The following is a 72,089-nucleotide window of genomic DNA, read 5'->3' as shown; positions in this document are numbered from 1 at the left end:
CTGGCAAAATGCACTGGCAGTAATTAAAATTAGATTATAACCACTTAAAATGAAAACTTCTCCCTTTTTTTTTTTTAATTCTGGGGACTGTGTATGATTTGAGGTTTTAGGGGAAATATGATTTGACCTTTTTAAAGGGAATCTATCATCCAAATACTATAGGCCCCTTTAAATAATTTATGCCCTTACATAATGAGCTACAGGGCAATTCACGATTTACCAAAAAAGTCTTCTTCAGTGCTGATTAAGCAATGGAAAATAATTTGAGACATGCAGTTCTTTTAATAAAAAGTATTTAGTCTTTTATTTATTTATTTATTTTTAGATTTCATAGTGTTAGAGCAATTAATCCCCATACAGTTAACGTAGAGCTATCATCAGACTTCACAATAAAAATATGCATACATTATTAAGGAGACCTTTCAGACCTGATGAGGTCGGTCTACTTATTTAGAAAATCAATGTCAGATTGGCAGAAAAATCCATAATCCTCTCAATAGTTGCCTACAGAGCCTGATTGACTGCTTCTTAGTGTCCCTCATCCCGGCTGCTGAATCTCCATCCACCTAGCCTGATGGAAAAGATACTCAGTGCTCCTTCTTCCTGCTGCTGAATTTCCCTACCCATCTAGCCTGATTAAAAGTTCCTCAGTGTCCCTCCTCCCTGCTGTTGAATCTTGAATCTCCAGCTAGCCTGATTGACAGCTGCTCAGTGTCCCTCCTTCCTGTTGTTGAATCTCCACCTAGCCTGATTGACATTTCCTCAGTGTCCCTCCTCCCTGCTGTTGAACCTCCACCTAGCCTGATTGACATTTCCTCAGTGTCCCTCCTCCCTGCTGTTGAACCTCCACCTAGCCTGATTGTCAGTTCCTCAGTGTCCCTCCTCCCTGCTGTTGAACCTCCACCTAGCCTGATTGACAGTTCCTCAGTGTCCCTTCTCCCTGCTGTTGAATCTCCAGCTAGCCTGATTGACAGCTCCTCAGTGTCCCTCCTTCCTGCTGTTGAACCTCTACCTAGCCTGATTGACATTTCCTCAGTGTCCCTCCTCCCTGCTGTTGAATCTCCACCTAGCCTGATTGACAGCTCCTCAGTGTCCCTCCTCCCTGCTGTTGAATGTCCATCCAGCTAGGCTGATTGACAGCTCCTCAGTGTCCCTCCTCCCTGCTGTTGAATCTCCAGCCAGCCTGATTGACAGTTCCTCAGTGTCCAGCCTCCTGCTTTTGAATGGCCATCCAGCTAGCCTGATTGACAGCTCCTCAGTGTCCCTCCTCCCTGCTGTTGAATCTCCAGCCAGCCTGATTGACAGTTCCTCAGTGTCCCGCCTCGATGCTTTTGAATGGCCATCCAGCTAGCCTGATTGACATTTCCTCAGTGTCCCTCCTCCCTGCTGTTGAACCTCCACCTAGCCTGATTGACATTTCCTCAGTGTCCCTCCTCCCTGCTGTTGAATCTCCAGCTAGCCTGATTGACAATTCCTCAGTGTCCCACCTCCCTGCTGTTGAATGTCCATCCAGCTAGCCTGATTGACAGATCCTCAGTGTCCCTTCTCCCTTATTCTGCTACACTCACAAGTACAGCTAGCTCCACTATAACTAAAAGCAATACCCGTCCATTAACATCTTGATTGAAGTGACTCCATTATGGGGGCAAAATATCATATAAAAACAGAGTCATACTTGCCAAAAGTACTGATCTGGCTACGAAAATCACAGTAATTGGCCCATAAAAGGATCACAGTTTTGTAAAACTGCACCCAAAAATGGTTGTTTTGGGGGTGTTCTCCAAGCGTATCGCTGAAATGTCCGAAATGATAGATTTTGCATTACACATAGAGCACAGGACCTAATACACATTATTGTCAGGAGTGTGTCACGTCCTGCTGGGAGATCTGGAGTTTACAAATCACTACATATAGTGAATCGCAGATCTTCCATTTAGCCAGTGTGTTTGTGTTTCATTTTCATTGGATTTCATTTCCTTTGGTGCTGAAAAGGTTAATAAAACTTCCTATGCTGGTAAAAATTTTGCACCTCCATCTCACAGCTGTTCCTGACCTGGTCATTTCCTCTACCTACAAAATTTGGTCAGTCCTTCTCTGCCTCGCCAGTGAAAGCTTTGCTTCCTAGCTCCTTGGAGATGTGCTGAGTTGGAGATCGTTGTCCCTAATGGAGATAGTTGAGTACTGTTTTTGGGTGTATGCTTTTCTCATTGTCCTATTCCCATTTGGTTGGTACAGTTCTACCCTGCCCTACATACCTCTCTACCTTTGGTGAGTGTTTGTACTGTATGTTTGTTGCTTGCTGTTATCCCTGTCTGTCTTACGTGTTGATGCACTAGTAATTTTGTCCCAGGCCTCCTGTGGGAGGGGGAGGGGACAGCTTAGGGAATAATAGGAGAACAGTAAGGCTGGTGGCCCAAACCTCCTCACCTTTAGAGGTACTTCTGGAAGCAGGGATAGTTAGGGCCCCAGTACTAGGGACACTTCAGGACCCCTTTCCCTAGTCACAAACAGTCAGAGCGTGACAATTATATGCTTCCCGTAGCCAAAGAATGAGTTATGCAAGTCTGGCTTCCTGAATCAGCCACTAGGTGGAGCTCCCTGCATACAACTGTATACAGCTTGCGTAAAACTCATTAGAAGCAACAGAAATATATATACACAGTTCGGCACACATAGTAAATGTCTGCAGACCTGCCTGCTGAGAGTCAGGGAAGTCTTTCCTATTTTGGACAACTTGAGAAGGTAAACACCATTCCTGCCTATCGCAGTTTGAAATGGCTGATAGCAGTGAATGATAGATCGTATTGCAGTAAATAGGGTGGGTTTGGTGTTTCTTTAAGATGTGCTTTCACTGTGGTTAATGAATATTATTTGCCTTGAATGGCAAACAAGACTTTTAGGCGTCGTTTGCCATGACACGAGATCACATATTTGATCAGAGATCATTCGGCACAATAGAACAAGAGCTGATGAGATGAGCGGCCATGCCACATATAGGAACAGCCAGTCCAGTGAAATGAATTAGTTGACTAGTCTGTGCACCCAGTAATGGGCAAGGCTGACAAACACGTGAATTTTTAGAGTTTGCACGTGTTAGAAAGAAAGTACGTAATTGTCTGCTTTTCTATTAGAAAATATATCCTTCTACCGTCACTTTAGTGATTGCCACTCTCCATAAAAACAGAAAATTTCCCATACCACCAGTAACCTGCTTCTAAAAGAGAATAGTCCATCTTCTGCCTGCCATCAATTGTAAAAATCATTGTCTACAACTAGTAGCTTTGATAATGACAGGTCCCATGATGTCTTGATGAAGCATGTATCAGGTAATAGATACTGGACACAGATTCAGGTCAAAGCACAATAAAGGCCCAGGAGAGGCTGTGGACTGTGCCTCGTGCAGCAGCATGCATGGCACATGCACAGTGTAAACTCCAGCCCACTGCATGTGAAAAAACTAAATTAGGTTTACCTCCTGTCTGATTATAAGCTAAAGTTCTTGCTCTGTCCATGTCACAACTCTATTGTCAGGTGTCCCAGGACCAGGGGCTCCTTCCGTGTCCCTAACGATAGGGGCACCCTTGCTCGCCCTGTTCCCCAGATTACTACTGATGGTGAAGGTGTCGGGGCCACATATCTTGCCTTAGCTCCTGAATCTGCCCTCTGTCTGTACCCTTCCCCCACCCTGGGAAGAGGGGAGTAGTAGTGTGCCGTAATACACCAACCAGACTAACAAGGTAATACGAATAGGGATAAAGGAAAATACCAATCATGCAAATATACACACATAAACAACGGAGGTATACACCGGGGGGTGGAAGATGGGGCTAAACCAAAGTAGGAGAAGAAAGGGAATTATCTCACACTCAAAACCTAGCCACAGTCACGCATAAATCCATCAAACACATTCTCCAATAAAAACCACCAACCAACAACCTCCAGCCATGCAGCAGAAGCTAACTCTGACAATGAGAGCTAGCCAGGACCTACATTGTGTAGGAGATGGAGTGGCTAACAGTGCACAGCTGAGAGCCTTAATACAGGAAAGCTTCCAGGAGCTCTCAACTCAGCAGATTAACACCTGCACTGCTAAAATTAGCTTACATCATTTAATATGAAGGTGAGTTGCTTCTAATCAGTGAAGGAATAGGAGAAATCAGACATGTTGTGTCCTGAAGTGTCTTTTTGGTGAGATCATGGGCTGCTGGATTTTTATTTTAACTTCTATTGTATAAAAGTTAGAAAACAGAATTCCAAGTGTAAGCCGCCTGAAGAGTGGTCCGTTCACTTCTTTGAATCGCTTGACGTCTTTGGAATCCTGTAGCTCTTAAAAGATGCTCAAAAGACTGTAAACATAGGAGCACTTAGTCGATTTTACATTGCAGTGCATGTTTGTTCTTTTTAGCTTTAATTTAAATGCTTTTTTAGGAAAGCTGCAGAGAGTACCCTGTGCACATGGAGATTGTATTAGTTTTTTTTTATAGTGGGTTTGCAAAAAAAGGTCTTAAAAATTGCTCAAAAAACTATTGACTCTTCCTATTCATTTCTATTGAATAATTACTTTAATATTCACAAGTTTGGTGTTTTAAGCATTTTTTTTTCCACTTAAGGTTTTGAAAAATACCTGGTGAAACAAAAGTAAATGCAGGTCAGTTCTTTGAAATGGCTTTTGATGGAATCTGCTCCGAAGTAGGCACTGTCCAATCAAAAGGCTGCAAAACAAACACTTCAGGAAAAAAAATTGCTTCCAAAATGATTGAAAAACTCTTCAAAACTACTTGAGGAAATGAAAAACTCCTCCCAAACTCCCTAAACAAGCAAACAACAACAAAAAAGTTTCCTGAATGTTTCCAAGGGAAAACTCTTCGTTTTCGATCACCTGAAAGAAAAAAAAACAGTGTGGCAACAACCAGCGAACTATCGTTAACAGCAATGACTGGAGCTGGCTCTGATCGCTGCTGTTTAGCCATTTAAATGCTGCTGTCAATCTCTTGGAACGACAATTAAATAGCGCCATTACCTAGCACCTAGCACAATGGTTCCAACACCACGACGATGGGCTAACATAGAAGCAAGGGACCTACAGAGGGCCCCCATCACTGCCATCTTGAATACTTCTATGAAGTCAATACTGTGGCTGTACTTCATAGTAGACCAGTGATTCCATTATATACTGAAGCATGAAAAATTACCTGGTCAGGAAGGGGTTCAAAACAATGTTTTGGAGATGTTTTCTTAGTTCCTACATGGATGGGGACAAATCATGATTCACTTTCCATAAAAAAGTCTCCCTCTCCTCTGTATTCACTGTATGCATGTGAATATCTCACAACGGGCCAGTTTACATTTCCGTCAAGGTGGATAAAGAGTGGATCCTGCCTGAGCTCATCACAACTGAGTCATCGCCTTCTCCTAATTTATGCAGTTTTCATCAGACTCACGTGCCATCAATTCTATTTGTGTAGGGTACGGACATGCCCATTGTTTCCATAATTAGCCCTAAACTGGACGTCATCTCACATAAATAAGGGGTTAATATCAGAAACCATTCTACCTAAATGGAATCCATCCACAGAAGATGGCCTATTGTATCAATCAGGTTTTTGTGTTAACTGTATATATGTATTAGTTTTTTGCCATTTTTTTTTTACATAATACAATATGTATTAAAATACATATATATATATATATATTCCACAAAGCTTTTTAAGACTTTAACTTCCAGATGTTTCAGGAAAAACAACATGCCAAAAAAGTGGGATCCGGACAATATATTTTGTATTGAAATGTGTAAAGAGAAAGTTTGTAAAGGTCATTGTGAAGGGACGGGGAGCAGAGAGAGCTGTGATATCGCCTATTATGATGGGTGAATCCTGTGTTATCAATAATGTATGAATATGTTACCTGTCATTGTAATCCTGTCTGTGATGATAATGAGACTGCTGAAAACTCTCCAGGTATTATGAGTCAAAAAATCCCCAATTTTGCTTTCTTTTTAATACCAAGGGCCCCTGGAAGTGGCTAGTGGCGAAGCGTGCGTCAGGGTGCGGGGGACACCGCTTCCATCCTGCATCACCTATTTGCTCTTGGGACATCCTACTTATAGGTACGTGCCCCGAATCTGCTTTTTTTGTATTACCGTTATACATATGCTCTGTTCACATTAATTAGTTAATTATTACAGAATTCCCTGTGGGGTTTTTATTACCTATATTTGGATTATTTGAAGAACTGTGCAATGAACTATGCTATGTAATTAAGCCTTATCTTATTAGGACTGATTTTCTTCTTTGTGCTCCTTTCAGACCAATGATTGGTGTCAGTGTATACTGCCATTTTGGAAGTTTCATTCCTTTTGATTTTTTTGTTATTTTATTATCTGTCTAGTTTCACATTGTAGCTGACTCTTACACGATAAACTTAACATCTACCTGAATATATTTGCTAACAATTTTTGTTAGATCTCCCATGTGAAGGATAGTGCACTATGGGGGATGTGGCGGTGTCCATCTACCGGGCACTCTTACATTTTAACTATGTCTTTTTAATCTATTTTCTAATAAAGAATGTATGGGTTTTAATGTAATGGATCTCTTCTTTACTCTGCACCTTGAAGCTATGGACAGGGTATGTGTTGATTATATTGTTTGACGTGCCATTGGTATAATTTTGGATGCATTTTGATAATACAGTTTTGCAGTATATAGTGCAAATAACAATCTCTTATGAAGCCCAGTCTGTCTCTGAGCTTCACAGGAGTACCAAGATGGCAGTGGATAAGGGATAATAACGATCTCCTATGAAGCCCAGTCTGTCACTGAGCTTGACAGGAGTACCAAGATGGCAGTGGAAAGGGATAATAACGATCTCCTATGAAGCCCAGTCTTTCACTGAGCTTCACAGGAGTACCAAGATGGCTGTGGATAAGGGATAATAACAATCTCTTATGAAGCCCAGTCTGTCACTGAGCTTCACAGGAGTACCAAGATGGCAGTGGATAAGGGATAATAACGATCTCCTATGAAGCCCAGTCTGTCACTGAGCTTCACAGGAGTACCAAGATGGCAGTGGAAAGGGATAATAACGATCTCCTATGAAGCCCAGTCTTTCACTGAGCTTCACAGGAGTACCAAGATGGCTGTGGATAAGGGATAATAACAATCTCTTATGAAGCCCAGTCTGTCACTGAGCTTCACAGGAGTACCAAAATGACAGTGGATAAGGGATAATAACGATCTCTTATGAAGCCCAGTCTGTCTCTGAGCTTCACAGGAGTACCAAGATGGCAGTGGATAAGGGATAATAACGATCTCCTATGAAGCCCAGTCTATCACTGAGCTTCACAGGAGTACCAAGATGACAGTGGATAAGGGATAATAACGATCTCTTATGAAGCCCAGTCTGTCTCTGAGCTTCACAGGAGTACCAAGATGGCTGTGGATAAGAGATAATAACAATCTCCTATGAAGCCCAGTCTTTCACTGAGCTTGACAGGAGTACCAAGATGGCAGTGGATAAGGGATAATAACGATCTCCTATGAAGCCCAGTCTGTCACTGAGCTTCACAGGAGTACAAAGATGGCTGTGGATAAGGGATAATAACGATCTCCTATGAAGCCCAGTCTGTCTCTGAGCTTCACAGGAGTACCAAGATGGCAGTGGATAAGGGATGACGATCGCCTATGAAGCCCAGTCTGTCACTGAGCTTCACAGGAGTACCAAGATGGCAGTGGATAAGGGATAATAACAATCTCCTATGAAGCCCAGTCTGTCACTGAGCTTCACAGGAGTACCAAGATGGCAGTGGATAAGGGATAATAACGATCTCCTATGAAGCCCAGTCTGTCACTGAGCTTCACAGGAGTACCAAGATGGCTGTGGATAAGGGATAATAACAATCTCCTATGAAGCCCAGTCTGTCACTGAGCTTCACAGGAGTACCAAGATGGCAGTGGATAAGGGATAATAACGATCTCCTATGAAGCCCAGTCTATCACTGAGCTTCACAAGAGTACCAAGATGGCAGTGGATAAGGGATAATAACAATCTCCTATGAAGCCCAGTCTGTCACTGAGCTTCATTGGAGTACCAAGATGGCAGTGGATAAGGGATAATAATGATCTCCTATGAAGCCCAGTCTGTCACTGAGCTTCACAGGAGTACCAAGATGGCAGTGGATAAGGGATAATGACGATCTCCTATGAAGCCCAGTCTGTCACTGAGCTTCACAGGAGTACCAAGATGGCAGTGGATAAGGGATAATGACGATCTCCTATGAAGCCCAGTCTGTCACTGAGCTTCACTGGAGTACCAAGATGGCAGTGGATAACTTACAAACTTGGGATGACCCCTTCGATGTGTTTTTTTTCCTTAGATGCAACTATTTCAAAATCTCTGCCTGTTTAGTGAAGATGTAAAATTATTTATTTTCTTTAACACGGCTTAATATTTAATATACAATTACCCTTCAGGATTTCTAGTTTTTTCTTAAAATGAATATGTTAGAGCACTTTGCAGGTAGGCGAGAGGTACACTTACATATTTCTCTTTATAGAAGAAATGACAGTCTACTCAATACTGAATTACCGGCATATAAATGAATGTTCCACCAGCCGCTATGATTTGCTTTATGTCTTGAACAATAGATATGGAAATAAGAAGTAAAACTATAATTTACTAAGTGCTGCTGAGGCGGATGCCCGACTGCCGGAGGTTACAGCCCAAGGAGAGGCGACGTGTGACTTTACCTGATGATTCAGAAGAAATTGGAATGCCAGAACCGGTTCTGCTTTATCTCACTCATCACTTTCCAATTGTTTTTTTTTTTTTTTTTTTAAACTCTGAATATGAAGGATATAGGACATTATAGGATGTAAGAAACATCTTAGGTCAAAGTCAACCCCATATCCGTATGTCCTGTTAAGGTATTTAGTTGCCAAAGAGGATGTTGTCCAAACTTTGAGCCAAAGCAAACAGCAGCTCTGCCTCTGTAGTTTTTATTTTCTCCTGCAAAGAAAGATTTGGTGGCCCCTGATGATCACTGGTAGGATTCTCGTCAATCAGCTAATCATAGGGCCGGTCGTAATATTGATGGAGGTTGGCAAGGGAAGGCTCGAAACCCAAACGCATGTATAGACCAACGGACCAGTGCTTCTTAGGGAATAACACTAGTATGGCGCATGACATTGTAAGGAGCACACAAGTGTGGGATGGCATAAAAAAGGGCAACGCCTTCACGGAGAGATGACGCCCCATCATAGAAACACATGAAAGCTCTAGGTGGACCCACTTCAGAGCTTCCAATCACCAGGACAAAAGGTTCAATGTACAATTTAAGTCAAAGTGATTATCTAGTATGGAATAAAAAATGTAAGATTTTTTATCTGGGATCAATTTAGATGTTTTGAATTAAAATGATCTATAGAGTTGTTAAGAAAAGAGATCAGGCTAAACTGATTCCCAGTGCAAGACCTCTGGGGGCGCAGCATGACTCAAAGATCACAGAAAATCGGATCCATGGTTCGTGCTCTTGTGCTTGATTCCAGGATGCTCCATCATTAGTCCTAAAGTCCAGTCTCACACTGTACGGTGAAAGTATCGAGGCATGGTGGGGGTGTGTACTGAATTGGAGGGGCATGGCCTGGAAAAGGTATATGGTCACAAAAAAATATTAAGGAGCTTCACACGCCATAATCAGCTCCTTCCCAGGCATCAATTCCTGAAAGTTATAAAGTTTTTCTAGTCCATTCCTCTCAAAAAATTGCATTCTATCCAGTCTAATCGAGCACTTCACCATAGACATTTATAATATATCCTCCTAATGTGTCTGACAGGCGTGGGACCTACCTCTGGGACTTGTACAGTGTCGAACTGGGGTGGCCCCTCTAGTAGTATTGTCTCTTAAGAGCCCAATGTTCAACGACATGCAAATATTATATTACCATCACTCACGAATGTATATAATAATAAATGTTAAATAAATGATGAGATGCTGATTATTGTTATTATTTATTATTATAGCACCATTTATTCCATGGCACTTTACATGTGAGGAGGGGTATACATAATAAAAACAAGTACAATAAACAATACAGGTCACAACTGGTACAGGAGGAGAGAGGACCCTGCCCGCGAGGGCTCACAATCTACAAGGGATGGGTGAGGATACAGTAGGTGAGGGTAGAGCTGGTCGTGCAGCGGTTTGGTCGATCGGTGATTACTGCAGGTTGTAGGCTTGTCGGAAGAGGTGGGTCTTCAGGTTCTTTTTGAAGGTTTTGATGGTAGGTGATAGTCTGATGTGTTGTCGTAGAGAGTTCCAGAGTATGGGGTGATGGGCGAGAGAAATCTTGTATGCGATTGTGGGAAGAGGAGATAAGAGGGGAGTAGAGAAGGAGATCTTGTGAGGATCGGAGGTTGTGTGCTGGTAAGTACCGGAAACGAGGTCACAGATGTATGGAGGAGACAGGTTGTGGATGGCTTTGTATGTCTAGAGTTTTTGCAGATTCTTGGTTTAGGAATGTACGGATCCATGAAATATTTTTGAGTTGAAGGTGGCAGGATGTGGAAAGGGTTTGGATATGCGGTTTGAAGGAGAGATGAGTGTCAAGGATTACCCCGAGACAGCGAGCTTGTGGGACTGGGGAGAGTGGGCAGCCGTTTACTGTAATCAATAGGTTCATTGAAGGGGTCGTGTGAGATGGGGGAAAGACAATGAATTCTGTTTTGTCCATGTTAAGTTTTAGAAATCTATCGGAGAAGAAAGATGAAATAGCGGACAGACATTGAGGGATTCTGGTTAGTAGGGTGGTGATATCTGGTCCAGAGATGTAGATCTGCGTGTCGTCAGCGTAGAGATGATACTGAAAACTGTGAGATTCTCTCTGTACTTAGTTAATTGAGTGTATTCTGCAAAGTACTTATCATATAGGAGGGTGAGGGGACAACTTACGCACAAGGGCCCACCAAGGGATTCATCTGTTCTCCTGAGGGCTTGTCATAACTCTGTTGTTGGGTGTACCAGGACCTGGGGTTCCTTCCCTGTCCCTAACGCTATGGACACCCTAGCTCGTCCTGTTCCCCTAATTACTTCTGATGGTGAAGACGCCAGGGCCATGTATCTTGCCTTAGCTCCTGAATCCGCCCTCAGTCTGTACCCTTTCCTCACCCAGGGATAAGGGGAGTAGTAGTGTACCGTAATACACCAACCAGATTAACAAGGTAATACGAACAGGGATAAAGGAAAATACCTATCATACAAATATACTAACACAAACAACACAGTTAACACAGGTGAATGGAGGATGGGGTAAAACCAAACTAGGAGAAGGAGGGGGATTAGCACACATCCAAAACATAGCAACAGTCACAGATAATTCCACCAAATACCTTCTCAAATAACAACCAACAACCAACAACCTCCAACCATGCAGCATAAGCTTCCAGGAGCTCTCAACTGAGCCGTTTAACCCCTGCACTGCTAAAAGAAACCTGCTCCGTTTCATATGAAGGTGCAGGAGTAGGAGAAATCAGATGCTGCGGTCTTCTGGCTCTTCTCTGTCACGGTAAACCTGTGACAGAGTCAGTACGAACCTGCTTGTGCACCGATCTTTTGAAAGAGGACCCATGCATCCTGGCACATAACTGAGCAAGCATGACTGCGTCACCAGGTAAAACAGGAGATTCATATTCTCAAGGCAAGCCGAAAGTTAGATGACAATGTCCCAATGGGAGGAATACTCTGGTTTCAGGTTTGACACAGAACACAAAAGACCAAACACCGCCACCTTACACCTTATGCAGACTCCCATGTTTCATGGTCCGAGAACAGATCGTTATCGCTGGTATGGACGTGGGTCTCCTGACCCAAACTCAACAGCCTCAAAGGGTTATGAAAGGCTGGAGGGTTTGGGTCAGGAGACCCTTGACCAATCAGGAGACCCTTGTAGAGCATCAGAGTAAAGCCTTAGACTCCGCATTAGGCATAACACGGTGTATCGGTATCGAAGCATTGTCCCTTTAATGGAGAGAACACTGTCCACAATGTGCATGCGATAATAGCCATCATAACAAGAACACATTACCTGCTCTGCAAGTACTTTTCTAATTTGCTGCAGAGACTGGTAATTATTCGGATCCTAAATAAGAGGTTTTACATCTAATTTCCATCATCTGTTTCAGAGAGGAATCTATCGGTAATAAAAATAGTGCCAATTACATGGCGGGCACACCTCCCTGCATTGTGCCAGGTCTATACATAGTCTCTGTGATGGAATAAATTAAAGCCGAGTCCTGTCATCTGCTATTAAACTTTATTACCAGATATTATCATCTACCGCAGGACTCTCACTAGAAAGTCGGTGTTAGCGGGAGGAGCGAGCGGCTCAGGTGTGACTATGGAACATGAAAGTCCACTCACGATCCATCACAAATTGCGTAACCTCAGATATTGTCTTTATGGTAATGAGGGTAAATACTTTCTATGCTGCGTTCAATTAGCAGGTGACTCAGCATCCTGGATAGAAAATTGGAAAATCAACTCTCGCATTGTACAGGCATGTCTGATAGAGTTTGCAGTCCACGTTCATCTTAAAGGGAATCTGTCAGCAGATTTTTGCTATACAATCTGAGAGCAGCATGACGTAGGGGCTCAGACCCTGATTCCAGCGATGTGTCACTTACTAGGCTGTGAGTTGCTGTTTTAATGAAATCAGTGTTTTATCAGCAGATTATCACTACAGGACTAGATGTCTCATGCCTCATAGTACTGCTGTGTGTAACCCCGCCCCTACAACTGATCGTCAGCTTTCTCAATGTACAGTATATACAGATATCTGCCAATCAGTGGTGTGGGCGGGGTTATATACAGCTCAGCATTGCGAGATCTGATAGATCTACAGCAGAGAAAACTGTGATTGCATCAAAATGACAACATGTAGACCAACAACTGGCACATTGCTGGCATAAGGGTATCTGAACTCACGGTTTTCAGTATCATCTCTACGCTGATGACACACAGATCTACATCTCTGGACCAGATATCACCACCCTACTAACCAGAATCCCTCATATGTCTGTCCACTATTTCATCCTTCTTCTCCGCTAGATTTCTAAAACTTAACATGGACAAAACAGAATACATCGTCTTTCCCCCATCTCACGCGACCCCCCAACGAACCTATCTATTACAGTAAATGGCTGCCCACTCTCCCCAGTCCCACAAGCTCGCTGTCTCGGAGTAATCCTTGACACTGACCTCTGCTTCAAACCGCATATCCAAGCCCTTTCCACTTCCTGTCGCCTTCAACTCAAAAATATTTCACGGATCCGTACATTCCTCAACCAAGAATCTGCAAAAACCCTAGTCCATGCCCTCATCATCTCCTGCCTTGACTACTGCAACCTCCTGCTCTGTGGACTCCCCTCGAACACTCTTGCACCCCTCCAATCTATTCTAAACTCTGCTGCACGACTAATCCACCTGTCCCCCCGCTATTCCCCGTCCTCTACCCTCTGTCAATCCCTTCACTGGCTCCCCATTATCCAGAGACTCCAGTACAAAAGCCTAACCATGACGTACAAAGCCATCCACAACCTGTCTCCTCCATACATCTGTGACCTCATCTCCTGGTACTTACCGGCACGCAACCGGAGTGCCCCCAGACACAGGGCCATGAGTTCTCGGTACCGGGCCTCTCTGGTTCGGTTCTGAGGCTGTCACGGTGGCTAGACCCGGTCCGCTACACTGCTAAGGGGCGTCCAATAAAGGTGGTACAGTCTGTCAGGGATTCGTGACGCCACCTGTGGTGTTCGGTCAGGGTGACCGACGCTGCTGTGGGGTCCGCTGGGGTGATGGAATGGCAGCTGGATGGTGTACCTTCCCACAGGTGAAGTATGTCCCCAGGGCTTCCCAGTGAGGTAGATGGTGATGGTGTGAGGTGCAGTCAATAACGAGGACACAAGGTTGCAGTCTCTTTACCTCTTTACTGAAGACTTCAGGATCCTCAATCCAGAGCACGCTTAACAGGGCTATCTGAGACCGGCCGGTCCGATGGGCACATCCAGAGTTCCCTTTGCAGGTGGAAATCAGTGCCTACCACTAGCGCCTGTGTGTTGTAGTGCTACCCTGCTGAGCATTCGGAATAGTCTTCACAACTGCTGTTCTCGTTCGTTCGTTCTTTCTAATTCTCTCTCGCTTGTTCCAGATGTTACTAGTTTCTAGTCCCCCAGGTATGTTATTGCTAGGACGCACTTCCGGGACCCTAGAGATGCCCCTCTCCACGCGTTGCCCCCTATGTCTTCGTAGGAAATTTAAGGTAGACAGCCAACCTATAATTAACTGTCCTGCGGAGTTCGAAGTAAGGCCTAGAGTCAGTTACTCCCGCGGTGTTCCGGCCACCGGCTACGCGCCTCAGTAGGATGTTGCCTTGGTCTCACGGCACGACTCCTACTGGCTCTCCTTTGTGCTTGATCTCGTTTCTCACTGTTCCACAATATCCTTCCCTTCGTGTCACTTTTTTAGGATACCGCCGCGGGGTGTGCAGGCGTGGTTCCGTAACGTTCTGCTCTGTTCGCTAGGCACCTGCCAGGTTCCCACGCCTGACAGGGACCCCCCCCTGTGTCTTCTCCTTGCAACACCCCCTGCTACGGGATGTTGCCTGAATCCAACCCAGTCAGCTTCTGACTAACTTTCTATCCAACCCCTAGTTTTACCAGTGTGAGGAGTGGCCCAATAAATAAAGCCTTTTTCTCCCCCTAGTGGCCGGAGTGTGAAGTGTAATGTGTGCTGGTGATACCTGGTCAGTAGAATTCCTTCAGTGCCATCAGACGTACCATAACTCCCCTTAGCGGCAGAGTGTCATACTGCAACGACCAGATCTCTGGGGCGCTGCACAACCTCCGATCCTTACAAGATCTCCTTCTCTACTCCCCTCTTATCTCCTCTTCCCACAATCCCATACAAGATTTCTCTCGCGTATCACCCCTACTCTGGAACTCTCTACCCCAACATATCAGACTCACCTACCATCGAAACCTTCAAAAAGAACCTGAAGACCGACCTCTTCCGACAAGCCTACAACCTGCAGTAACCACCGATCGACCAAACCACTGCACGACCAGCTCTATCCTCACCTACTGTATTCTCACCCATCCCTTGTAAACTGTGAGCCTTTGTGGGCAGGGTCCTCATTCCTCCTGAACCAGTTATGACTTGTATTGTTTAAGATTATTGTACTTGTTTATTATGTATACCCCTCCTCACATGTAAAGCGCCATGGAATAAATGGCGCTATAATAATAAATAATAATAATAATAATCTGCCCCTACATCATGGTGCTCCCAGATTTCATAGCAAAAACTTGCTGGCAGATTCCCTTAAAGGCCTCATTCAGACGTTTCATCATGCTGGATCTAATTTTAATCCATTTTTGGTCCTTGTGTATGTTTTTACCATCAGTTTGGCATCTGTTTTTCCTCATATGCAAAGAAATACAAAAATAAAAAACAAGATTCTCATGTCCATTTTGCTGTTATTATTTTTTGCCGACCTATAAACTTGAATGTGAGCAAGTTTCAGCCACGACTGATCAAATATCATTCGTCTTTTTTTTTCAGATACTTGGTCTTCATAAAAATATGGCTATGTGGACGGAGCCATCAACTATAATGCAACACGACCTTAGATAACAAGCACCACTCCAGCAGTACAAAAAACAAAACCCTGAAAACATTGGTTAAAAAAAAAGCCCAAAAAGTGCTAAAACAAAGCGACAAAAAAGCGCTCAGTAAACAACCGCAAAAAAAAAACTTCCGGAAAAAAAAAAGCCAACATTTACTGAAGCGTTTTTCTCTTGAAACATCAGTCGTGTGCACTTATTGCCAGCGGGGGATACAAGTATCTGCTAAATAGACAAGTAGAAGTGTGGACCGGAACGCTTGCCAAAAATCCCAAGTAATGACACCTTCCCCCCTCTCCTTCTTCAACACCTTCATCTTAATTTTTCCTCCCCAGACATGACTAGAAATTGATGACATGGAATTGAAGCCACGACAGAAAATGTCATCTCTTCCCAGGCTCGGTAACAGTCATCGCTATGGCAACTACAAGCCCCAAGGCCGAGCCATGGAGGCAAATCATTACAGCTCATCTGTGCTGACGGAGGACGGAGAGAGGTGTCACAGGGGATACATATATTAAGGGGGTCGTTAACATCCGCGGTAACACAATGTTCTGTATACAGGGTACGGGACGTGATGTGTAATATTAGGATAACCAGCCTTCTGGTATTTCATTATTATTACACAGGCCATTAACGCTCCCTGTATTCAGCGTTCACCTAATCGACCCTTTCATTGAGGATCAGAGATATAAAATGATACTATGGGGCATCTAGACATATTAGCGCCTCTGGATTCTCCTTTAATAATTAAAAAAAAAAAGATGTAGTGGCTGGGGCAAGACCACTAATCCATAAATAATGCCCCTTTAAAACAAATAACGACTCCTTTACAAAGTTTGAATGCCCCCTTATTGCCCCATAAACAGTAATGATGCCTCCTTAGTGCCCCTGTAAAACAAAGAATGTCCTGAGTGCTCCCATTAAAAGTATGAATGCCCCCGCGAAACGAGTAATGCCCCCTGAATGCCGTCTTTTTCAGAGTCGGAGTCGGTAGCGCTCCATAAAAAGTGAAAACGTCCCTTTAAAGCAAATAATGCCCTATCTAGAAAGTATGAATGCACCCTTTAAAATAAGAAATGTCCTCTGAGGGCCCCCTGCATGACCTGTAAGTGCCCAATAAAAATTAATGGTGCCCCATTTGTGGTCCCGGAAAACAAATAATGCCCCCTTTATAAAATATCATTACCTCCTTAGTGCCCTTTAGAAAGTAATAATGCCCCGTTAAAACCATGCCCTATTTAGAAAGTATGAATTCCCACTTGAAAAAAAAACCTCTCCTGAGAGCCCCCTTTAGAAAGTATGACCCCTTAGTGTCTCATAAAAAGTAAATTATGCCCCCGCAAACAAATAATACCCCCTTGGAAAGTATTAATGACTTCTTGGTGCTCCTTAAAAGGTACTGATGGCGCCTTAGATTCTGCCTAAAACAAATACTGTCTTGCAGAGTGCCTCCATAAAAAAAAGTAATGATACCCCGTGGATGCCCCCTCCAAAGTAATAACGCTCATCTAAGCCTATCGGATGAGGAGTGGTGGAACCTATGGACGACCGCTTGCCCCGCCACAGGATCCAACTGGATTAGTATCATGTAGACACCGGTATAGCTCACAGTGAGAACTGGGGCAATGAGTTATGGTCCCAGATGTGGGACCCGCACCTATCAGACATTGTCCATGTAACTCCGGAAATAATCCAGACCTGTAAAAAGTGAAGATTTGACATTGATGTTTTCTGCTCTTCCTCTGGACGAATTTACATTAAAAGATTTGAGGACTTGAGTTATGTTGTAGATTATGTCCGCCATATACTAAGCCTACGGAAACCTCAAATATTTTAATATATGGGAGAACTAGAGAAGCCTATAGATAATTCTCCCCAATCACGTGAGTCTAGAGAAGACGTGACTGATGCATCTGCATATCCAGCTTTTCAGAACCACAACGTCTTCCACACCCTTCACTATTATTCAATGACTTCATCTCCAACTGCATTCCTGTCCTCGCATCATCGTAGTGAAACCGCTCCAAAGTACAGGGTGGATTGGAAGAGCCATGGAGGTGCTGGGCAGAGCCTTATAAATTAATCATTTCCTCCACAACCTTCATATCTACGTCCACACATACAATCTAACTTGATCCTCCATGTCTAAATGGGAACTCCGGCTTAAGGTCACTGATGTCCTAATAGAAGAACGTTCAATTTTTGGAGTCTAAGTTTGGACCACAAAGAATAAAGGAGCCAAAGTCATAGTTGCCAACATTTCTTGGGATTTAAAGTCCCTCCTCAACCCAGGACCCTCTACACAACCCAGGAGCATCTCCAGCCCACCCCGGATTTCCATACAGCCTGCCCCCTTTTGTCACGGGAGCCCTTGGAAAGTTGGCAACTGGATGAATCCCTCCAGCATTATTCTATAACTTTTCAGCCCCTTAATAGTTACAAAGAGGTTCACCAGTTCTATAAAAATGGTGCTGAGCCAAGTTCACAGGCACTGCTAAAATGATCAGCCGACGACAGGTCAGAAAATATGTGTAATCAGTGAGCTACCTGCGCAATAAGATTAACAGAATACTTTATAAGGCGCTTGTTGAAATGGTGCAAATCAGCAAAGTGCCATCTCCCACTTACTCATCCATTGTCATTGTAATTACCTGGTTGGCAAGAAACAAGCCTGTGCAGGCAGCTCTCTCTATGGCACTTGGTTAGGCTGAGTCCTAGTGCACCAAAGCTATGAACAGGGGCAGATTACACAGTATGCAAAATTGCAAAACATCCTTTATTATCTTGGGTTCCTTTGCATAAAATGTATATCATAGTGCCATTTGGGCACTGTTATTGTGAGCAGCGTGGCACTTGTAGGTTGTCATTATTTTTACTGCTGAGTCTGAATGGTAACTTTTATAGGAGGCTGCATCATTTGGGAAGTACTATGCCTGTTTTTTCATAACTTGCCTACCCAAAATTTGGTTGGAGCATCTCATTTTCATCCAACCTTGTCGTAGATATGACATAGTAGGACATTTTCGGACATAGGCTCTAGACTTTAGGTTGAATGTGTCCTGTGCGGCATCTTCTGTTGGCACCACCTTTATTTTGTACTATACCGTGCCCATGTGAGCTGCACACCTGCCATTCCTAAAGGGGTATTCAAGTAACAAGAATAGGATAGATTATAATAATAATAATAATTTTATTTATATAGCGCCAACATATTCCGCAGCGCTTTACAAATTATAGAGGGGACTTGTACAGACAATAGACATTACAGAATAACAGAAATACAGTTCAAAATAGATACCAAGAGGAGTGAGGGCCCTGCTGCTCGCAAGCTACAAACTATGAGGAAAAGGGGAGACACGAGAGGAGGATGGTAACTATTGCTTTAGTTATTCGGACCAGCCATAGTGTAAGGCTCGGGTGTTCATGTAAAGCTGCATGAACCAGTTAACTGCCTAAGTATGTAGCAGTACAGACACAGAGGGCTAATAACTGCATGAAGTGTATGAGAACATGATGCGAGGAACCCAATTATTATTTTTTTTTTGAATGGGCCATACAGGGATTGTTAGGTTAATGCGTTGAGGCGGTAGGCCAATTTGAACAAATGAGTTTTTAGGGCACGCGTAATACTGTGGGGATTGAGGATTAATCGTATTAACCCAGGTAGTGCATTCCAAAGAATCGGCGCAGCACGTGTAAAGTCTTGGAGACGGGAGTGGGAGGTTCTGATTATTGAGGATGCTAACCTGAGGTCATTAGCGGAGCGGAGGGCACGGGTAGGGTGGTAGACTGAGACCAGAGAGGAGATGTAGGGTGGTGCTGAGCCATGGAGTGCTTTGTGGATGAGGGTAGTAGTTTTGTACTGGATTCTGGAGTGGATGGGTAGCCAATGTAATGACTGGCACAAGATAGAGGCATCGGTGTAACGGTTGGTGAGGAATATGATCCTGGGTGCAGCATTCAGGACAGATTGGAGCGGGGAGAGTTTGGCAAGAGGGAGACCGATTAGTAGAGAGTTACAATAGTCCAGACGAGAATGAATGAGTGAAACAGTAAGAGTTTTTGCAGTCGAAAGTAAGAAAAGGGCGAATTCTACAAATGTTTTTGAGCTGCAGATAAGAAGAGCGAGCCAGTGATCGGATGTGGGGGGTGAATGAAAGGTCGGAATCAAGTATGACCCCAAGGCAGCAGGCATGTTGCTTTGGAGTAATGGTGGAATCGCACATGGAGATGGCAATGTCAGGCAAAGGTAGGTTAATAGAGGGAGAAAACACGAGGAGTTCAGTTTTTGACAGGTTCTCTTTAAAATAGAGGGAGGACATGATGTTAGAGACAGAGGTAAGACAATCACTGGTGTTTACTAAAAAGGTCGGCGTGATTACAGGAGAAGAAGTGTATAATTGGGTGTCGTCAGCATAGAGATGGTACTGGAAACCAAATCTACTGATTGTTTGTCCAATAGGGGCAGTGTACAAAGAGAAGAGAAGGGGGCCTAGGACTGATCCTTGAGGAACCCCAACAGTAAGGGGAAGGTTAGAGGAGGAGGAACCAGCAAAACATACAGTGAAGGATCGGTCAGAGAGATAGGAGGAGAACCAGGAGAGAACGGTGTCCTTGAGGCCGATGGAGCGGAGCATAGTGAGGAGGAGCTGATGATCCAAAGTGCCGAATGCTGCGGAGAGATCCAAGAGAATTAGCATGGAGTAGTAACCATTAGATTTAGCTGTTAGTAGGTCATTAGAGACTTTAGTGAGGGCAGTTTCAGTAGAGTGTAAAGAGCGGAAACCAGATTGAAGAGGGTCGAGAAAAGAGTTATCTGAGAGATAGCGGGTAAGACGGGAGTGGACCAGGCGTTCGAGGAGTTTAGAGATGAAGGGAAGATTAGAGACAGGTCTATAATTAGCGGCACAGTTTTGATCGAGGGATGGTTTTTTAAGTAATGGATGTATGATGGCATGCTTAAATGAGGATGGAAAAATACCGGAAGTGAGAGAAAGGTTGAATATTTTTGTTAGGTGAGAAGTGACAGCCGGGGAAAGGGACTGGAGGAGATGTGACGGAATGGGATCACTGGTGCAAGTGGTTGGGCGAGAAGATGCAAGGAGCCTGCTTACTTCTTCTTCTGTAACTGCTTCAAAGTCAGAGAGTGAACTAGATGCAGTGGGGGAGGGAGGACAGTGCATGGTATGAAGAGATTGGGATATGATTTCCTGTTGAATGTGGTACATTTTTTCTTTGAAGTAATTGGCCAGATCGTCAGCACGGAGATCCGTGGTTGGAGCCTGCTGTCTTGGGTGGAGTAGGGACTGGAACGTGTCAAAGAGACGTTTAGGGTTATTGGACAGCGAGGTGACAAGGGTGTTGAAATAGGTTTGTTTGGAGAGGTGAAGGGCAGAGTTGTATGTTTTTAGCATGAACTTATAATGTATGAAATCTTCGGGTAGATTAGATTTTCTCCACAGACGTTCGGCGCACCTGGAGCACCGCTGAAAGAAACGTGTTTGCAGCGTGTGCCACGGTTGTCGCCGTCTGTGTTGAGTTGTTTTATTTATAGGAGGTGCAGCTTCATCCAGGGCACTTTGCAGGGTTTCATTGTAATGCTTCAGAGCAGAATCAGGACATGAGATGGACGAGATTGGGGCCAATGAATCCGCAAGTTCTTCATAAGTTTCTGGGTGTTAATGGCCTGTATGTTTCTAGAAGTGTGGAAAGTGGGGGTGACCTGAGCGGGATGGCAGTTATTGATAGAGAATCAAAGAAGGTTGTGGTCAGAGAGCGGGAGAGGGGAGTTTGTGAAATCATCCACTGAGCAAAGCTGGGAGAAGACCAAGTCGAGGGAGTTTCCATCTTCATGCGTTGGAGAGTTAGTATGCTGCGAGAGGCCGAAAGAGGAGGATAGAGATAAAAGGTGAGAAGCAGATGGGGAGAGGGGAGAAGCAATGGGGATGTTGAAATCACCATAACTTTTAATATAACTCTTGGATTGGTGGTGGTCCGACCGTTAAGACCTTCACTGATCCACAGAACTGGGCACGTTTGTCCTTGAATGGAGCAGTATTGAGGACGCTTGGCCACTGCTATATTCATTCTCTATGGGGATGCTGTAGGTAAACTTGCAATGAGTGGGGGTCTCAGAGGTCGGATCTCAACTAAGAGCATACATAGAAATCCAGGGGCCAAATTAAGGACCACCCCATTCCAATAAACAAAGCATGAGACTCCTACAAATGCAGTGTGGGGACCCAATGTAGTTACTAGAGGTCCCCCTGATGTAACCACTTAGATGCTGTGTCCAATGTTCACAGCAGCATCTAAGCAGTTAACCTTCTGTGATCACAGCTCCAAAGAAGGTACTTACTAACATGGCTTTGCTAGATATATTGGGGACGTATGTTGCGAGAAGTAAGCATACACCAGGCCCCAAAGCAGTTGCGTGCCAGCCGCCATTGGCAGTAATCACTGACCCCAACTAATACGGAAGCTATCACCCATTACGTATTAGAAGTATAGATTATTTTTATTTGTAGACGCCGCAGCCTATGGGTACTCTTTTAGAAAAAGACAGCGTGTGGACATCCCCTGTAAGGGGGAAATTCTCGGAATAATGTGGTCTGCAGGTATATTATTGTAGTGATCATCTTTTTTTTATTCCTTTAATCATTAACCAAACTGAAATGTAATGTAACAAATAAATCTTCAGTCGATACCTGGAAACCCGATTCTATATGTTAGATTTGTTTGTATTGATGTTCTGTATAATTGTATTTAGGATGAAACTTACGATTGACTTTTGTGTCTGATGATTTCTGACTGTCGGCAAAATGGAATGATTTACTGTCTTTGCTGGGTGAGATGTTGGGGGGCTAAATATTTTAATAATTCTGAATATTCAGAAGTGCAGAAAATCTTTTTATTTGGAAACAGTAGGATAATAAGATATGGACGACTCTCCGAGGCCTGCGCCCTCCTCTGGGTTGTGGTCATTCACAGAGGTCAGTCTGGTCAGATACCTATTGGAATGATGGATGGGGCTAACAGAGCGAGGACTATTTCCAGACGTCACAGAAGGGTCTACTGAAGGTGTAACAAGTAATCATGGGGCCACATAACAAAACGTATTCTGTGGCCTCCACTTCCCCATGACCAGCCTCAGTAGTAAAATCAGCTTGTGATCATTTTAGTCTCCCTTATTGATAGGGGTAATGACCACAGTGATGTCATAGTACAAAGAAAATGGGCAAAATCATGTCACAGCACAAGAAGAGTAAAGGAATGCACAAAGTGATATCACAGGGCAAGGAAACTGCACACAGATATGTCACGGACACGGTGCAAGACGAAAGCACAAAGTGATATCATAAGGCAAGGAGAATGCACACAGATATGTCATGGTACAAGACAAATGCACAAAGTGATATCACAAGGCAAGGAGAATGCACATAGATATGTCACGGTAGAAGACGAATGTACAAAGTGATATTACAGGGCAAGGAGAATGCACATAGATATGTCACAGTGCAAGACTAATGTACAAAGTGATATCACAGGGCAAGGAGAATGCACACAGATATGTCCCGGTACAAGACGAATGCACAAAGTGATATCACAAGGCAAGGAGAATGCACACAGATATGTCACGGTACAAGACAAATGCACAAAGTGATATCACAAGGCAAGGAGAATGCACATAGATATGTCACAGTACAAGACTAATGTACAAAGTGATATCACAAGGCAAGGAGAATGCACACAGATATATCACGGTACAAGACGAATGTACAAAGTGACATCACAAGGCAAGGAGAATGCACACAAATATGTGTCGGTACAAGGTGAAAGCACAACGTAATATCACAGGGCAAGGAGAATGCACACAGATATGTCACAGTACAAGGCACAATGGACAAAGTGATATCAAAATAGAAAAAATGATGTCAAAGAACAAAGATAATGAATACTATGGTATCACAGAAGTGAGATAAAGAAGACTATAAAGTTAAAGAACAGGGGTAATGCTTAAAGTGATGTCACAGTACAGAAATAATGCTCACAAGGATGTCACAGGACATAGATAAAGCACAATGTCATGTCACAGTAAAGGGATATTGCTTTTGGTTATGTTGCAGGAGAGGGATTATAAAATAGTAATATTGTTGTAGTGTAATAATGTTCACAGTAAATTTACAGTTCTGGGATAATCCTCACAGTGATGTCAGAGTACAAGGATAATGTGCACAGAGATGCCCCGTTACACAGATAATGCTTATAATAATGTCACAGTACAGGGATAATACACAAGTTGATATCACCAACCATTCTCATTTTATTTAGGTGTATCCATATAAATGGCCCACCATGTAGTTTCAATTTCACAGTATGGGGATAATGTTCACAGTGATGTCACACTACAAGGATAGTGCTCACAGTAAAGCCACAATACTGATTATAAAGCTCACAGTGATGTTACAGCGCAGGGATAATAGTCATATTGATGCCACAGTACAGGGATAATGCTCACTGTGATGTCACAGTACAGGGGTAATGCTCATATAGATGTCACACAGTACAGGGATTATGCTCATATGGATGTCACACAGTACAGGGATTATGCTCATATGGATGTTACATTACAGGGATAATGCTCACAGTGATGTCACAGTACATTGAAAATGCACAAAGGCACAGTAAAGGGAAAATGGACTCATTATGCTACCGCAGAGGAATTATACAGTAATGGCACTGTACAGGAATATTCACTCTATGATATCATGGCAGATACACCATGTGCACTGTGACCTTGTCACTGAATAGAAACAATATAATGATGTCACAGGCAGGCATCACAATGTCCACGTACAGGGATAATGCTGTGAGGTCAGAACACAAAAATCATGCACACAGTAATGCTGCAGAGATGTTAGTCCACAAATTGACATGCCGTATGGCCTTAAACATTATGTCAGTTTATGTTGCGGTTATAGCAGGGGGTGAAAAAGGAGCAAATTTTTTTTACGGTATATTTAGATTTACAGTTGCACACAAAAAAATCCACCGAACAAACTACCAGGGGATTTCATTGATAATCTGCAGTAATATTGTTGCACTGGATGTCACACTGTTATATTAACATGGATAAAAAATAAAAAAAACACCAGAGTCCGGTTTCCTGTGCAGAAAATTTCTATGGAGCATGGAGAAGATCTTTTTCACATCTCATCCACATGGTTGGTGCAGTAATCCTCTGTGCACAGAGCTGCAGCATTTCCATTGTGGAGCCATTCTGAGCCCTGTAGTTCCCATTGCTGCACCCTGGGCTATGTAGTCCTCAGTAAGACAATACATTCAGCTCTGTCCCTGAAGAACTGTGCAATTATTGGATTCTTGGGACTGTTTGCATTCCCTTCCCCACACAATGTTGAGCTCTAAGCCACATCTGGTGGGGGAGGAATATGGTTCAGACCTTGCCCCTTTTTGCACATGTATTCATCTCCAGTTCAGCAAATAGAATTCTTCCATAATAGCTGTATGCTTCACTCACTTTCATTGATTTCTACTCATTTTGTTTTATGCACTCACCTACTGCAGTAAAGTTCAATGCCATTTTGCATCAGCTACAAGAAAGAAACCTTCCAAGAAGAAGAAAAAAAATGATGAAGTCCTGCATCTTGTAGTATCACTACTGTCCACTAGATGGCGCGCCGGACACTAGGCAGCAGTGGGAGGCTGCAGCATGGTGTTCATCCAGCAGGCTCCCTACAATGAAAAAAAGGGAGGATCTGTGACATAAGGAGAGTGCAGGAGGCTGGACACATAAAACCAGCCAGGAGTAGTGAAACAAAGCTCAGTCACCTCTCTATTGGATGTGTTATTACAGCTCTGCTCTGGGAGGATACAACAGCTGGAGGGGACTGCTGGGAACAAACTGTCCCTTTCTCTGCATAACTTCTATTGTACCTGCAAAGAGGAATAAGTTCACATCAATGAAGGAGAGAAGAAGCAGCCAGAAACTGACTAGCAAATCTATGATGGATCCCAACCAGAATGTAAAATGCAAAATCGTGGTGGTGGGAGACAGCCAGTGTGGGAAGACTGCTTTATTGCATGTCTTTGCAAAGGATTCCTTCCCAGAGGTAAGTCAGGAAAGCTGAGGCTTTATCCAGCTACTCAGGGGTTAACAAGCCCCCCACTGAGAGCTGATCCCTCGCCCCCCATCTGTTCTCAGGGGTATAAGATTACTGCAAAGCTGCTGCTGCACAGGGTGATCTGCTACAGGTCTGCTTCAGTGCAATGATTGGGGGCAGATTGCCAGCTCTGTGGCTGATGAGACCCTCATAGACGCATCCATTGCAGCGCTCACTTGTCTTTGCTTATGTCTTATTTTTTTTGTTCCATAATATGTATCATTTTCTTTATAAAGTATTCATGCATCCTTTCTATAGAAATATAACGTATCCATTTTTCTGTAAATATTTATACTAGGTATCATTTCTTTATAAAGATTATGTATCATTTTCTATATAAATATAATGTATCATTTTCTAGAATTTCTCAGGTTGTTGTTTTATAGCCACAGCTTTCTTTCTTTTTTTAATTTTATAATTCCCCCATACTTATAAGTTTTGGAGGGGGTGTAACGTTTAATATTACATCCGTCTAAGTCCGACCTTAGGGATAACAACCTGATTTTTTTTTTTTTTTTTTTGTCTTTCCGCTCAGAATTACGTTCCCACCGTATTTGAGAATTACACGGCCAGTTTTGAAATTGACACCCAGAGGATAGAGCTGAGTCTGTGGGATACGTCTGGTAAGAAAGCCTTCATTTATCTAACCGATGTGCATTGGGTGGGCTTGATATCATGTTAACTATGCAGTTTTAGGAGGGTGGGAATCCTTTTTTTGTTTTTTTGTGACCACCCTGTTGTATGGGAGAATATGTATCAGGAGATGATTGGGAAGGGCGGTTCGTTAACCCTCTATGGGGCTGTTTGTCACCTCGGGCCTAATTTGGGGTCCCCTTCTAGGTGTGATTGCCCGTCCTGCTTATCCTTGCTCTGCAGTATTCCTTGGCACTGGTGATGATGGACTAGCCTCCCCTGCTAGGGTCATATAATTAAAGTCCCAACTCCACTGGGGACCATTGCCTCTTAAGAGTCACTCCGCTCTGTCTTCATCCTGCTGTCAGTTTTCTCTGTTGCCAGGCGGGCATTTTTCCAAATCCACTGATGCAGTGCTTGCTTTATGTCTGTGCCATCTACCAGGGCTGAGATTTTGCTTGAGCATAGTCACCAGCGATTGCATAAGATCTGACGGTATCCGGAGGCCTGCAATGACCATGACATGTATGATGTTGCACGCACATGTGAACGACATGCTTCACTCTTGTCATCCCGCCAGGAGGGTGGCATGCGGTATTCACTGACGTCCAGCCTCAAATATTTCCCCGAGATCATATTCCGGGTTACTGTAAAGCACTTGTATGGTTAAAGTTTCCCCAGCCTGGAGTAAAGGTGACATTGAGTTATAACGAGCCTGTAATTTGATTATATAGGTGTCTGAGCAGGTTCCTCAGACCTTCTTAAAATGCCATCTTGGCAGCTGAGCCTCTGCTGCCGGACACATCAGACTAATGACCATTGTCATAGCCATTCATCATGGCTGCCGTGGGATCATAAAGTTATCAGCGCCGTCTTATGTTACGTTTCACTAAGCAGCGCTGCATTATTTCGGGGGGCTTTGTACATAGGATTTTTGGAGTGAGAACATTTTTCCAATTCAATGGATTCTTTTGGGGGGTGGTTTCGGCTTCCTCCATTGTTCCCTAATCGCTTCTATGATCTCTTGTTTGATATCTATCCGAATGATTTATTGTCGTCCTTTTTAAGTGGTATAAATATATTCCTCAGAGCTTTCTTCTAAGGAAGAAAAAAAAAAATTTGAGGCTTTCCTAGCATCACCACAGGAAGACTGTACAATGGGGACCGGAATAGATGGGAAAGTACTCATTACTATATATAGTGTATTGAGAAGTGCTAAGAAAACCCATACCGTATCTGTCAGGAGCCAAGCACAAGCCATGTGTGCGTGTGTATGTGTGCGTTTTCTCAGCTTCTTGAAGGTTGCGCACACAAGCTGCTATTTTCATGGTGGCACCAGCTGCTTGAGTTGATGGCATGTAATTGGTTAAAGAAGGTGTCCGATTCTGATCAACATCTGCTCAATCTGGCAGATGGTGAAGTCATTGGGATGACATGTGTGTGAAGATATTGTCCAACCCCAACCACGGATGGACAGATGTCTAATACTGATGGTCAATGAGACGTCCAACCCAACCGTCCATGGACGACATTGTGGAGCATGGGCTATGTCCACCAAATGTACAAAAGCATCTACCTCGGGCTCACTCAATGGAGACTTGTCAACCAGGTTGGGTTGTTGGAAGTTTTTTGTTTCCTACCAACTTAGACCAATTTTTATGGCGTTAAATCATGCATGTAGGAGAGATCATCTTCTGGCCCGTAGACCAACCATAACCATGGATCTCCACAATGCCCAAAAGGTCCACATCGTCAACCATTTTTCTCTTTAGGCCATCCAATATACATTAGAAAGTGGCCGGCACAATGTCGTTTGGCGCTCGGCCCTTTGTTCTTTATGAGCGAGCCATTGCTAGATTCGTCTGCGGTGAAAACTAAAGGATCGGTCATTCCAAATCCAACTTGCTGATCCTTCTCTTTCCCAATATCCTTTGTCAAGGAAGAGTTGAAAGGCCTCACATGTGCATTAGGCTGATCACCGATATCGGGAGCTCGGGCCACTTTAGGCTGCATGGTGGCAGTAAGACAGTCCTCTTGTATACAGAACTTGGCTTGTCGTTGACCAACCAGTCAATGGTCATTATAGCCTCCAAATATTAACCCCCATCTTCTTCTTCTTAGTTTCTGTTATAATCCGTGCCCCAATATTCTGCACTCCATCCCTACATTAGATCTCACTCCTTTATTTGCCCCATACCCACTGCAGTATGTAGCGGAGGCATGCAGTCACTCCTATGGAAATAGTTGAAATTCCAGAGATTTCAGGCTTCTGGTCTGCTGACTGTGAGGCCGGAGATCTGCTGGTAGAGTGTGACTTGATGTTTACCATTTGATTTTAGTGTTGAGTAGCTATCCCGCATCCGGTTGTATAAGACTCTTAACCCTTTGCTAACAAGTTTTATCTAGTTCCTCCCATGATAGGATTTGAACCTGTGGAGTTTTGGGGGGATTCGGATCAGTGTCCATCACCATTGATTTACACCTTTTTAATAAGATTACATTTATAATTTATGAAATGGGCAGCACGGTGGCTCAGTGGTTAGCACAGCCGCCTTGTTGGAGTCCTGGGTTCAAACCCCACCAAGGACAACATCTGCAAGGAGTTTGTATGTTCTCCCCGTGTTTGCGTGGGTTTCCTCCGGGTACTCCGGTTTCCTCCCACATTCCAAAGACATACTGATAGGGAATTTAGATTAAGAGCCCCAACGGGGACAGCGATGATAATGTGTGTAAACTGTAAAGCGCTGCTGAATATGTTAGCGCTATATAAAAATAAAGATTATTTTATTTAAATGGATTATCCAGTTTAAAAGGAGTGAAAATTAGGATTTTGCTGGATTCATCTTCCAAAAGATGTGTAACAAAAGATTGGGTGGCACGTGACTGCAACTATGCAAGAGACATATGACCGGTCACATGACAACTGGCGGGGGGGGGGGGGGGGAGGGGGAGAGAAATGGAACGGCGTGGAATTAGGATTCCCGATTGTTGGAATTTGACACATTTTTACGAAATTTCAATTTGCATTTCTTTGCCTGTCTGGTAATCCGGCATCTGTTCCATTTGATGTTTTAATTTTATATATTTGCAAGTAATTTTCCTCCAGAGAACTTTTTTTTTATTTTTTTTTTTATTTCCCCCTATGGAGCATTGCCTGTAAAGTAAGTCTCCATAACCCAGCTGGATGTCTTCACTTTATCCATCCATTTTCGGCAATGTTTGGGCATTCACTGGAGGATTTACTTCCGATAGCAGTAATGAAGACTGGTCCCAAGAAGAAAGATGATGACAAATGGGGCGGATGACCTTGGATGACCTGCAGGGCACATTGTAGGGGATAGGGAAGGGTCTGTGTCCTGCAGCCTCAAGGACATCCTGGTCTCATGTGCAGTCCTTGTAAGCTGATCTCAGGGGACAGAGGGTGGGGAAGATCCTGAAAGCTGATCCCAGGGAAAGCGGATGGGGGAGGAAGTGGGAATGGGAAAATCCCTCCTGTTGTGACTTGTGTCTCCTCTCACTTCCTTGTCCTGATATTGTCTGTATCCTGATATCTAATATGCCGCATGCATCAATGGTAACATTCCATCAAGGTTGCTGCAGAAACTGCGCCCCCCACCGTCCTCCAAAAAAAATAATTTTTTTTTTTTTTTCTGCATTGGAAAAACTGCAGTGGTGTTTCTTGCAATGTTACTGTGTGAATTGACACTTATTTGGTTAAAGGTGCTAGATTAAAACGGCTGACCATCTTTTGGGGACTTTATTAAAAATTTTCTTTACATGCATGAGTCTTTGAGATAAAAGTCAGTTTTGCAATTGCATTTCATTAAAAATGTTGCACCGTCTTGTCTTTTGCAAGCTCTTTTTGTGTCTTTTTTAATGTAATCTCTGGTCATAAATCAGCTGAGAGGAGCTCAAAATAGATTGATAAATGAGTTACAAACTCCTATATCAGTAGGAGCTCACTGACAGGTTTTTCAGTTAACTCATTCTGCAGCCAGCAATAGATTATATAAGGTGAACGGTCCATTTCTTAATTAAATCGAATTGCAAAAATAATTTTTAGCCCAAAATACACGTGTTTATTTAAGAAAACAAAATTTTTTTCCCAAAGGTAGACAAACTGTTAATTTAAGGGGATATGCGCACACCACAATTTCCATGTGGATTATGGTGTATTTTCCAAACTGAAATCCATGAAAAATCTGTCCACAATCTGTGGGGGAAAAAATTACTTGAGGGTGGCGGAGTGTTATTAAATAGTCACTGACAGAAATATTGACAATTATGTGCCCCACCGACCCATCCAGAAATGGCTACTTTTGGGAGGGGCTCTAAACCGCACCCCCTTCTGGCCCCAGAGTTCTGGAAAATCCGGGACAACTGGCCACACTTATTAATGGGGAAAAGCCCTGCGGACTGCCCCTTGCCCAATAAAATGGGCCTAATCCATGTGTGGATCTGCTGCACATCAAACTGCAAATTCATGCAAGGAAAAAAATCACTGAGTATATACCCCACAGCAAGTTAATAGTACTTAGTTAGCGCTATTTTGATATAAAGGTCATCCCACCACGACAAGGTGTACCCACCACGACAAGGTGTACCCACCACGACAAGGTGTACCCATCGGGATGGTCCTACTCCTAACCTGTCTCTAGTATTAAAACCTTCCACATTCATGGATGCTCAACTGATCGTCCATGTGTTTTCAACGAGGACAGAGGCTGAAAGCATCTTCCAAATCCCTGACCCTTCTCTCTGCCAACATCATCTGCCGGTAGAGTTAGGAGACCCCCATACATGGCAGATGGTCGTCCGATCCTGGCAATGTGTATGGGAGGCCTTAAATCTGTCTAGCTTGACCAAGTCCACCCCTCTCCATGGCAGCCTGCGTTCTAGAGCAAGGACTTCTCTTGTGGTTTCTGTATATTCATCCTTCCGCCAAGAATTGTGTTAACAATTAGACAAGTATGGCATTGATTAGGCCACATACTTGGAAGTTTAGATCTTCCGGATGCCTTTTTTTTTTTTTTTTTCCCCCTCAAAGTTTGAGCACACTGTGTAAAAGTTCCTAAACCACATTTTAAAGCTTCTTTTGGCATCGTTACCTTGTTAAAAAAATGTTTCCACCCAAAAAATGTGAGTTTAGTTAACTTTGTATATTACAGTAACGGAATATTCGGTGTGGCATGGTTTTTTTTTGTTTTTTTTCTTTCCTATGGCAGGGGCTTAACTTGTCAGGGTCAGGACTGTGATACCTCCTAGGCCCTAGGGGATAACTTGTAGCCAATGTTTTGTCCCGTTAGGAATGTTTTGTTTAAAAAGTAGAACCTCTCCAATGATAACTGCATGGATGAAGTACGTGATGGGACAGCTGTGAATTATGGAATTGCCCTTTAAATTATTATTATTATATATTTTTTTTCCATCTTTTGTTGGGTACACTTAAAAAAAGGAATGAATAGGGGTTGTCATGGATTAGAAGATTATGGCAGCCATTTAAAAAAACAAAAACAAACGTGCCACTCCTGTCTACAGGCTAGGTGTGGTATTGCAACTCTGCTACATTCGCTTGGTTTGGGGGAGATAAAAGACAGCCATGTTTTTGTAGTCCTGGACAACCCCTTGTCTCCTCATTCACGTCATATTGGGGTGAGGCCACAAAAAGTCTCTATTTAATTTCTCCATACATTGCATGCCCAGCCTGTATAGTTCAGTAGCTGCTGTGTAATACCTAATTTCTCCAGTGGTGGCGCTGTAGGAGAACTGAACTTTTTCTGGTGGGGTTTCCATAGATTACAGCTGATCTCAGGGTAACAGGCGGCAATATATGGAATCCTCTTTTTATTAAGGACTACAAGGGCCATCATGAGATGAGCACTAGACCTCCTCCTTCCCGCCTGAGCCACTTGCCTTTTGCTTTATAAATTCGTAGCATTTCTGTAGTTGGAACCTGCTGCGACTTCCCGAATACCAGTGCCAAGGTCTGCAATAAAGTTTACATGTCTGCATCAGGCACATCATTATCCGACATTGTGGAGCCGTGTAAGGAAAGCGTAGCACAATGACATCTTACCCATCTCTATATATGCCAGGGAGAAAGGATCGCATTATTCTCCTAGTGAAGTTGTACCAGTGCTTACGATAGTTATCAGCGCTGCAGCCATCAGGGCGTGCTAGTAATTGTAGTTTTTCAACAGCTGGGCCACAGGTCGAAGACCATGGCAAGAGCTGACCTGACTCCTAAATGTTTCTAGAGGTGTTTTTTTTTTTTTTTTAGTTTTTTTCCTCTTGTTGTGCTGTTCCTCTGTAATACCTCCTGGAAAGGTTTTGAATAAAGTTGACAACTGGGTGTTACTTTTCCCACAACAATATGGAGGATCCTTACACTGTCTCTATCCACTGACACCGTTAACTTAGTGCATAGTTTTATTGGTAAGAGGATTGGTAACTCCCAGTTGTCTATTTATACATTTCAGGAGGAATAACAGAGGAACTGTTTACTTTCTATGATAAGAGTTGAGCAAAAAAAGATTTGTTACCCTGGTGCAACGGCCATGTCAGTATTAAGTAGCAGAAGGCCAGAGAGCTATGAACTTTCTACTACCTGCCGACATTTTGGGCGCCTTTTCTGATTGGTAGGCCACTGCAATATTGGGATTATATCAGGATATGATGTCATGGGGCCTATTAATTACAAAATGAAAAGTTGCATGTAGGTGCCTGATCTGGCAGCTGCGGTCTACCGATATGACTGCTGAATCAGGGCCCTGCAGATCATTTTTGCCCAACTCTTTCTCTGACACTTAAAATCAATACCTATTAAAGAGGAAGTCCCACCATTAAAAAAAAAAAAAAATCCAATAAATCAGTGGCCGGACAGATTGACTGACTAGGTACAGATGGAAAGTGACCTTTTTTGAAGCGGGAGCTTTGCATACAGAAGGAACCGGTTACTTAAGCAGTTTGTTCCCTTTCTGCGCTCTGGAGATTTGTTTAATAGATCCAGCTTCACCCATTATATGCCCTAACCTCAGGCGGTGGTCTCTTCTAGTGGCGGGTGTCTTTTTTTTTTTTTTAAAGCTTTATTAACACTGATCTATCCTATTGATTAGTCCTGCCCTTTAGAGCCTGAGCTTATATCCCTTATATTCTTCAAAAACCTAGCAATGCAAAACCCAGGGAATATATCCACACCTCCCCTGCGGCCTATTAGTGCGCTGATACCTAACCTCAAGCACAGGGAATCCCATTTACCCACAAGTCTGATTGCAATCTAAGCAATTTCCCGGGTTCTTATCAAACATCAGTGCGGCTGTACGATCCACACGGCAATATGGAGCTATTTGCTCGGCGGTGTGCCTGTAATCTGTGCCATATAATGATTAATCTCTGGGACATTGGAGCCAGATACTGTGCTCCAGAGGTGGTAATGAGCACGGAAAAAAAAAATTGTCACTCGAGTTTCTTTACAAAATGTATCCTTCTCCAAATTTAGCAAGGGAATGCTCCTTCTGTCTGCTGACTGCACTATGATGGTGCCCTGAAGGCTTACGACCATGGTGTGGCACCAGTAATTGGTCCTCATCACAGTTGACGTGGAGCAGATTAGGTTCCTGGTGACTGAGGACTATCTGCGTTTGGCACCTGGTGCAGTGTCGATGCTACCAATTTCACCCCCGAGGGTTGTAGGGCCCGTCAGTCCACCCATGTCATCATCACATTCTAGGCTACTGATTGATTAATTCTGACTTGTCGGGTGAGGTTACAGTTACCAAATCTACAGTCCCCTCCAGCAACTGGTGTCAAGGGAATTTATGACCTGTCCCTTGGTGACTATTTTTCATATCTGATTAACGAAGGAGGTGAATTTACGTTCTAGACTTTGACGTTTTTTGTTGACTTTGTTCTTCCTCACTCTTGTATGTGGGGAAAGGAAATCGTCATCTTTTGTTGACACAAAATGGAATCTTGAGTGGTTGTCAGTTTTCGTTTGTGTCCTAGACCGGTCGTGTATTTCCAGGACTCTCTTTGGATGTCTTTCCCATGACTTTCCTGCTTGACTACTCTTGAACATACCAGTTACGTCTACTTTTAGATTCCCCCAACTTTGCGCAACAGCGATTTTTGTAACTGTTTTTGTTCAGATCCAACCAAACGCAATCTGTGTGAAGTTTCGGATTCCAGACATGTGTTCTCTCAAGACCTTTCCTCCATCAAAGGCTCGGTAAACATTTTGATTATTCTTCTTCCAGTTCCTGAGCACAGAGTTGGCTTTTTGGCTTTGTACTTTCCAATCTTGGTATAAAGAATCTGATGCAATTTATGTGAAAGGATATTATGTTTTTAATTAAAAATGTTTTGCTATCTCCCAGTTGTGCTCAAGCTCCTTTTGTGTTTTGGGATGGAAGTTTTGAGCAAAGCATGTAAATGACTAAAAAGATCTGCCAAAAAAAAAAAAAGTGAGGCCCCCAGTATATCTGGACGGCTTCCAAGTCTCGATTGTGCAACTTGCCCCTGCTAGGACATGTTATGGGCCTCGTTGGAGAGGAGGGTATGCTAATGTTCTGCAGCAGTGTATGATGGATATAGTATGGGATTGTTTATGTGACATTCCAGACAAATCGCTTCCTGACTCTTCAATAAGCCCTACACTTTGTGTGGCCGAGGCCAGATTCTTACAAGAAAGATGATCTCCTTGATCTGGTCTTTACTAAAACTCACTTTATTATGACCCTATGTATCTTTTTTTATTTTTTTTTGTGTGCTTCTAAAGGGTAATTTCTTTCTAAATTTGTGCACTGAAATCTTTTGCATTCTGCAGTTCTCCTTTCTGTAAAGAAAAATTTAAAAAATTCTGTTTCTGAGAAGGGACAGTCGGATCAAGATTACAGCTCGTTGCCAATCAAGGAAGTGAAAGGCCACTGAGCTGCAGTACCGAGAATGGCCACTATAGTATGTGTCCCTGCTGAGCGGCGGGCGACGTTGGACCTCCAACTGCTCTAGTTATTTTGAGTAACCTTTAGTGTGTGTTTTTTTTTTTTTTTTTGTTTTTTTTCCCTTTTCCCTTAAATGTATAGTACACGTGAAAAGTAAGAAACTTTTGATTTGTTATTCGATTAATCTGTTTCTTTCTCCTCCTGGACTGATCAATTCACAGGTAAAATGAGTCTTTCGTGAATACAGACTTTCCCATTACTGAGAGAGAAGATGACAGTTGGTGCTCGTAAAGTTCTATGGAGAAATCTGCTGTTTTAGGAGAACTTGCAGCAGAACGTCTGCCTGCCTCTAGCTCCTCCCACTCCATAGAATGTTAAAAGGACCAACTGTCATCTTTCTTCACTGAATACAGATTTTTACCCATAAATTGAGAGCGAATGATCAATCCAGGAGGAGAAAGAAGCCGATTTATCTGATGGGAAAATAGGCAACTTAGTAATTGATTTGATTTGTGAAATTTTAAAATTCAAACAACATTTGCTCTTTAAATCGGGTATGGTAGTGGTAATGGGGTGCATCTCCATACCAGGGTGAGGAGCAGGTGCTGATAATGTGGAGGATGATAACGCGGGGAGTGTAAATTACTGGGATCCAAAATTGTAATCCTTTCCTGCTCTAATAGAGCTGCGCATTAATACAAGTTTTGGTAGTGTGAATGAGTGAGTTTCCCACACGATGTTCCCCTTCTGCTCCACTACTTTCCCCTGGATACTTCCAGTGTGGAGACAATGGGAGAAGGGACAAGCGGCGCTTACTGTCGTACTGGAAATATTTGACTCGTCTCTCAAGAATCGAAGATTAGTAAAGATATTCAGCGAGTCTGGAGAGAAGACAGATGTCGGATCCTGCGAGTGGAAATGCATTGATGGTCACTCTAGATGTGGAAACTCGAGATGCTCAGTGTCACGATCTACAGCCCCTTCACTCACCAGTCAGGGGGAAAATCTGCCCTTTACATCAAAGCTCTGTGCTCCTGCCTGTTACTGATATTACCCAAACAGGGGGGACATTACCCCCCAAATTCCACTAAGGATTCTCTTACACAATGGCCACAATCCAAGAGGCCGTTCCCATGTAAGCCAGTAATAATGTGCTCTAAGGAACATATGCGCTGAATTCATACCGGCAGGAATGCGGGGTATAGAATGTTAGGCTTTTTCTAAAGACTGCCGTGTTTGCCAAGGTTCACAGTTTCCTTTACAATAGGACCTACTGTGGGAATTTGGGGGCCTGCAGAACAGATATCAGTTTGGAGGGTCTGGTACCTTCTTAAAACTGTGTTACTTTACTAAGGAATCTTTAGTAATGAACCGCGCTCCATTTTTGTGCTTTTTATCGTTGTTGGGATTTTTTGTTTCTTTAAAGTTCCAAATTCCCATAGAAATAGATTTAAAATACAATGTTTCGGCTGTCTCCAAATGTCTATATTGGTAGAATAGAAAACTGGCGCGTGCGCTTATGTGGGTAAAGTATTTCCGTTCTATGCATGTGGACAAATAATGGGGAGTCTGATGACCTGGGACTGAGTTCAGGACTGGCGCATACAGAGAAAGCAACTGATCTCTCCGATTACGCGGCGCATGCGCCGGAGTTCAGCTTTACTGTTCAAGCGCCGATTGGCTTTTCCAGGATCATTTTAGAAGGTATACCGCACTGTAGTTGATTTCTCCTACATCCAAAAAGCAGCGGCTGCCAAGGCAAGCAGGATCATGGGGTGCATTTAAAAGAGGTCTGGATACACATGATGAGAGCATTATACTGCCTCTGTACGAATCCCTGGTTAGACCGCACATGGAGTACTGTGTACAGTTTGGGCACCGGTGCTCAGGAAGGATATAATGGAACTTGAGCGAGTACAAAGGAGGGCAACAAAATTAATAAAGGGGATGGGGGAACTAAAATACCCAGAGAGATTAGCAAAATTAGGATTATTTAGCCTAGAAAAGACAAGAGGGGCGATCTAATAACCATGCATAAGTATATAAGGGGACAATACAAATATCTCTCCGAGGATCTGTTTTATACCAAGGAAGGTGACGGTCACAAGGGGGCATTCTTTGCGTCTGGAGGAGAGAAGGTTTCTCCACCAACATAGAAGAGGATTCTTTACTGTTAGGGCAATGAGAATCTGGAATTGCTTGCCTGAGGAGGTGGTGATGGCGAACTCAGTCCAGGGGTTCAAGAGAGGCCTGGATATCTTCCTGGAGTGTAACACTATTTTATCTTACAGTTATTAGGTTCTTTAGAAGGACGTAGATCTGGGGATTTATTCTGACGGAATTTAGGCTGAACTGGATGGACAAATGTCTTGCTAAGGCCGGAGTCACACTACAGCGAGATACGGCCGAGTCTCGCAGGTTTAAAACAAGCTCTGGCACCGGCACTCCGGGGCTGTGCGTGCAGCTCCATGTATTGCTATGCGGCCGCACGCTCCGCTCCGGAGTGCCGGTGCCAGAGCTTGGTTTTTACCTGCGAGACTCGGCCGTATCTCGCTGTGTGTGTGTGTGTGTATGTGATCCCGGCCTAACTGTTACTATTGAGGTCAGACAAGCTGATCATAAATTCGCTTTACAGGTTCCTTTTTAAGGGTATGTGCACAACTTAAGTATATTTGGTGCATCTTCTTTTTTTTTTCCATTTTTTTTTTTTCCTGGTGCAGATTCCCTCCCCCCACTCGTTAGTATGTGTGAAATCTGCTGAAAGTATTGACATGCCACAGATTTAAATCTGCAAGTCAAAAATAAGCAACATATGCACGAGACTTTAGGATTCTCATTCACTTCATTGGAATCAGGAAACCCTTCCGGTTTTGTGACACTCCTGCGCAAGAGAAAAAGTGCCAAATATGACAAATCTGCAACGTGTGCACACGCCCTAACGTTCCTTGTTTAAGCAAGGCTACGTTCACACTAGCGTTGCGCCGCCCTGCGTCGGCGACGCAACGCGCGACGCACGCAAAAACGCGCGCAAACGCACGCAAAAACGCGCGCGTTTTGCGACGCGTGCGTCGTTTTTTGACCAAAATCGGACGCACAGAAAATGCAACTTGTTGCATTTTCTTGCGTCCGACGCTAGCGTCGAAAACGACGCAAGTGTCAAAAAACGCCACCCAAAAAACGCACGCGTCCCCTATGTTAAACATAGGGGCGCGTCGCCGGCGCAACAGCGACGCACATTGGCGGAACGCCAATGTGAACGTAGCCTAATTTGGAGATTTGTATCAGGAAAAACAAAGCTTCCTCACAATTTTGTACAACATTTTGGACAGTTAACTCTTCTGTGCCTAAAAAAATTAAGTTTCTATATAACCCATGTATGTACCATTTTACTTGTTGAGCAGAACTTTGAGCTCCAGAGCTGCTCTTGTTACTTTGATCATGTATGTGAATTTGCAATTATTTCTTTTAAGAACCTATTCTGGAAGAAGGCAACTATATGTTATGAAAACTGAAAAAATAAATTTTTTTTTTTTTTTTTTTTTTTTTTTTGTAAATTCTGCCTGCTTGTAGTTTACATCAGGTAGTGATTTGATCCCCCTTGCTGAGATCTCGGACCCCCTCGTTCAGAATCCTGCTGTGTTCTTTTCAACGTGCACATCCACACAGCTGTTTGTGTTGTTGCACTGTGTAGATGGAAATCTGTTACTAGTGAAATGGTATTGTGAAAGCGAGGTAGGGGGTGTGTGTCTTTTTTTGTTTGTTTTTTTTTGGGGGGGGGGCTTTTATGAGGAAAAAAATGGCTATCCCATGTTAATCTCACGCTTTTTTACTTTTAAAGTTTAAAACAAAAGATACAAAGGGCAGATTTCTCTCATTCCCTGTTTGCTAGCATCAAAACGAAGCAGAATAAAATATACACTGCTCAAAAAAAATAAAGGGAACACTTAAACAGAATATAACTCCAAGTAAATCAAACTTCTGTGAAATCAAACTGTCCACTTAGGAAGCAACACTGTTTGACAATCAATTCCACATGCTGTTGTGCAAATGGAATAGACAACAGATGGAAATTATTGGCAATTATCAAGACACACTCAATAAAGCAGTGGTCCTGCAGGTGGGCACCACAGACCACATCTCACTACCAATGCTTTCTGGCTGATGTTTTGGTCACTTTTGAATGTTGGTTGTGCTTTCACACTCGTGATAGCAGGAGACAGACTCTACAGCCCACACAAGTGGCTCAGGTAGTGCAGCTCATCCAGGATGGCACACCAATGTGAGCTGTGGCAAGAAGGCTTGCTGTGTCTGTCAGCGTAGTGTCCAGAGGCTGGAGGCACTGCCAGGAGATAGGCCAGTACACCAGGAGATGTGGAGGGGGCCGTACGAGGGCAACAACCCAGCAGCAGGACCACTACCTCAGCCTTTGTGCAAGGAGGAACAGGAGGAGCACTGCCAGAGCCCTGCAAAATTACCTCCAGCAGGCCACAAATGTGCATGTGTCTGCACAAACGGTTAGAAACCAACTCCATGAGGATGGTCTGAGTGCCCGATGTCCACAGATGGGGGTTGTGCTCACAGCCCAACACCATGCAGGACCATGCCATGTGGGCATTTGCCACAGAACACCAGGATTGGCAAATTCACAACTGGCGCCCTGTGCTCTTCACAGATGAAAGCAGGTTCACACTGAGCACATGTGACAGAGTCTGGAGACACCGTGGAGAGCGATCTGTTGCCTGCAACATCCTTCAGCATGACCGGCTTGGCAGTGGGTCAGTAATGGTGTGGGGTGGCATTTCTCTGGAGGGCCGCACAGCCGTCCATGTGCTCGCCAGAGGTAGCCTGATGGCCATTAGGTCCGTCCATGCATTTCAGCTTGTCGTATGAACTCCTAGTTATTATTCCTCTTACTAGATGTTTACTCCCGATATTTGTAATCTGTGGTTATAACAACATAGTTTTTTTTATTGTCCCTGGAAATCTGCCAACAGAACCGAATCTGCTCGTGAGCAAAGTCTGCTTCCTATTTTTGCTAACAGGAAATCTGGAGATTTTTTTTTTTTTTTAATATGCTGAGTAACTAGTGGCATCCAGTTCTTGGAAGTTTCTTTCATGGTCAGTGGAAAATGTTAGCTTTCCTAAAACTGTTGGGAATAAGGAGGTGAAAAAACTTATATGAAATATGTTTCAAAATCTGATCCTGAATTCTGTGAGCTGTATCGGCTGCGTGTGTCGTGTTTTTATATATTTTTGCATTTACCCTATAATGGCATCTACAATAAAAAAAAAGGGTGTGTTTGTTTTTTTTTTTTGTTTGTTTTTTTGTCTTGAAAATTAGATGATCACAGGGTATCTCACTGCCAAGATTTCTAGAAATCTGTTCTAATCTGAGCGTTTTCCTACAGTGCCTCCACAGGAGAACTGAAGTATTACATGGTGCTGAGTCCTCCAGAGACAGAAGCGCTCTTTCCAATTCCCCTGCCCTCTGTTCCTCCAAAGCTGACCAATAGATCATGCTTTCAGGATTTTCTTAGCATTGAACACGGGTCTAGCGGATTGAGGACCTGAATGAGGGACCTTCCATGTTGCTACGCAAGTAATCTTAATTTGGCTGCTGTTTATGATCCAGACAGGGGCAAGGTCCACCTCTGTAATACGTTGCCTATAACTTTACAGTTCCTTTCCTCTAAATCTTAGAAAAAATAGAAGGTTTAGTAGCTTTTATTACCAACTTGAGTTATAATGCATGCACATATGCCAATATATTTTCATTTTATTGCATAATTTGTATCCTCTTCATTAAATGTGCCCTCCTCGTCCCCCTTTTTTTTTTTTTTTCTTCTTCTTGCCAGTGGCTTTTACAGCCCTATTTCCTAATAAAATTCAAGCCTTACAAGATAATCGCTCAGGCAGGATGATTGATGGGCTGCAAATCTTTCCTTGCCTGTGGCTGCCCTACCTACAGGGTGCAAGCGGGGATCCTACAGGGTCCTAGCACCGCTCACATTTGCCGTACGTTCTGATGCAGATTGTGAAGTGAGAAAATGTGAAAAAATAAGATTCGGGTCTTTAGAGGTTTCAGCTATGGACGTAAGAGGAGCCAGGATACCGTCCTAGATTTACACTGTATAGATGTATATTATGAATGATTATGTGCACCAATGCTATGTCCGCCCCTGATTACAGCCACACAATAGTGCTGGTACTGCTGTATGGCTGTGTAACTATACATTGCAAGTTATGATTTATTAATCTTGGTTTACACCAGTTCTTAGAGAAACTGATTATTCCGATGTGAATTTTACTGGGTTTTCTGAAAGTTCAGTTGGGTATTTTTATTTTATTTTATTTATTTTACACTTATTTTCCATAAACAGGATATTTAGTTTTAGATGATGATTATTATTATCATTAATAATAATAATAATAATAATAATAATAATAATATTACCTATTTAGATATCACGTAAAGGGGTTGTTTTCCACTTTCAACAAAGTGGACCCTGAACAATTGCAATCAAGAAAAATAACAACCGGCATGCGGCTCTCTGTCTCTGTTTTGGCTGCCGCTATGACATCACCATTGCAGCCAATCGCTGAGCGGCTCCGCCAGCAAGAGCACAATTTCCAGATTATAACCATTGATCAGGGACCACCTGATCTGTATAGTCCTGGGACTTACGGCCATTACTTTGGAAAGTCACATTGTTGAGGGTTGGTAATTAAGACGCAGCCTATACCAAGACTATCAGTATATGATCGTGGCCATCACAAACTCAGGATCTCCACTAATCACAAGGACTGATCGCCGCAGTTCCTCAGTAAAATTACCCAAGTCATGCAACTTCGTTCTCAACCCAAAGGAGAAAAGATGGCTTTCTAGTGTAACCATTTTAGAGGAGCCCCACTTTACCTATACAACTTAGGACATTTGGCCAAATTGGGTCTTCTCTACCCACGTCCTTACATTGTGAGGTGGTGGCTGCATGAGAGACCTTTGATGGAGGTCCAGAGGGAAGTGGTTTCTCCTTGTGGAGACTGCCAGCTGGCTTGGGGAGATTTGTAGGCCTGGAGATGCTTCCTGGGTTGCGGTGAGGTGTGTGTGTGTGTGTTTGTGTTTTTATTTTTTACGAAAAGGGTGGTGGGGAAAAATGCGAAAAGTTGTGACATGTGCTTTATTGTGTATTAGTACTAGCCATTAGGTGACGAATCCTAATAAAAATAAACCTGCAACGACTCTTACTACTAGTAACTCATACGACTCATAGACTGTTGCTATTAGTGACTCGTAATCCCACTTTTCTCCTGTAATGATGCTCTGGGAAACACTACAAGTCTATGTAGGTGTCGTATATCCTTCCTATAAAGCTGTTGAGTGTGTATATAACCTGAAAACCTTCACGCATTGTCATAAAAAAGAATTTAAGAGCTCAGTGAATGCTTAGAGATCACCCTGACAAATAGACTGGTTTATGCCACCACCATCTTGGGTGCAGTTTATGGACATATATGGTGGTTTGGATGAAGCCGCGGTGATTTCAGAGGGCAGGTATGTCAACTAGGAGTTTCTGTCTATGGGCGAGGTATGAGAAAATCACACATGGCATTCATTTTCTTTCACAGTTGAATCACATCATCATATTTCGAGGATGAGCTTGTTGCGTAATGCCTACGAGGTGAGCAGCCGTTTTGCATTGCTTCCTTTTGAAGTGTAAGCCGGGATTAACTTGATTACCGGTAAATAGAGTTGGAGATTTCACGGCCTTTTTCATTGCTAGTTCACATGTCTGTATCTGGGAGCCATGATTATGCTTCCACAGGTATATTCAGATGACAGACATTATAAAGAAGACCTGTGCTTCTTCTCTTAAAATGAGCCCCAGCAAGCTCCATCACTGGGGGTGTGATTCTTTAGAAATCGGTTAACACTAGGTGCGTAAATCTGACCCCATCAAGAAATGAGGATGCAGAGATTGATTTTTGTATCTTTAAAGCAGTTATTTATTTATATAGCACCATTAATTCCATGGTGCTGTACATGAGAAGGGGTTACATCAAAATACAAATATCACAGTAAACAAAACTAACAATTACAGACTGATACAGAGGGAAGAGGACCCTGCCCTTGCGGGCTTACATTCTACAGGATTGTGGGGAAGGAGACAGTAGGTCAGGGGTGACAGTAGCTCTGATGGTGTTGAGGTGGCCGTGTGGTCATCACAGGTTGTAAGCTTCTTTGAAGAGGTGGGTTTTCAGGTTTCGTTTGAAGGATACAAATGTGGTGGATAACCGGACGTGTTGGGGCACAGAATTCCAGAGGATAAACCTCGTTGATACAAAAATTAAATTTCTTGAATTGTTTTGATCTCTAAAGTCAATGGACAGAGCTGCAAACATTTGTCTACCTCCACTCACAGCAGCACAATACGAATCCTGTTCTTGAAGGGAGATCTGCACCGATCAGATATTTTATGACCTTAATGACTAAAATCGAAAAGGCCCTATTTGATGTAAATCCAGGCATCAAATATCCCAGTCGATCAATACTGTGGCGAAGGCTGGATAAATCAGTTACTGAATGGTCCCCCTGAATCCTACAAAGCACAAGGTGATCTTTGAATTTCCTCTCTGGGAGGTTTGTATGTTTTATGAGGATATGAGTAAATTATGATTTCCAGACTAATCTATATTCATGACTGTGTAGTAGATCATTGTAGATTGTAAGCTCTCACGAGCAGGGTCGTCTTATTTTGCTTTAATTATTGTATTGTTAACGTTGTTACTTATGACTTTTGTGTTTGAAACTGTTAAACTGTAAAGCGCTGCGGAATATGTTGGCGCTATATAAATAAAGATTATTATTAATATTATTATTATTATTATTAGATTCTTTAAAAATCTCTGGAGATGCTGTACTATTTTTGCCCTGCCCAGTGACATCCACCCCAATGGAAACTCCATAAAATCCAGTTGATTCAATCTGATCCTTTCGGGGCTTGTAGGTGTCCATCAAGTGCAGGTTCTGATACTGGCATCATTTTAGCTTTTCTCTCCCTATAAGGGAACCAAAATATCTAAACACTAGCATTGATAAAGCTTTAAAGGGGTGCAGCATAAAATACTGTTCTTTGGCTGCAACCTTCAGATATTTTTCGAAGTGGATCAGCTGTCGCTGACTGGCTGCAGCGTCCAAGTGATATTTTGTCAGTTGACTGACTGAGGATACAGCGCGGAGATTGAAGGAATGGCGTTGGACTGGGAGATTTTTTTTTTTTTATGTGCGAGGGGGAGTTTACTTTGTTCAAGTGGCTGTTCAGTATTGGACAATCCCTATACATTTTATTTTTTTCACAAAAGCGGGAAGAACCTACAAATTCCATCCCGATACTGGTTGGCTTCAATGTTATGACTTAGGTGCTGGAAGTTAAACATGTGAACCAGTAACCCACTTGGCTATGTTCCTTTTGGATTTTATACTACCATTTTTTTTTGTCATAAAATTTAGTTCAAAACTCCATTTCTATCCAATGGATCTGTTTTGCTGCAGGACCTCTGCCTGACGTTCAACGATCTCTTGGCTGTAGAACTGAAAAAAAAAAAAAAAAAAAAAAGTAACCACTTGCACAACTCTTATTTATAGTTTGTGGCAATGGTCCTCAACCTGTGTTTCCCGAAAATCCAAATCCAAGTTTGGTCACTGGTTGGAGACCACTGTTCTACAGCTCGGACTACATAATGTTTCAAAGCTTGTTTCTACGCTTATCAACTCCCTTCCGCCTAAGTGATATCATGCCCAAAGTATGTCATTCAACAGCTCGGCTCTTAAAAGAAGTTGTAGCGAAACAAATGAACCATGCAAAAGTTTAGCCCTCCAAGAACATTACATTCCTGGTGGAGCGTGCTAAGATGGGTATTTCACACCAGCTGGGGAGCTGCAATGTCAGAGCCTGCTACATGTAAAATTCCACAATAATCACCAACACTGTGTGATATTATGAGGGGGATTTATACACTGAAACTACTGGAACAGCATGTACGATAGTGTTTTTTTTTTTTTTTTTTTTTTTTTTTTTGGAAACCATAATAATCTTCTGTCATTTGTTTAATTTGAAGTCGAACAGAGCAAACACTTGGGGAATGTTCCCGGGTGAGATCACCAGGATCTTCTCGCTAAAGTTTTCTTAATGAAGGCTTCATGCTTTTTTGCTTTTGTCTATACAAAGTCATAATTCAAGACCGGACGGCTTCCAAGTGCTTGTATCCTCCCACTGCTCCATTACAAGTGTCTAGGAAAACTCAAGCCCACCTACATTGTCAGTCCGGTTAAAGGAGTTTCCCACTTACTGAAAAATTTCAGCCAAAGAGGGGGCAGTATATTGTAGCGATGAGCAAATCTTCCAAAAATTTGAATTTGCGTATCAGCTGGAAATTCAGTTTTGCAAGTCTAATCAAATGTGCCCCGATTACCATTACAAAAAGTTTACTGTGGTCTGAGGTCTCCTGACCCCAAAGCATAATGCATGGGTGGGTCAGATGCGGGTTAATGTATTATGTAATATTTTTATCATGCTCACCTCCACCTTTACCTTTTTCCTGTCGCTGCCTCTCACCACCTGTCCTCCAATGGTTTCCCAAGGTACCCATTCTGCTCTGACGCCGGTCTCCTATGCACTCTTTGGCGTTTCTTGGCACCAGCTAGGCCTTGACCCAAATTATTGTGTTGTGATACGTGCTGTCCCACGTGGCCACAAGGAGTGATGCACATTACAACATGACCTCTGAAGGCGTGTGGAGGCCTAGTCAATGACAAAGAGCAGGTGCCTTAGGAAGTCAGAGGATGGCATTAAGGTCAGGGTCACTTGCGAAACTCATGCGAGTCTCTCACATCAAAACCCGGCACTGCCGCCGGCACTTGGGACTGGACCGTGCAGCTACATATATTTCTATGCAGCTGAACGCTCCGGTCCCGAGTGCCGGCTATTGATGAGAGAGACTCACAAATTTCTTGCATTGCACTCGCAATTGTGACCCCAGCCTAAGGGTGCTTCAGGGGACAGGTGAGAGGCTAGGGTATAAATGTGATAATGTTTATTTTAAATACCCATGGCTGCCATTTTGCTGGACTCGCACGTATGGAATTCCTAAAAATTCATTTTAGCAAGCACTCATGACTTTTGAGAAATTCTAAACAAATTAAATTACCGTAGTTTACAAGCTATTCTCTAATCCTTAGTATAGAGCATAACCTACCGAAAGGCACATTACTGATGACTTGGTTCCTGTGCCACAGCTCGGGGGCTCCTGCTGGTTTGTCCTGCAGCAATCTCTGGCATCAGCGTGAGAAATTTAGACATTGTTGTAGCATCGGTCTCGGTTTACTGTCCAGAAGTGGTGGCATCCACGACTACCCAGAAGACGGCTGCAGAGGGAGAACACCGAGGACACTGACTGTCTGCAGTGGTCACCTGGGTAGTGAAAGACACAATCACTGCAGGACACAACAACGGAGCAGATCGGTGGCACTGCAGAATCAGATGTCATATGTTTGTCATTATTTTATGCACTTCAGTCCTTTTAAATGTATTAGCTGGCTAGGTAAATCATTTATAATATTATTATTTATTTTCTTTAAATAACTCGTTAATCATTCAAACATATTGGAGAGGAATTGTTCAGCGAAAAGTCCCAGCAGGGGCATTTAATGTGCACTATTGCCACTAATTGTACTTCAAAACTATTCATTCCTGTTATTTTCCTATCGTATAGTTTTTTGCACTTTTTATTTTTTTTTTCTTTAAGCTTCGGCAACTTGAAAAATTAATTACGGATCTTTTCATTGCCCGTTACAGTAATATAAATGTTCTTTCCTCTTCTCAGGTTCTCCGTATTATGACAACGTCCGTCCACTCTCCTATCCAGATTCCGATGCCGTCTTAATATGTTTTGACATCAGTCGACCCGAGACACTTGATAGCGTTCTTAAGAAGGTAAGCGTAGCTATTATCAGCTATTATCATTTTTTTTTTTTTTTGCTAAACATGTGATGATGTCAGAATCAAAGAATCCTCATTTGCAATTCATAATCTTTCAATATGTTAAATATCCATTTCATTTTCATGTAGATTGTGCCAAATCATCAGAGTGTGTGTGTGTGTGTGTATATGTGTATATATATATATATATATATATATATATATATATATATATATATATATATATATACTGTATATATATGTATGTGTGTATATATATGTGTATATATATGTATGTATATATATATATATATATATATATATATATATATATATATATATATATATATATATATATATATATATACAGTGGGGCAAAAAAGTATTTAGTCAGTTAGCAATAGTGCAAGTTCCACCACTTAAAAAGATGAGAGGCGTCTGTAATTTACATCATAGGTAGACCTCAACTATGGGAGACAAACTGAGAAAAAAAATCCAGAAAATCACATTGTCTGTTTTTTTAACATTTTATTTACATATTATGGTGGAAAATAAGTATTTGGTCAGAAACAAAATTTAATCTCAATACTTTGTAATATATCCTTTGTTGGCAATGACAGAGGTCAAACGTTTTCTGTAAGTCTTCACAAGGTTGCCACACACTGTTGTTGGTATGTTGGCCCATTCTTCCATGCAGATCTCCTCTAGAGCAGTGATGTTTTTGGCTTTTCGCTTGGCAACACGGACTTTCAACTCCCTCCAAAGGTTTTCTATAGGGTTGAGATCTGGAGACTGGCTAGGCCACTCCAAAACCTTGAAATGCTTCTTACGAAGCCACTCCTTCGTTGCCCTGGCGGTGTGCTTTGGATCATTGTCATGTTGAAAGAGCCAGCCACATTTCATCTTCAATGCCCTTGCTGATGGAAGGAGATTTGCACTCAAAATCTCACGATACATGGCCCCATTCATTCTTTCATGCACCCGGATCAGTCGTCCTGGCCCCTTTGCAGAGAAACAGCCCCAAAGCATGATGTTTCCACCACCATGCTTTACAGTAGGTATGGTGTTTGATGGATGCAACTCAGTATTCTTTTTCCTCCAAACACGACAAGTTGTGTTTCTACCAAACAGTTCCAGTTTGGTTTCATCAGACCATAGGACATTCTCCCAAAACTCCTCTGGATCATCCAAATGCTCTCTAGCAAACTTCAGACGGGCCCGGACATGTACTGGCTTAAGCAGTGGGACACATCTGGCACTGCAGGATCTGAGTCCATGGTGGCGTAGTGTGTTACTTATGGTAGGCCTTGTTACATTGGTCCCAGCTCTCTGCAGTTCATTCACTAGGTCCCCCCGCGTGGTTCTGGGATTTTTGCTCACCGTTCTTGTGATCATTCTGACCCCATGGGGTGGGATTTTGCGTGGAGCCCCAGATTGAGGGAGATTATCAGTGGTCTTGTATGTCTTCTATTTCCTAATTATTGCTCCCACTGTTGATTTCTTCACTCCAAGCTGGTTGGCTATTGCAGATTCAGTCTTCCCAGCCTGGTGCAGGGCTACAATTTTGTTTCTGGTGTCCTTTGACAGCTCTTTGGTCTTCACCATAGTGGAGTTTGGAGTCAGACTGTTTGAGGGTGTGCACAGGTGTCTTTTTATACTGATAACAAGTTCAAACAGGTGCCATTACTACAGGTAATGAGTGGAGGAAAGAGGAGACTCTTAAAGAAGAAGTTACAGGTCTGTGAGAGCCAGAAATCTTGATTGTTTGTTTCTGACCAAATACTTATTTTCCACCATAATATGCAAAAAAAATGATAAAAAAACAGACAATGTGATTTTCTGGATTTTTTTTCCTCATTTTGTCTCCCATAGTTGAGGTCTACCTATGATGTAAATTACAGACGCCTCTCATCTTTTTAAGTGGTGGAACTTGCACTATTGCTAACTGACTAAATACTTTTTTGCCCCACTATATATATATATATATATATATATATATTATTGAAGAATTCCTCTACAACGTCAACATAGCAGTGCGCACACGCTGTCCATGGGGATAATGGCGACGGCCGGTACTGCTGTGTTGATGTTGGAGTACAATTCGTAAACCAACGCTTTCTTCTGTGTACAGCCCCTGTCATGTCCTTTTGTTCTGAGGTAAATAAGCCGCTGCCAGATGAGTTTGGCAGCAGCTTACTCTGTTCTCCCGGTAGGAATCGCATGAACACTCGGCTGAGGGAGTTAGTAGAGAGAGCGCGGTCTGCTGAACAAGTGTTTGACCAAAACTTATGTAAGGTGTATGCGCATGCACCTTATGTGATTCTTTCTCTTCACGTGTTCGTCAGCTTGTCACTGCCCTGGCGGGCATGTTTGAGATGACTGTCATTCTTGTATGTTTTTATGTAACTGCACTTTACTAGAATTTGCTTTTACTCATTCCTTGCACTTCTATAGAAAATTGTTTAATTTTCACAGTTGCTGTATTTGTTTGTTTTTTCTTGTATTGAAAGAAATTCTGATAATCTAGAATGTCATCATTCGACTGAAAAGCATATTTTACTATTCTGGTGACTTTCATATATATAAGGGGAAAAAAACCAAACATTTTATTTAAAAGGCAACAAATACCGTAATCTAGGATTCATTATTATTTATTAATAATCATTTTAATGTTTTTAGGAAATTAAACTAAACTATTTTTTTTTTCAAAATATCCTCTTTTAGTGGAAAGGTGAAATTCAGGAATTTTGTCCCAACACCAAAATGTTGCTAGTTGGATGCAAATCTGATCTGCGCACAGACCTCACGACGCTGGTGGAACTGTCCAATCACAGGCAGACGCCGGTATCTTACGATCAGGTACGTTTTTATATATGGCCCATAGTGTTTTATGTATGTTTTAGAGATTTGTTGTGGATCTGATTTTTATGTGTGTGTGGCTCTCTTCCCCCCCCTTCATGCTCCCCAACTAAGCCGGGTTTCCCTGTTCCCACGAGATGGCTAATTTTAGATAGTACTTCTCGAATAATTACATGCTCTCTGCCTCCTGTATGTAGTAGTTAAGATTTATCACAATATGTTATCTAAATCCATTAGGACTTCACATAAGTCAGGCCTGATGAAGGTCTTATACTGTGCAATTATCATCTGGCTGGATTCACGGGTTAAGCTTTGTACAATTGAAGAAGGAATTCTGGAATGTGACTCAGGATCGAGGCCGCGGCACATGTGAATGTTATGTAACGAGAAAATTCTATAAGTACAATCTATGAGTAAGGGCGACTGCGTGTTCCTGCATTGTCATTTTCTCAGAAAACATTTATTAGCATTCTTGTGAACACTAATGTATACTAGGAATCTGTCCTCTCACTTACAATGATACACGCAACATATTTGCCAACTTTGATGTCATAATATTAAGTCATCCTAATGAATTGCTGGTAATAGTCATTTTCTTTCTACAACTTTGGCCATGGGCGGTATCGGCCTCTGGCCATGGACGAGATTGGCCTCTGGCCATGGGCGGGTTCGGCCTCTGGCCATGGGCGGGATCGGCCTCTGGCCATGGGTGGGATCGGCCTCTGGCCATGGGTGGGATCGGCCTCTGGCCATGGGTGGGATCGGCCTCTGGCCATGGGCGGGATCGGCCTCTGGCCATGGGTGGGATCGGCCTCTGGCCATGGGTGGGATTGGCCTCTGAGTCAACTTGTCATTTTTCACAATTTGGGCAGCACAGTGGGTCAGTGGTTAACACTTTGGCGTTATGGGTCTATGACCCTGAATTTAAAATCAACCAGGCCCTATATCTACATGGAAGTTATGTTATTTTTGTGCTTAACATGTGGTCTCCTCTCAAGTTGACCCACATTAATTTCACACATTTTGACTATCCGATAAACATTTGGCCATCTTGGGGGGGAAAAAAAAAACAAAAAAAAACCATATTGGCAGGACATGAAAAACCCAATCACGGAGTTTTTACAAAAATTGTTCAAAACTGGCAAATTTAACCAATTTTAAAATAAATATATTTTTACATGCATCTGTGAGTATTTATAATGTATGATGTGACTGGTATCCAAGCTGCCACACAACTTTTTTTTTTTCGTGGGTATAAAAAAACCTCTTTGTTCCGCCGATCCCAGTGTCCGCCACCGATCAGTAAGTTAAAACTGGTCAACCCCTCTAAGTGTTTAGAAGTGGCTAGGATGACTAATCTCAAAATGTTTCCAGGAGATTTAACAAATCCATGCAAATTGGATGAACCCACCAATTTTAGGCAAAGCCAGATGACCACCTGATATACATGGAGCTTCTTGACTCTTCCCCCCAACAGATAACTTTGGAGGAACAAAGTTTTTTTCTTCTGGAGAGATGTCCAGCTTCCATGGTGTCTAGTAGTAACTTCTCTCCCCTTTGAAAACATGAATTCTTGGGCAGCACTGTCGTGTGTATGAACCAGCTTTAGACCTCTTCATGATTCCGTTAGTACCTTAATAAATATTTGGTCGTCCGGTTTCCTCACTTTTTTGTTTTTCTTTTCACAGGGTGCAAACATGGCCAAGCAAATCGGAGCAGCCACCTATATAGAATGTTCGGCCCTTCAGTCTGAGAACAGTGTAAGGGACATTTTTCACGTCGCAACTCTGGCATGTGTAAATAAATCTAATAAAAACCTGAAAAGGAATAAAACGCAGAGAACCACAAAAAGAATTTCACACATGCCAAGCAGACCAGAACTGACCTCAGTGTCCACAGACTTGAGAAAGGACAAAGCCAAGAGTTGCAGTGTAATGTGATGGGGTTCTTAGTGGATGGAGTTAAATGAAGATTTTGGTTGAATATTCAATGAAGGTCACTGCCAAAGTGTTAGATACTATACTGTTGGTAAACCAGAGCCGTTAAGGATTTTCTTCAAATTCGATTTGGTACGCAACGACGAAGCATGTTGACCGAACAGAGGAAGAAAGTGGGACACTTTGGAAAGAAGTTACACCAAAAAAATATGAAGCAATTGGAAATGTGTTGATGGATTAAAGGAAATTTTTCTTCATCTTTCAAAAAAAAAAAGCTGAATCGCTCAAATTTCAGTTCCATGTATCTATTCCCATTTATTAGCCAAAAAGTTCTCTTTGAGCACTCTTGTTGACTTTCGTTCAGGGGTTTGCACTCTTCTACACAAAGAGTTTTATACAATGTGACCTGTAGATGAAGGATTGATTGCATTGCTCTACAGGAGGAAAAAAATTGTTTTGGAAGCCCCCCCTCCCCACTTCCAACTTTTCAAAGTTCTGTAATCTTCTTGCACAGCTATGTAGACCTAGGTAGTTCATGGTACTTTTTATGATCTAGCTTTTTAAAGTCATATCTTTTTTGTTTTTCAATTTACACAAAATAAATAAGAGGATGTGAATAGCTGTTATTTCAACTGGGAAAGAATCGTGAAGAGAAACGTGTGAATTCCATTTTGTACAAATGATTTTTGAAAGTTCTTAGATGTTATCAGTTAGAGGGTCGGCAACTTGAAGAATCACAGGTTTTGAAAGTTAGCATATTAGTATTTGACTTAACTATGATCTGATTTATACCTTTTTCTTTCTTTTTTTTTCTTTCACTTTCAAGCTTTTTTTTATATAAAAGATTCTTGCCAGCCATGATATTTGAGCATTCTTCAAAGGAGCTTAATAAACCTAACTCCCTTTTAGTTGTTAAGGATGCAGATGAAAATAGAGACGGCCGTGTCGGAATTCTTAGTCTTCTAAGCCTTTCTTGGGAGGTCCTCTCATGTAGACGAAAAAATTTCAGCTATTGCATATCTTGCAGACTGTTGCTTGTTTGAATGCAAGCATTTTCTCCATTAATGGCTTCATTATTTGAAGCACGGATCTGTGTTATGACCATTAAACACTCTTGTTTCATGTGTAGACAAGCACTGTCACATCTGTACAACAGCACGAAGAAACCCAACATTCCAGACATTTTCCCGGAGGTTAGTCCTCTACTGGAATGTTCAATGATGGATCCTATTCCTGTCCTTCTCCGCTAGGTTCCACTTATTAAACACCGCAGTACACTTTCCATACGACGTGCTTTGGGCAGTATTACAACAAAATAGCTAGCAAGTGCTTACTCTGTATTCTAAATATTGTAACAACCAAGATTGGTTATATCAATCTTATAACTGGACAACGTTACTTTTTTCTTTCTTTGTTCAATGTCCGTCACTCTGTGTATGTTTTGATTTGTAAATGTTTCTGCTGTATTTATTACATTATTTTTTTTTCCCTTTATGTAATAAAGGCTTCATTAAGGTCATTGTTTCTGGTTGTCCATCTATATTGGAAAGGTCCTACTGAAACAAGCTGAGATCACGAGTTGAGACCTCAACGATTGTCGCTAATGTATAATAGAACCTGACTAGGAGGGTTCGGTTTCCAGCAGCGCCACCAAAGGGGAAATCAAGAATTACACGGTACCCTCTACAATTGATAGTCTGTATATGGAATGCAGAGATCAGCTTGGTCCTCATCACTGTGACTTCTTCACTTCGTAATGTTACAGGGTCTCCACTTCTTCGTTGTTACTGCGGTTCCTTCCGCGTCTCAATAATATGGCTCACAGGTGGGGGCTCCAATTACGGGACTGCGCTGGTATCAGTCAGCTCTTAAGAGCAAACCGTTTGAGCGCAATGGGACTGAATGAAAAAACCCGAATTCAATGGTTAAAGGTGATTTGTATGGGACATTAACATTGATGATCTATCCTAAGAAAAGGCCATCAATGTTTGATCAGTGGGGGTTGCAAAACCCTGCACCTCTGCCGAGCATTTGTGCCCCGGTGTCTGCCAGAACTACTCGGTTACAGAGCTGTGTAGACTGAAGAGTGGCTGCGGTCGGGTACTGCACATCCGCCACCTTTTCAATATGGGGTGGATGAACAGTACCTAATAATGGCCACTATTCCGTCCAATTGTGCTGTGCAGCTCCATAAGGGAGTAGGTCCGGACAACGCCGAAACAGCAGATGGGCGGGGGTGTCAGGTGTTGCACCCCCTCACCGATCAGACATTGTCCCAATACTTTAGTTATGTTTGGGTGAGGATAGATTAATGTATCACAACTCATTGTGTTGGTGTCAAGAGATCATTTGTCATCTCTGGGTAGACCAGCACTGTGGCATAATTTATACAACACTTCCATTAAGAAATCATGGCGGGAAAACACATCTATCATTTCTAGACTAGCATCTCTCCTAAGATATTAGATGACTGTAAAAGACGGCACAGAACAATAAGCAAGCTGCATAATACGACCATAATGGTGCGCTTATGAGCCTGCAATGTATCATAAGACGGGTGGAACTCATTAGACGGGCCCTAATTGAGTTACGGAAATCGCACAAGTGAACATTGCTCATGAGGCGGATTGGCACATTCAGCAAGATTAACAATGCCCGGGGTCAGCACCGAGAAACCAGACTGAATATTCATGCTTCATTTTTTCCAATGAATAAGAATCATTTTTCCGGTAATAGTGTAACATTTCTTTATGGTTTTGACTGGCGTATTTCAGACCTTTTTGTCACGTACAAGGTATCGTACAGATGGGAAATACTTCAATATCTTCTCTATATCCAGTATCTTACATCATCCATTTTCTTAAAGAGGAGTTCCAGTCACAATTCCTTTTTTTGTCAGTGATGCAATGCTACATTCTACGTTTGTTTGTTTTTTGAAGTTCTTTCATACATATTGCACTTTCAAAAGACTGCATTTATTCTGCCATATAGTGTACTGGAAAATGGGAAGAAAATTCCAAGTGCAGTAAAAAGTGTCATTTTACAAAGGCTTTTGAGTATTGTTTGTTTTTCCATTTGCCCTGTTCAATATATGGTAAAACTGGCCTGGTAGAATGGCTCCTCAGGTCAGTACTACTATGCAGATACCAAATATGTAAAAAAAAAACACAAAAATTGAGCTTAACTTTAATACCAAATATGTATAGGTTTTTTGTTGGTTTGTTTTGTTAATTTATCATTTTCTGAGCCACGTAACATTCTCATTTTTCAGGATCTGGGGTTGTGAGAGGAGATATATTTTATGATTTTTTTTTTTTTCTTGCTTTTGAAAACACCATAATTCTGGTGTATTTGTGTGTTTTGTGTTTTTTTTTGTTTCTTTTTTTTTTTTGTTACGCTGTTTGCCAATCAGATTAATTTATTTTATATCATCATTTCTGTACTTCGTGATACCACATATTTGATGCCAAGTGTATTTTTTAAAAAAATAGTTTTATTTTTAATGGGGGAAAAGGGGGGGGGGGATTTGAACTTTTTTTGTTTTTGTCTAAAACTTTTTTTTTTTTTTATTCGGTATTTTTACCAGTCCCCTTAGGAGACGTGAAGCCTGTGTTATACATAGCTGTGCTTCAGCCATGCTATACATAGCAAAATCCCAATCTCCTGTGAGCGCCAGCCACGGTCTGGCGTTCACAGGAGGATCATGATGACAGGCACTGAAATCTTCAACAGACCTTCGGCTGTCATGACAACCCATCAGCGCCTCGCGATCATGTGACCGGTGCTCCGATGGGCAAGATCAATGGCACGTTTCCTTTCGGCATGTATTAAATACTGCGGTGAAAGCGGTATTTAACTGGTTAAGAGATAAAGGCGCTTGATGGCTGATCAAATTGGCCATCAAGTACTGGGACAGGTGTGGGCTCAGCGTTTAAGGCCTTATCACATGGCAGTTGACTTAAACATACATCGTTGGTCATGAAAGTGTTAAATGGAGTATTCCTGTTTCGGAAACCCCCTGTCCCAAAGATGATTTTTTTTTTTTTTTTAATTAGAAAATTGAGGTTTACTGAGCTAAGTTCTGCTGCTGCTGTCAGTGTATTTTGTCTGTAGCGCCAATGTTGCAACAGCAGAGCTCAACGGCTCTGCCAGAGTAGGCAGCATGAAACGCCCAGAGCTGTCCCCATTGGGGCTGAAAAGCTATATTTTCTATCAGTATGTCATTGGCGTGTAGGTGGAACTTAGAGGAAACCCAAGCAAATACTGGGAGAACCTAAAAATTCTTTGCAGATTTTGTTCTTGGCCCAGGACTCCAGCACTGCGAGGTCACCGTGCTGCCATATTAAATGATTGATGTAAGAGAGATAATGTCAATAGCTAATTATTGATAAATATAACTAACAATATCATAATGTGATTTTCTTCCATTAAACAGATGATGGTAAACGGGCAATTTTTTTTCACAGTCTGTGGTTCTTGTTCAGTGGTGGCCTGAGAAGTAATGTCCTCTGCTGCCGTCGTCACAAGGACAGAGCTTTGGATCTCCTCCAGTATCCATGGGATAAAATGCTAATATGGTTTTTAGCAGCTGGCATCAGTGGTGTCACTTAAATTATTAATCACATTACATAATTATAAATGTGGATGAAAAACGTGACTGAAACAAGTCAGATGATGGATCAACGAAAGCTCCTGGAAGAAGGACGCAAAGTATATTCAAAAAATCGGAACATTTTGGATACAACCCTGTTCATTTCTGGGGCCGGACTATGATATATTGCAAGGTGGAAATTTCCTCTGTGGCTTCATAAAAATACACATTTGTTATATAATCTTTCTTAAGGTCAATGTTAGTAATATTATAGTAAAATGAGAGAGGTCCCTGCCCTTAAGAGCTTACAACTTATATCGAACAAGTTAAATCATTAATCAGGAATTAAATCTTTTAGTGCCTTATTTTTTTTAAATTTTTAATATTTTTTTTTAGCCGAAGTGGTTTTAATAGTGACTTTTATTTGCACCTCCTTCATTCTACTTGTGCTTTTAAAAAAAAAAAAAAAAATATATATATATATATATATATATATATATATATATATATATATATATATATATATATATATATATATATATATATATATATATATATGTGTGTGTGTGTATATATATATATATATATATATATATATATATTCGTTTCATCAGGGTATTTTTTTTTTTTTTTTTTTGCATTATGGGCGTGATATTGATTATCCAGATGTTTTTGGTAAGTCATTATTTGTGACTTTTTGAAAGATGGCAAATGTTGGGAGTCGGATATACACTGATGTAATATTAATGGCCAGTCTTATGACTAGACCATCAGAAGTCTGACTCCTGCCTCCCCCAAGCTTTCTGGATAGCACAGAGAACTCATAATCTACAGTCATACTTAGTCCTATGTTTTTTTTATTTTCTTTATATTTCAGGAGATTCCACTTATTCACTATACTTGTCAACTTTTGGGATGTTCACCTGGAAAGTATATTTCCCTTCAACTGCGGTATGCCTTTTCTTTAGGTTACAGCCCCTACTCACCTTTTCCACCCAATCCTTCTCCATTGACACTGGGCGCCATCTAATAAAGAAGAATATTAGTGTCATGCACAAAAATCTTTCCAGAAGAGCTGCTTTCTCTGACGTCTTGTTAGGACATTGGAAACTTACCAACTGTTCCATAATCCTTGGAGATCTCCCTTTTTTCCAGGAGTCTCCCGAAATTTTCGGGAGAGTTGTAAAGTATGACATACCCTGTAAGACACATTTAATCTGCCTGAACAAGCCCTTTTAGTTCTTGCTGCTGTACAACAGACTACCTCACCCTAAGACACAGGCTTGTATATACATATATATATACTGTATATATACTGTGTGTATATATATATATATATATATATAAATTTGTCTAAGGGGTACTTCCGTTTTTCTGTCCTCAACTTCCGTAACGGAAATCCCACGTCGCTGATTGGTCTCGGCAGCTGCCTGTCATGCCGCCCGCTCCATAATCCCCTCCAGTCACCACTCACACAGGGTTAATGCCAGCGGTAACGGTCACCCGTAGAAGCGCTGGCATAGTGCAAAACGGCCGTCGTTTATACCTGCTCACACTAACTCCTATCCTCACTCTCCCTGCCATGAATTTTTTAACGAAGATCCAATAAAGCAAGGAATTTTAGATCGGTGAGTGCCTTTTTGCTTTCTTCTCACATAAGTGGATACATATACAAAAAGAGAAGAATGGTGTGCTGCCGCCATTTTTTGGATTCCTATTTGTGTGTGTGTGTGTGTGTGTGTGTGTGTGTATGTATATATGTACAGTCATGGCCAAAAGTATTCACACCCCTGCAATTCTGTCAGATAATACTCAGCTTCTTCCTGAAAATGATTGCAAACACAAATTGTTTGGTAGTATTATCTTCATTTAATTTGTCTTAAATGAAAAAACACAAAAGAGAATGAAGCAAAAAGCAAAACATTGATAATTTCACACAAAACTCCAAAAATGGGCCAGACAAAAGTATTGGCACCCTCAGCCTAATACTTGGTTGCACAACCTTTAACCAAAATAACTGCGACCAACCGCTTCCGGTAACCATCAATGAGTTTCTTACAATGCTCTGCTGGAATTTTAGACCATTCTTCTTTGGCAAACTGCTCCAGGTCCCTGATATTTGAAGGGCGCCTTCTCCATTTTTAGATCTCTCCACAGGTGTTCTATGGGATTCAGGTCTGGACTCATTGCTGGCCACCTTAGAAGTCTCCAGTGCTTTCTCTCAAACCATTTTCTAGTGCTTTTTGAAGTGTGTTTTGGGTCATTGTCCTGCTGGAAGACCCATGACCTCTGAGGGAGACCCAGCTTTCTCACACTGGGCCCTGCATTATGCTGAAACATTTGTTGGTAGTCTTCAGACTTCATAATGCCATGCACATAGTCAAGCAGTCCAGTGCCAGAGGCAGCAAAGCAACCCCAAAACATCAGGGAACCTCCGCCATGTTTGACTGTAGGGACCGCGTTCTTTTCTTTGAATGCCTCTTTTTTTCTCCTGTAAACTCTATGTTGATGCCTTTGCACAAAAAGCTCTACTTTTGTCTCATCTGACCAGAGGACATTCTTCCAAAATGTTTTAGGCCTTTTCAGGTAAGTTTTGGCAAACTCCAGCCTGGCTTTTTTATGTCTCGGGGTAAGAAGTGGGGTCTTCCTGGGTCTCCTACCATACAGTCCCTTTTCATTCAGACGCCGACGGATAGTACGGGTTGACACCGTTGTACCCTCGGACTGCAGGGCAGCTTGAACTTGTTTAGATGTTAGTCGAGGTTCTTTATCCAACATCTTGCACAATCTTGCGTTGAAATCTCTTGTCAATGTTTCTTTTCCGTCCACATCTAGGGAGGTTAGCCACAGTGCCATGGGCTTTAAACTTCTTGATGACACTGCGCACGGTAGACACAGGAACATTCAGGTCTTTGGAGATGGACTTGTAGCCTTGAGATTGCTCATGCTTCCTCACAATTTGGTTTCTCAAGTCCTCAGACAGTTCTTTGGTCTTCTTTCTTTTCTCCATGCGCAATGTGGTACACACAAGGACACAGGACAGAGATTGAGTCAACTTTAATCCATGTCAACTGGCTGCAGGTGTGATTTAGTTGTTGCCAACACCTGTTAGGTGCCACAGGTAAGTTACAGGTGCTGTTATTTACACAAATTGGAGAAGCATCACATGATTTTTCGAACAGTGCTAATACTTTTGTCCACCCCCTTTTTTATGTTTGGTGTGGAATTATATCCAATTTGGCTTTAGGACAATTCTTTTTGTGTTTTTTTTCATTTAAGACAAATTAAATGAAGATAATACCAAATAATTTGTGTTTGCAATCATTTTCAGGAAGAAACTGACTGTATATATATATATATATATATCTGTGTAGCCAAAAGAGGTAGTCTGTTATACAGCAAGAAGACCTAAAAGGGTCCAACAAATTAAATGTTTTTAAAATGCAAGTTGATAAGATTTACTAAAATATTTTCATGTGCTCTTACCTTCAGTGTTAACATGCCATAATGTTGCAGCATAAAATTGATGAGGCCTGTGGTTGGAGATACGTGATGCCATCATTGCAGGGAAGTAAAAAAAGACTATCGCGAACAGCCATGTCTGTGACGTTGGATCATCACTTTCACAATATACTGCAATATTACATATTGAATAGACTATCAAGCAATCGAAAGTTCAAGTCCCTTAAGGGTACTAATTAAAAAGCAACATTAAAAAAAGTTAAAATCGCTCCTCTTTTTCCAAAACATCAATGGCAAAATGCAAAAAAAAAACGCAACAAAACACATTCGGTACTGCCTAAATTGCCAGAAATAATAAAATATCTAAGTATTTATTTCATAAAGTGCATGCAAAAATTAAAAAAAAAAAAAATAGAATTGCTGGTCAGTATACTTCTGTTAAAAAAAGGCAATTAAAAGCAATTGAAATGTTATGTTAATAAAAACTGCAAAAAAACGAACAAGTTTTCATACAGCACAATCGACAGAATTGTGTCTGAGAAAATAGCGACATAAACCGAAACTTTTTATGCAAAGTTCTGAATTTTTTTAACAACTAAACTATAAAAAATTGGTATTGCTGTAATGTTGCCAGGTCATTTTTACTGCACACTGAGTGTTCTAAAAAATGAAACTACATCAATGTTTTTTTTAATCTTTTTATTATTATTTAATCTCTCTTGGAATTTTCTTCCTTTTCTTCGGTACATTACACGGTAAAACGAAAAGCGTCATTCAAAACCAAAATGCGTCCCGCAAAAAACGAAAACATTTATGCTGCTACGTTTACTGGGAAAAAAAAGTTATCGCTCTTGGGAATAGAAGTGAAAATAGAGCACAACAACGAAAATTTGTTTGTTACATGAAGGTTTAAGAATACTTACATTGTATGTATCTTTAAAACTACACTACCATATATGATATTCTACACAGCTAAGGCTACGTTCACACTAGCGATGCGTCGGGCGCAGCCGCAGCGACGCATGCGTCATGCGCCCCTATATTTAACATGGGGGCGCATGGACATGCGTTGTCTTGCATTTTGTGACGCATGCGTCCTTTTTGGCGCAAGCGTCAGGGCGCAGAGGACACAGCAAGTTGCATTTTTTTGCGTCCAAAAGCAAGCCAAAAATGGACGCATGCGTAAGGCTACGTTCACATTAGCGGTGCGTCGGGCGCAGCCGTGGCGACGCATGCGTCATGCACCCCTATATTTAACATGGGGGCGCATGGACATGTGTTGTCTTGCGTTTTGTGACGCATGCCTCTTTTTTGGTGCAAGCGTCAGGGCGCAGAGGACACAGCAAGTTGCATTTTTTTTTGCGTCCAAAAGCAAGCCAAAAATGGACGGATGCGTCACAAAAACATGCGTTTTTGCATGCGTTGTGCGTTGCGTCGCCGACGCAACGCACAACAACGCAAATGTGAACGTAGCCAAAACATGTGTTTTTGCATGCGTTTTGCATGCGTTGTGCGTTGCGTCACCGACGCAACACACAACAACGCAAATGTGAATGGAGCCTAAGTTTGCCATGATGTCACAACATGGGTGTTACTTCTGGGCTTCCAGAGAAATCATATCATGAGTAATTCAACACCAAACTGGGCTCTTCCTCTTCTACATCTGTAACTCAGAAGTCGAATTTGAGAAGTTAGAAATCCATTAGTTGCTGCCAAGTGACGCCTCAGCCCGGATGCTTTCAGATCATGCATATGTTACTTTGCCCATACTAGGTTATTAGTGAAATGATCCAAACAATTGCGCAATGTAAACTGTTGACATAGACAAATATATCTCCTTCTACATCCCCCCAGCTATTGTTTACTGAGGCTTAGATCTCACTCTATAATTACCACTGGGTGAGTCACATAGAGATGTGCCAAGCCAGAGAGAAACAGAACTAGTTCCATGAAATGAGGCTGATTTATCGGAGGAAACCCCAGACATAAGAAGGGGGGCTTCCTTATATGGCGTCCTCCAGAATCAATGGCAAACTTCAATGTAAACTTTTTCCATAAGTGGAATGGGGATTCTGTCCGTGGGGATTATCTGTGCTGAAAAGAATAATAAGATTGGTATGAATGTACGTGCTGTGAGTATGTGGTGGACTGGAATGAGACAGAACAAGGAAACAGCCATGAAATCTGCAAAGGGACATGTTCATTGATTCTTTGTAACCCTTAGGCCTCATTCACACGTCAGTTTTTTTCATGTACGAGAAAACGGACCAAGTTTCATCAGTGATTTCAGTATGAGTTTGGTTCAAGTTCCATGAGTTTTTCTCGTACGTGACAAAAAACACTTTTTCCTATCCTGAGGCCGGTTTCACACGTCAGTGGCTCCGGTACGTGAGGTGACAGTTTCCTCACGTACCGGAGACACTGACTCACGTCGACACATTAAAATCAATGTGTCTCTGCACATGTCAGCGTGTTTTCACGGACCGTGTGTCCGTTTGCAAAACACGGAGACATGTCAGTGTTTGTGGGAACGCATGGATCACACGGACCCATTAAAGTCAATGGGTCCGTGTAAAACACGTACTGCACACGGATGCTGTCCGTGTGCAGTCCGTGTGCCGTGCAGGAGACAGCGCTACTGTAAGCGCTGTCCCCCCCGCATGTGGTGCTGAAGCCGGTATTCATCCCTTCTTCCCAGCAGTGTTCGCTGGAGAGAAGAAATGAATAATCTTTTTTTTTTTCTTTCCCCTTAAACATAAAGTTTGTGCGTCCCCTCCCGCCTCCCATCCCCTGTGCGCCCCCCCGCTTGCCCGGAAATACTCACCGACACCCAGCTCCAGCGATGTCTCCTCTCAGCGGCTGCAGCCTGTGCTGTGTGAGCGGTCACGTGGTCTCGCTCATTACAGTGAGGAATATGCGCATGTTCCTCACTGTAATGAGCGGGAAAACGTGACCGCTCACACAGCACAGGCTGCAGCCGCTGTCGGTGAGTATTTCCTGGCAAGCGGGGGAAGGCGCACAGGGGATGGGAGGCGGGAGGGGATGCACAAACTTTATTTTTAAGGGGAAAGAAAAAAAAAAGATTATTCATTCCTTCTCTCCAGCGAACACTGCTGGGAAGAAGGGATGAATACCGGCTTCTGCACCGCACGCAGGGGACAGCGCTTAACTGTAGCGCTGTCTCCTGCATGGTCCGTGTGGTCCTCAGTCAGCACACGGGCGGCACACGGCTGCCGCACGTGTGCCACACTGATGTGCTACGTAAGAACGGACACGGATAATTCCGGTACCGATTTTTCCGGTACCGGAATTATCTGGACGTGTGGGACAGGCCTTACAGTCTGTGAAAAATGTCATCCAATTTTTTTCAAGGATCTGTGAAAGACATGGATAGAACTCGTACACAAAAAATGGAGGTCAGAATGAGTCCTTACAGTGCAGATATTTAGGCATAGATACTTCTTAGTTTTTTTTTCTAGACATAATTGGCTCAATTCATTACTGCATTTGCACTTTTTTTTGTAGTTTTTGGCGTTTTTGTCCTTTTTCCATTAGCCTCTATTTCTTGTCTTCTTTGCGTTTTTTTAATATCTATTTTGTATGCGTTTTCCTATTTTATTTATGTTCATCACAGTGACCCAGACTTGGGTTTTCTAGATGTTTTCCGGCTGATTCATCCAATTCCGATTTTTTTAAAAAGTTGCAAAACTTTTGTACAAATTTATTCCAGTCCCTTCCCCCCCAAGTGTTTTTAAACACGCTTTAAATTTTTTGTGCAAAATTTTTGGCGAAAGTGCAAATTTTTGTCCTAAAGATTCGCAAAAGAGGTCAAAGACAAGAATGAAGACCTTTTTTTATTATACTTTTTGTAAATGATGTGCACCAGTTTGAAGAATTTTAAGCAAAAAAATTGGAATAAATAACATTAGACGCAAATAAAGAAAAGTGGGTTTAAAAAAATAAACGGTAAATGATGAATTGGGCCAAAAGTGTTTTTTGCATACTGTTTCTCTTCCGGTATGATAAAGCTACAACTCCTAGCGTAGTCTGCCACAGTGTACATCACTTTTATGATGCAAAATGTCCACTTTTCTCTAGAAACTCATCTGTATGCAGTATTGGGCGCAGCCGCTATTATTTAGCCCACATTCTATATTTTAGTAGCGGCCCCTGTGAGTAGATTCGTGTTACAGTTCAGCCACTTTCGGATGACCCCTGTGCGTCTCCAGGCTCCTCGCAGACATCTCTCTCTCCCCAGAGCCATGAAGTATCCACTTAAACAATTTTAAAGTACGGTATTATACTTTTTTCTTGATGATTCTGTGGACTACTGAAGAGGTCAGGACAAATTGTGAAAGCTTCTCTAGAGCTAATCACAGAGGGGACGGCCGCCTGACCCATGAAAACATCCGCAGTATATTCTACACATGGATGTAGCAGTGAAGGTTTTATTATTGACATTAATCATTGTGGTATCAGCGATGTGTTATATTTTGCGGATTTTACACAGGACTGCAGGCAATGCAACATCAACATGAAGAAAACCTGCAAAAACAGAAGCTTTAGAAACTGGGACTGAATTTATCAAATTTGTACAATTTTATAAATTTTGTAAGAAAAAAATTGGCAAATTCAGAGTTACATAAAAAAACAAAACAAATATCCTACATGTCGCCCATATCTATTCCGCCAGTGTTGGACGCCTTGATTTCAATCTGGCATTATAAATTACCAATATTTGAAACCGTGTTTGCCAAATATGTAAGCCCCATTCGTGACCCAGCTGGGAACGTCCAGAAAACCCCTGAAAGACACCCACCCATTTGGGGTACATTTGCATAAATCTACCCTCCTTTCTGATGCATCGTGCGTAACAATCCAGTGGGTAGTAAATATTTCACAGTTGCAGCGCACACAATAATCACACCCTCCCCACTTTTATAATGCACATACCTAACGTACAACATTTAAAGGGGTTGTCCACCCCTGAATTTTTGCTCTGGACAACCATCAAGGATGCGTACCAATCCCCTGTGGACCTTGTTACAGCACTGTCTGGCTCCCCCACTACTCTATATACCTCCTCTAACTGCTGGACAGGCATATAACGCTGCAACCAATCACACGAGTGGTCAATGCATCAACACTGGGACCACTGATTGGTTGCAGCAATTACATACCCTTCCGAATGAAAGGGGACAGGTGGAGATGGGCAGGGGACTCGGGCATCGTTGGAAGAGGAGAGGCGGGGGATCAGTTATTGCAGTGCTTACTATTTTAATGGAGGCTTGATGCTTTTTGAAAGGATATTCAGGGATGGAAAACTCCTTTAAATTCAAAGTATTGCATATGACCCACTGTAAAATGAATACAGGCTACCCAAACTAATACAGACCCCAAAATAAATGCTAATCCCCGTAATATAAATCACAGACCCAACTTCCTCATATAAAGATCCCAGAGCAGACTGCCCCTTAAAGGGGTTGTCAAGGACTGATAAATTGATGACCTATCCCGTCTGACATCCGCCAATTCCAAAGATTGGCCGTTGTCTGTGGTGATACTTAAGTGTGAGGAGGAGCGGAGGCATGGGGGAAGGTGATCAGAATGACGCCTAGGAGAGTTGCCTGCCCTTTTGGAAGTTCTCCCAAGGAGTCTGCTCGGATTAGGCAAAGTATAACATATTCATATATGCCAGGAACTTCATCTTCCATGTCAGAGAGAAGAAAAGATGGCCGCCGCTTAGGGCCTTATATGTGAGGACCTCATTCTATATACTGTTTGCATTTGTTGCCCTTTGTCAGAGGAAACTGCTGACATTTTAACCACATTTTCTGTCAGAAAAGCTTCCGCATTTTGCTTCATAAAGGAAACGTGTGATTCCGAGGAATCCTGTCATGGAAATAGAAAATTCCAGGAACTTGTTCTGCACACAATGTTCTGGAGCAGAAACTCCGGTATCCAGGGTGATAGAAAGCCACAACTAAAAAAACATAGACCAGTGTATTATCAGCATGTAAACTCTGTACAAAACAACAAAGCCCCAATAGTAGTGCAAGGGAAAATTTGGAGCAGTTGTCCATAGAAACCAATCAGGTTGCTGCTTTTATTTTCAAATAGGTCTTGGGAAAATGAGAGCTTTAATCTGATTGGTTGCTCTGCTGTGGCCATCTGTTGCTAGTGACTGCTTGCCCATCCACCATGGCAGCATTTTTTGTTTGTAACGGTCACTATCCGTGACATTTTTATATAAAGAGGTCTTTAAAGGGAACCTGTCACCTCCCCAGGCGTTTTTAACTAAAAGAGCCACCTTGTGCAGCACTAATGCTGCATTCTGTTAATTCTGTTTCAACGCTAAAATAATCGTTTTTATAATTTGTCCCTGATACCTCGAATTCGTCCTGGGGGCAGGTCTTTTCCCACGGACACAAATGCCTCCCAACCATCACTCAATGCTCTGCGCGCCGTGCTCCGCCTCCTCTACCTTCATTAACGTCCCACTGGGGCTCCCGGATTTACCGCCTTGTCAGTGACCACCGCGGTGCCTCCCTCGCTTCCCAGATTACCTTCCACGGTCGGTACAGCAGCCGCAACGGCGACCACTTTGAGGAAGTCAACACGCAGCAGTCGCCCGTGTTCTGCTGCGGCCCTGTGTGACAAGTGTGACAAACTTAGCACTGCTATATTGCTGAATCAACTCTGCTATTCGACTATCGGCTCTGCATTCAACTTCTGCAAACTTAGCTCTGCTACTTCACTACACTGGTCCAGTCCTACCCTAGGACCTCCTGTGTAAATCAACTCTTTAGGTCAATGTGCCGTGCCATGGTGGTGCTCGTAGTATCGTTATTTGGGAAAACCATGATGCAGGTATGAACAGAGTCTAACTTTACTGTTCTGTTTTCCCTGATGAGATGGATCCTCAAAGCTCTTGATCCCTATGAACAGTTTCTTGGGTTTCTTCTTTCGCGAAAAGTTAGAAAAACCCGTAAATAGAAAACAAATATCTCTTTGGGTCACTTAGTGTGATTTAAGACTCATATTTGCATCATATCAGGTGCTGTTGCAGATTCTGCCATTCTTGGGAGGAGTAACAGGAATGCTTTGGTGGAACAAAAAGATTTTGCATTGGACTCTGTGACAAACTTAGCTCTGCTAATCCAGCTCTTCTGTTCTGCTGCTAGCTCTGCATTGAGCTTCTGTAAACTTGGTTACTTTGCCGAGCTAAATCTGTTACATCACTAATCCAGTTCTGCCTTAGGACCTCCTGTGTTATTTATCTCTTTAATTTGCTATGTTGGTATCAGTAATATGGAGCGCCCACCAGGACCGTGGGGTACTTAAAGGGGATGTGGTCGTGGCATCAGTGATCCGGTCCGTGGCCCTGGGCATCCAATTAAAGGGGATAAAGTGTAGTGGGAAAATAAAGTCTTTAGAGTAATGTTCGTGACGCCGCCACCTGTGGTACTCATCCAGGGATGGCCGACGCTGCTTAAAGGGATCCACTGGGGCCGATGCAGCTTAGATGGTTTTGCAAAATAAGAAGCAAACGAGAATCACAGAATCTAATGAAGCAGAGTATTAGCTATGAGGTACCAGTGTAGCAGAGCTGAGTTACACAGAGGGTTTTACAGCAGGACTCGACCGGCAGTGTAGCACAGTTAACTCAATTAAGAAGCTGAGCTAAGTTTTCAGAAGTTTCATATGGAGCTGGCAATGGAACAGCAGAGTTAACTCAGTGATATACTGTAGCAGACTTGAATGTCACATAATCCAATGCAGAGCTGAAAGCAGTATGGCAGAGTTAATTCATGGATATAGTAGAGCTTTGTTTGTTGCAGAGTCCAATACAGAGGTGGCAGTGGCGCAACAGCATTAACACAGTGATGTAGCAGAGCTTTGTTTGTCACAGAGTCCATTGCAGGGCTGGCAAGTGGCAACGCTACAGCATAATTGACTCAGTGATATAACAGATTTGAGTACAAGGCAACACTGATTATCCATATCACGAGCACCTAGCAATGTAGCAGAGCTGGGTTTGTCACAAGTCAAGAGTAGAACTGGACAAGGACATAACAAGTTATAAAGTGATGTAGCAGAGCGGACTTCTTTTCTGATGCAATATTGAAAGGCGTCAGCCAATCAGCTATCACGTGACCTCTGGGAGACATGGCTCCTACATCACTTGAGTGTCACCAGTCCGGGATGTAAGTATACATTTTTTTTATTTTGCTCTGCAGACTATTGCTAATAAAAGTAGTGGAATCTTCTTTTAAGACATGGAAGTGGGGGTCTTACAGCTGTGCTCCCCTACAATGATATCAAGATGAAGGGTATCCTTCTTTTTATAAGAATAGGTGACAGGCACTAAGCTGAGACTACATCTTCGATTTCAGATTCCACCGCTCTCTTCTGGAATGACAAATTTATCCTGTCGACCATTATTGATGGCCATAGCTGGGACAATAATCCACCTAATCTGATGAAATAGAAGGATGGAAGAACAGCTGAGAATTTCTGTGGTTTAGAAACAGCTTCTTCCAACTAGGAGAAATCTACAACCCTTTTAATAAGTAAAATATGAATATAAGGAATTATATATGGCTGGATATTAACCCCTTAATCCCATATGACGTACTATCCCGTCCAGGTGACCTGGGACTTAATTCCCATGGACGGGATAGTACGTCATATGCGATCGGCCGCGCTCACGGGGGGAGCGCGGCCGATCGCGGCCGGGTGTCAGCTGCCTATCGCAGCTGACATCCGGCACTATGTGCCAGGAGCGGTCACGGACCGCTCCCGGCACATTAACCCCCGGCACACCGCGATCAAAGATGATCGCGGTGTGCCGGCGGTGCAGGGAAGCATCGCGCAGGGAGGGGGCTCCCTGCGGGCTTCCCTGAGACGATCGGTACACGGTGATGTGCTCACCGTGTACCGAGCATCTTCTCCCTGCAGTCCCCGGATCCAAAATGGCCGCCGGGCTGCATCCGGGTCCTGCAGGGAGCACTTCCGGGTCAGGATCAGGCTGCAGCTGCAGCTCTAATCCTGCCCGGCTGTATGTTAGATCACCGATCTAACAGAGTGCTGTGCACACTGTCAGATCGGTGATCTGTGATGTCCCCCCCTGGGACAAAGTGAAAAAGTAAAAAAAAAAATTTCCACACTTGTAAAAAAAAAATAAAAAAAAAATTCCTAAATAAAGCAGAAAAAAAAAAATATTATTCCCATAAATACATTTCTTTACATAAAAAAAAAACAAAAAAACAATAAAAGTACACATATTTAGTATCGCCACGTCCGTAACGACCCGACCTATAAAACTGGCCCACTAGTTAACCCCTTCAGTGAACACCGTAAGAAAAAAAAAAAAAAAACGAGCCAAAAAACAACGCTTTATTATCATAACGCTGAACAAAGAGTGGAATAACACGCGATCAAAAAGACGGATATAAATAACCATGTTACCTCTGAAAACGTCATCTTGTCCCGCAAAAAACGAGCCGCCATATAGCATCATAACCAAAAAAATAAAAAAGTTATAGTCCTCTGAATAAAGCGATGCCAAAATAATTATTTTTTCTATAAAATAGCTTTTATCGTATAAAAGCGCCAAAACATAAAAAAAATGATATAAATGAGGTGTCGCTGTAATCGTACTGACCCGAAGAATAAAACTGCTTCATCAATTTTACCAAACGCGGAACGGTATAAACGCCTCCCCCAAAAGAAATTCATGAATAGCTGGTTTTTGGTCATTCTGCCTCACAAAAAAATCGGAATAAAAAGCGATCAAAAACTGTCACGTGTCCGAAAATGTAACCGATAAAAACGTCAACTCGTCCCGCAAAAAACAAGACCTCACATGACTCTGTGGACCAAAATATGGAAAAATTATAGGTCTCAAAATGTGGAGACGCAAAAACTTTTTTGCTATAAAAAGCGTCTTTTAGTGTGTGACGGCTGCCAATCATAAAAATCCGCTAAAAAACTCGCTATAAAAGTAAATCAAACCCCCCTTCATCACCCCCTTAGTTAGGCTAGGTTCACATTGCGTTAATGGGTTAACGCTAACGGACAGCGTTGCACGGCGAAAATGTCACAATTAACGCCGTGCAACGGGTCCGTTAGCACAACCATTGACAGCAATGTGATTTTCAGGTGTAGCGCATCGCTAGAGCGTGCCATTTTCGGCTCGCGCTAGCAAGGTGCCATTCTTTTGTGGCGCGCCTCAGACGCTGCTTGCAGCGTCCGCGGCGCGCCCGAGGTCCGATCCCCGATCTTCCAGAGCGGGGACGTTAACGCGACCACTAAACACGACACCTAAAAAGACATTGTGTTAGCGCAATCCGCTAGTGCTAAACGGATTTCCCTAACGCAATGTGAACCTAGCCTTAGGGAAAAATAATAAAATTAAAAAAAATGTATTTATTTCCATTTTCCGGTTAGGGTTAGGGTTAGGGCTAGGGTTGGGGCTAGGGTTAGGGTTTGGATTACATTTACGGTTGGGATTAGGGTTGGGATTAGAATTAGGGGTGTGTCTGGGTTAGGTGTGTGGTTAGGGTTACAGTTGGGATTAGGGTTAGTGGTGCGTTTGGATTAGGGTTTCATTTATAATTGGGGGGTTTCCACTGTTTAGACACATCAGGGGCTCTCCAAACGCGACATGGCGTCCGATCTCAATTCCAGCCAATTCTGCATTGAAAAAGTAAAACAGTGCTCCTTCACTTCCGAGCTCTCCCGTGCGCCCAAACAGGGGTTTACCCCAACATATGGGGTATCAGCGTACTCGAGACAAATTGGACAACAACTTTTTGGGTCCAAGTTCTCTTGTTATCCTTGGGAAAATAAAAATTTGGGGGGCTAAAAATCATTTTTGTGGGAAAAAAAAGGATTTTTATTTTCACGGCTCTGCGTTGTAAACTGTAGTGAAACACTTGGGGGTTCAAAGTTTTCACAACACATCTAGATAAGTTCCATGGGAGGTCTAGTTTCCAATATGGGGTCACTTGTGGGTGGTTTCTACTGTTTGGGTACATCAGGGGCTCTGCAAATGCAACGTGACGCCTGCAGACCAATCCATCTAAGTCTGCATTCCAAATGGCGCTCCTTCCCTTCCGAGCTCTGCCATGAGCCCAAACAGTGGTTCCCCCCCACATATGGGGTATCAGCGTACTCAGGACAAATTGAACAACAACTTTTGGGGTCCAATTTATTCTGTTACCCTTGTAAAAATACAAAGCTGGGGGCTAAAAAATCATTTTTGTGAAAAAAAAAAGAATTTTTATTTTCACGGGTCTGCGTTATAAACTGTAGTGAAACACTTAGGGGTTCAAAGTTCTCACAACACATCTAGATAAGTTCCATGGGAGGTCTAGTTTCTAATATGGGGTCACTTGTGGGGGGTTTGTACTGTTTGGGTACATCAGGGGCTCTGCAAATGCAACGTGACTCCTGCAGACCAATCCATCTAAGTCTGCATTCCAAATGGCGCTCCTTCCCTTCCGAGCTCTGCCATGCGCCCAAACAGTGGTTCCCCCCCACATATGGGGTATCAGCGTACTCAGGACAAATTGGACAACAACTTTTGGGGTCCAATTTATTATGTTACCCTTGTGAAAATACAAAACTGGGGGCTAAAAAATTTTTGCGAAAAAAAAATAAATTTATTTTAACGGCTCTGCGTTATAAACTGTAGTGAAACACTTGGGGGTTCAAAGCTCTCAAAACACATCTAGATAAGTTCCTTAGAGGGTCTAGTTTCCAAAATGGTGTCACTTGTGGGGGTTTTTAATGTTTAGGCACATCAGGGGCTCTCCAAACCAACATGG

General features: G+C 42.5%; 1 protein-coding gene across 1 annotated transcript; it reads left to right on the top strand.

The window, feature by feature from the left end:
• Positions 1 to 25,458: 25,458 nt before the first annotated feature.
• RND3 (Rho family GTPase 3) lies at positions 25,459 to 53,721 on the top strand. Its single transcript, XM_069732903.1, has 5 exons — positions 25,459 to 25,808; positions 26,395 to 26,482; positions 47,312 to 47,421; positions 50,131 to 50,265; positions 51,954 to 53,721. The coding sequence occupies exons 1-5, from the start codon at positions 25,539 to 25,541 to the stop codon at positions 52,203 to 52,205; spliced, it is 855 nt and encodes a 284-aa protein (XP_069589004.1). The 5' UTR covers positions 25,459 to 25,538; the 3' UTR covers positions 52,206 to 53,721.
• Positions 53,722 to 72,089: the final 18,368 nt, after the last annotated feature.

The sequence above is a fragment of the Ranitomeya imitator genome, chromosome 7 (genome assembly GCF_032444005.1).
Source record: "Ranitomeya imitator isolate aRanImi1 chromosome 7, aRanImi1.pri, whole genome shotgun sequence".
Classification (NCBI taxonomy): Eukaryota; Metazoa; Chordata; class Amphibia; order Anura; family Dendrobatidae; genus Ranitomeya; species Ranitomeya imitator.
This window is presented reverse-complemented; position numbering and strand designations above follow the sequence as displayed.

Coding starts and splice junctions, on each gene's coding strand:
- RND3 (XM_069732903.1), top strand. CDS start 25,539: ATGTGTTATTACAGCTCTGCTCTGGGAGGATACAACAGCTGGAGGGGA. Junction 47,422..50,130: donor TTGATAGCGTTCTTAAGAAG/GTAAGCGTAGCT, acceptor ATCCTCTTTTAG/TGGAAAGGTGAAATTCAGGA. Junction 50,266..51,953: donor CGCCGGTATCTTACGATCAG/GTACGTTTTTAT, acceptor TTCTTTTCACAG/GGTGCAAACATGGCCAAGCA.